Here is a 72,089-nt window from a genome sequence, read left to right as displayed (position 1 = left end):
TAAATCTTTCAATTCCACTTCCAATTTTCCTTCTATTAATATTATTCATACTTTCTTCAAGGATTCTTCTCATATTCGTGTTCCTTGCCCTCCTTTTAGTCCTTCCTTTTCTACTTTTTTCTGGGCATAGTCCTACTCCTCCTTTTATTCCTGTTCTTATTCATACTTCTCTTGCTTGTTTTGTTCCTCTTCGAAAATCTAATAGAACTTCTTATACTCCTTATTTGAATGATTATGTTTGCAATAATGTTCAAAATTCAAAATTCTCATATTACTTGTTCTCATTCTAACGTCAAGGGATTCAAAGGAAAAACGGAGGACTCCGTGTCTTCCTCTTTCAATATGAAGTTGTATTGGATTTAGGAATCACCAAAGGAAGCTCGGGAGTCTTAGCAACCGACTTACCCTTATTCTCAATGAAACTTTCAAGATCACTTAGTCTGAGATCAGTAACTAAAAACAAGCGGCTGGTTAAAATTCAAAAAACTAACAATAGTGCACTTATCAAAAGAACCCTTACCATATATACTCTCCAAAGTTGGGCTAGTGGCGGAAGATGTAGTGGCCTCCAAATGGAAAGTCCGTTCAGCTTTAGGTATCCTTAACAAAGTTTGGATCCTGTTGAATTCTTCACTTGAAGGAGGAGAAACTTTCTGTAAACTTGGAAATGCAAAAAATGAAGATCAAGATTAATATAGGCAATAAATCCCCTATACATCAAAGATGTGGCGGTAATCACGATTGGGAATTTGCACCACATCCCATGAAATTAGTCATGCTGATGTCACAAGGAAGAAAATATAATTGTTGTAACATGGGTCACATCTGTTATATTTTGGGGATAATTGTTGTGGGTCAAAATCTCGCTTAGGATCCTGAGTCACATTATCTTGCCGGCTGAGATCTCAGACAGGTTCAGCATCCTAAACCCTTTATTTAATTCACTAACGGATATATTTTGCAGGTAATTATTGGTGACTTAATTAGCATTAAGAGCTTATTAAATGCATGGGTCACACACCTCGATTGAGTCTTGTAACTGCTAAGAGTAATGATCACATTAACTGATTAAAGACTCATTAAACATATGGGATTCTCGGCGTTGATTACATTTGTGAAGCATATCTCAGCTGAATTACAATGTAAATGTTTGCCAATGGCTAGTTGGTCAAGATCATCAAGTGCGTGGAAACAAAGTTGACTAAGTCCAACAGCTCCTTTGAAGACTTATTTAATGGCATATAATGTCAAGATAATCGATTACTATATAACTGAGGCTATGATGAACAAAATAGGACACTTGCTCACTTGCACCACACTACATACACACTCTTGTACTCTAGCACTTGTTCATCAGCAATTCTCGAGTTGTAACACTTTTACTTATCATAAATCTGAGGCAGGCGGATAGTTTTCCACTCCCGGGATACTTTTCCATACATCCTATTCAAGATTAAGGGTTTTTCCTCATATATCCTCAGCCATTTATTGCTCTACACACACACTTGAAATATTGTGAAGAACACGATACCTCACTTACAAAGTTTGATCACTAAATTGTTAAGGTAATTTTTGACCAAAACAGGTATGATCACAATATTATAAGTTACATAAATAATAGGTGCATTTACATATTTTCCCTTTCTAAGATCAATTATTACATATTCCCCAAGTGTAAAAATTTAATTATATATTCACCCTTACTAAACATATATATAACATATATATATATATATATATATATATATATATATATATATATTTCATTAAAACTAAATTATTTAATGCATATTCTACCCTTATTACAATGAAAGATTTTCATATAGTTCTCTAACTACACAAACATGTAACATCCCGAAATTTTATTAATTATATTACTTATTAATAGATGGGAAGTTTACTCGGGTTATCAGGAAATAAATAAAAGAATAGGAGTTGGTATGGGTCGGGCTAGTGTCGGGTAATGGAAGTGGGTTATGGACTTGGGTTAATTGAGATAGGTTAAATGAGAATGGGATTTCAGGGATATAAATACCCCCAAAATCCCAAAATATCTCATTTCTCACCAAACTCCCTAACACACACTCCTTACACCCTCAAAACACACATCCTAACCGATCAAGATTCGGAGCCGAGACCCGAGGTTTTGTTGATAGATCTGCGTTGGTAAGGTAAGAACATATCCAACAAAGCTAATATTACTGAAAATGGTTAGGATTGGATGGGTTAACCGGACCCGAAACCCAACTGCCCAAATCGGACCCCTAAAACGTCGATTTTAGGCCGATTTGATGGTTGGGGTTTGTAGGCGCCGATCATACGGTTCCGTGGGTACCAAAATCGAGTTATTTGGCTAAGAAACGAAGGAGTTATGGGCAAACAGATCTGCAGCGCGACAACTTCACCTGCAAGATTAAGTTCGCCTGATGAACTTCGCCTTCAAGCGTAACTTCGCCTTCAAGCGTAACTTCGCCTTCAAGCGTAACTTCGCCTAAGGATAACTTCGCCTACGGCCAAGTTCGCCTAAGGATAACTTCGCCTGAAGCCAAGTTCGCCTAAGGATAACTTCGCCTGAAGCCAAGTTCGCCTAAGGTTTAACTTCGCCTGAAGCCAAGTTCGCCTAAGGTTTAACTTCGCCTGAAGCCAAGTTCGCCTAAGGTTTAACTTCGCCTGAAGCCAAGTTCGCCTAAGGTTTAACTTCGCCTGAAGCCACGCCTAAGGTTTAACTTCGCCTGAAGTGAAGTTCGATTATAAAATAAATTAAAAACCTAATGGAAAATGTGGTAAGGCAGTTATCGAAAATAAAATTTTTCCAAGCTGACCTGGCAGCTTAACCCCAGCCAGGGGCTCTGCCCCTTGGACCCTGCTAGGGGCTGCCGCCCCTAGAACCCCGCTGCCAGGGGCGCTGCCCCCGGACCCCCGTTCGTTGTGGGTCATATATAGATGGAAATACAAAACGAGTAGTAGTAGTTAATTGATATGTGTAAATATTATACAGTTAGCCGTGCACAGCTCAAGAGAGGAATAACTATTAACGGAGAGCGTAACAGTATTCAGGTGAGTTTCTAGCCCCATTCCTTGTTATGTTTTCGGGGCTGTGTGCATACTCGATGTGTTGTTAATACATTTATCCTAAGTGATAAGTGTATGTCATATGTGATATGTGTGATAGATATGAATGATTGTTTGTCGGTACGCGAACGATCTTCGGATATTGCGCGTACTGTCAGGTTAAAAATAAAGGTACGAATATTATATATCGTAGATGTATGAATATTCAAATGAATACTTGTCGGGGCGTGAACGATCTTCGGATATTGCACGTAACGACAAGGGGTATGGTTGTTAATGGATGAGGTAAAGAATGCCTAGAGTGTTCTTATGTTATAATGTAAGTATGTGTGTATAGGTACACGAATGGTATGTGATATGTGTGATATGTATGAATGATTGCTTGATGGTACGTGAACGATCTTCGGATATTGTACGTACTGTCAGGTTGTAACGTTATAAATATGGTAAGTATGATATGTATGTTTATGTGTATGAACGTAATAAAGTTAGTAAAAGAAGGAAATGACGGTTGTATGGTTGTATAGTTACGAAAAGGGTACCGAGCCCTAATAATACTCGAGGTAGGATGTATGGTTGTACGGTAACGAAGAGGGAATCGAACCCTACTAATATTCGAAAACCAAGGGACCAGACCCTTATAATATCTGTGATGTTAGGGACCAGACCCTTATAATATCTGTGATGTTAGGGACCAGACCCTTATAATATCTGTGATGTTAGGGACCAGACCCTTATAATATCTGTGATGTTAGGGACCAGACCCTTATAATATCTGTGATGTTAGGGACCAGACCCTTATAATATCTGTGATGTTAGGGACCAGACCCTTATAATATCTGTGATGTTAGGGACCAGACCCTTATAATATCTGTGATGTTAGGGACCAGACCCTTATAATATCTGTAATGATAGGGACCAGACCCTTATAATATCTGTGATGTTAGGGAATCGAACCCTTCTAATATTCGAAAACTAGGGACCAGACCCTTATAATATCTGTGAGGTTATAGGGCGAAAGGCTCTTTAAAACGTATGATTATGAATGTAAAGAAAGTATGTAAGTAAGAAAGAAAGTATGTAAGTAAGAATGAAGGTATGAGTACTTATGTGTGTATGAAAGAAAGTTATGAGGTTAAGTACGAATGTATGTAAGAAGGTATTGTATGATATTGTATGATTAACTAGAACTCACTCAGCGTAGCTGACTTTTAGTATGCACGCAGGTGAGCTGATTATAGAGTTAGCTTGAGGATGACACACGGCATGGATTGAACGGCTGGCGTCTGAAGAAAGAAGTAAAGATGTTTTAAATATAAAGTTTTGTGTTATGGTATCAAAGAAAAGGTTTAACGTTTTGTAACAAATGATTGATGTTTTATATTCCGCGAAAAGTTTTAATAAACTCTGATTTGAAGAACTGTGTTTATGAGTAAATCCGACGCTAAAGTAGGGCTACCGGGTTCGGGGCCTTACAAGTTGGTATCAGAGCATAAGTTCGAGAGATTTAAGCATCCTACATGCTTAGACTCGAACAGAGAACGGGATTTAAGTAAGAAAAGAAAGAAGATGCCAGTTCAAGAATGCCATGTGTCGCTCAAGCAAGATCAGTAAAGGTAAAGTGTATGATTAAATGATATATGTTAATGAGGAAGAAAGGATATGTGAACGATAGGGATATGAATAATTGATTGTTTGATTTGACTAACTGCTTAAGTAGAACCAGCACAAATAGACTCATAAAGGGAAGTATATAGGACACGGAAAGCAATGTGATCAGCTAGTCACAGCTGGCCACTGTTATTACCTGTTAGCCTTGCTATCCTTGTACTAGATAGTTCCTTGAGTGATGATGTTTGTGTTTTCCCTTAGAATACTAATGGCTGGAGCAAAAAGGTTTGTTGGTAAGGGAGGTCACACTGGACGTCCTCTTGGAATACGCGTTGTCCGAGAACCTTCTGAAGAACCAGTTACTACCACGAAAAAGGATAAAAGTGAAACTTTGCAAGGACCAAGCAGCAATGAAGGGTATCAGCTGGATCCTGTTACTCAATTTGCCATTTCTTACGCTGTAGCTGCTGCAGAGAAGAAATTTCGTACTGACAAGTCTGCCGAAAACCATGCAAGGGCCACTGAGAAGGCAGGAGGAGACGGAAAGAAGGGTGATGATTATAAGGGAGGAGCGAAAGGAACCAAAGGATCTGTAGATGTCGTGGAGTATGCGGGGAAGAAGATACTAAAGGTCGCGGGAAGGGAAACATGCAAAGTGTGCGGGAAGATGCACCTAGGAGAATGCAAGGCTGGTCCAAATCAGTGCTACCGATGTGGGAAGAAGGGACACATAACTCGTGATTGCACCGAGAACCAGAAATGTTATAAGTGTGGTAAGTCGGGTCACTTAGCTAGGGATTGTGGGGGAGCAAGAACGGTGGGGGAAAAGAAGAAAAGGAACCCAACTCCAGAACCAGAGGAAGCCGATGAGGTGGATCCACGCAAAAAGAAGGCAAGGCAAGAGGGGTTCACTGCTTGTGAAAAATGTGGGAAGAGACACCCCGGAGAGTGCAGAAAGGGATTAGGTGTTTGCTACAGGTGTGGAAGAGCAGGACATTCCTCTGGGGAATGTGATGATTACCATAGGTGTCACAACTGTGGAGGACGTGGGCACCTAGCAAGGGATTGCAAGAAGCCAAAGGAAGGACATGAAGGAGAAAAGAAGGAGAAGAAATGGGCTACCTCTGCTAAGCGGTCTGGCGAGATGGTGACAACAACTGATGAGAGGAAGGCCAAGGTTGGGAACAAGGATGCGTGTAAGACATGTGGGCGAGTGCACCAGGGAGAATGTAAGACTGGGACAGACAGGTGCTATCGGTGTGGAAAGAGTGGGCATTATTCTCGAGAATGCCCTGATCGTCCAAAGTGCTTCAATTGCGGAAAAGCTGACCACATGGCTAGGGATTGCAAGGAATCAGGGGCGGAAGGTGCGAAAGGGTGAAGACTTGGGGAAACTGCAGAGAGGGACGCTTGATGAAGGAATAATTGCTTATGCAATGGTGTTATTAAGTTGCTTTTGCTTAAGAACTTGTTGTGTGTTAAGGTTTAAAACTTATGGTTATCAGTGACGTGTAATATTTATATTGAGTTTGGTTATGAATGATTATTATGTTGTGATGAAAGGTTGTTTTAGACAATAGTGTTAAAAGTACTAATCAAAGCCCTTGGAGGTATGAGATGAGTTGTGGTACATCGAAGGTCTCATGGACAAGCTACCTTAAATAGCTAAAACGCATGACCACTATTCGATGACTGTAAAGTCAGAAGTAAGAAGGATAACTCAGAAAGCGAAGGCGATTCGATAAAGCGTGTAAATATAAGAAGTTTTCCTTTTATAGGGAATAAGTTAGGTTTCGGGGACGAAACCTCTTTAAGGAGGGAAGACTTGTAACATCCCGAAATTTTATTAATTATATTACTTATTAATAGATGGGAAGTTTACTCGGGTTATCAGGAAATAAATAAAAGAATAGGAGTTGGTATGGGTCGGGCTAGTGTCGGGTAATGGAAGTGGGTTATGGACTTGGGTTAATTGAGATAGGTTAAATGAGAATGGGATTTCAGGGATATAAATACCCCCAAAATCCCAAAATATCTCATTTCTCACCAAACTCCCTAACACACACTCCTTACACCCTCAAAACACACATCCTAACCGATCAAGATTCGGAGCTGAGACCCGAGGTTTTGTTGATAGATCTGCGTTGGTAAGGTAAGAACATATCCAACAAAGCTAATATTACTGAAAATGGTTAGGATTGGATGGGTTAACCGGACCCGAAACCCAACTGCCCAAATCGGACCCCTAAAACGTCGATTTTAGGCCGATTTGATGGTTGGGGTTTGTAGGCGCCGATCATACGGTTCCGTGGGTACCAAAATCGAGTTATTTGGCTAAGAAACGAAGGAGTTATGGGCAAACAGATCTGCAGCGCGACAACTTCACCTGCAAGATTAAGTTCGCCTGATGAACTTCGCCTTCAAGCGTAACTTCGCCTTCAAGCGTAACTTCGCCTTCAAGCGTAACTTCGCCTAAGGATAACTTCGCCTACGGCCAAGTTCGCCTAAGGATAACTTCGCCTGAAGCCAAGTTCGCCTAAGGATAACTTCGCCTGAAGCCAAGTTCGCCTAAGGTTTAACTTCGCCTGAAGCCAAGTTCGCCTAAGGTTTAACTTCGCCTGAAGCCAAGTTCGCCTAAGGTTTAACTTCGCCTGAAGCCAAGTTCGCCTAAGGTTTAACTTCGCCTGAAGCCAAGTTCGCCTAAGGTTTAACTTCGCCTGAAGCCAAGTTCGCCTAAGGTTTAACTTCGCCTGAAGTGAAGTTCGATTATAAAATAAATTAAAAACCTAATGGAAAATGTGGTAAGGCAGTTATCGAAAATAAAATTTTTCCAAGCTGACCTGGCAGCTTAACCCCAGCCAGGGGCTCTGCCCCTTGGACCCTGCTAGGGCCTGCCGCCCCTAGAACCCCGCTGCCAGGGGCGCTGCCCCCGGACCCCCGTTCGTTGTGGGTCATATATAGATGGAAATACAAAACGAGTAGTAGTAGTTAATTGATATGTGTAAATATTATACAGTTAGCCGTGCACAGCTCAAGAGGGGAATAACTATTAACGGAGAGCGTAACAGTATTCAGGTGAGTTTCTAGCCCCATTCCTTGTTATGTTTTCGGGGCTGTGTGCATACTCGATGTGTTGTTAATACATTTATCCTAAGTGATAAGTGTATGTCATATGTGATATGTGTGATAGATATGAATGATTGTTTGTCGGTACGCGAACGATCTTCGGATATTGCGCGTACTGTCAGGTTAAAAATAAAGGTACGAATATTATATATCGTAGATGTATGAATATTCAAATGAATACTTGTCGGGGCGTGAACGATCTTCGGATATTGCACGTAACGACAAGGGGTATGGTTGTTAATGGATGAGGTAAAGAATGCCTAGAGTGTTCTTATGTTATAATGTAAGTATGTGTGTATAGGTACACGAATGGTATGTGATATGTGTGATATGTATGAATGATTGCTTGATGGTACGTGAACGATCTTCGGATATTGTACGTACTGTCAGGTTGTAACGTTATAAATATGGTAAGTATGATATGTATGTTTATGTGTATGAACGTAATAAAGTTAGTAAAAGAAGGAAATGACGGTTGTATGGTTGTATAGTTACGAAAAGGGTACCGAGCCCTAATAATACTCGAGGTAGGATGTATGGTTGTACGGTAACGAAGAGGGAATCGAACCCTACTAATATTCGAAAACCAAGGGACCAGACCCTTATAATATCTGTGATGTTAGGGACCAGACCCTTATAATATCTGTGATGTTAGGGACCAGACCCTTATAATATCTGTGATGTTAGGGACCAGACCCTTATAATATCTGTGATGTTAGGGACCAGACCCTTATAATATCTGTGATGTTAGGGACCAGACCCTTATAATATCTGTGATGTTAGGGACCAGACCCTTATAATATCTGTGATGTTAGGGACCAGACCCTTATAATATCTGTGATGTTAGGGACCAGACCCTTATAATATCTGTGATGATAGGGACCAGACCCTTATAATATCTGTGATGTTAGGGAATCGAACCCTTCTAATATTCGAAAACTAGGGACCAGACCCTTATAATATCTGTGAGGGTATAGGGCGAAAGGCTCTTTAAAACGTATGATTATGAATGTAAAGAAAGTATGTAAGTAAGAAAGAAAGTATGTAAGTAAGAAAGAAAGTATGTAAGTAAGAATGAAGGTATGAGTACTTATGTGTGTATGAAAGAAAGTTATGAGGTTAAGTACGAATGTATGTAAGAAGGTATTGTATGATATTGTATGATTAACTAGAACTCACTCAGCGTAGCTGACTTTTAGTATGCACGCAGGTGAGCTGATTATAGAGTTAGCATGAGGATGACACACGGCATGGATTGAACGGCTGGCATCTGAAGAAAGAAGTAAAGATGTTTTAAATATAAAGTTTTGTGTTATGGTATCAAAGAAAAGGTTTAACGTTTTGTAACAAATGATTGATGTTTTATATTCCGCGAAAAGTTTTAATAAACTCTGATTTGAAGAACTGTGTTTATGAGTAAATCCGACGCTAAAGTAGGGCTACCGGGTTCGGGGCCTTACAAAACATAATCATCCTCCATGTTAGAGTCAGACTATGGTTTAAGCATGTATTTGATTTACTTTTGTTCTATGTCATGTAAAAGGTTCTCGGCTAGACGGGTTTTAGGTTGTTTTTGGGCTTTGTATGCTTCCCTATAAATATAGGTGTTATTTTATATTATAGGGTTATACAACTTATATATTGGTGAAGGCTTATGTACCAGCCGATCTCGTTAATATAATCGTGTGCATTTGAAGACATTCGTTGTTTTTTGTTAATCATATTATTCATCTTTGCTTGTTATTGAATCACCATAACTACTAGATTCCACCTAGTAGTTGTGTTAACTTGATATCATATTGTATAGATCTAGATTTGAGACTTACACTCCTTGAATCAAAGTACTTGAATATTGAAGTAAAATTGAAGTCGCCTACTGGTGATATTTATTGAAGCAAAACTAAAGCCATATACTATGATATATCATTTTCCATAATATGCTAATGTGTAATTAATTCTTTTTGTGTAGTTAAAAAACCTTGTTAGAATAATCAAAGAACATTGACATAGCCTACTATGAAATATTGATAATGATCTGATAACTAAATCAATTGATCATTCATAACAAATTCTTTGTAGCAACTAAAACTTTATGAATTGCTGAAACAAAAAAACATAAATGCTAAACACTAAACAAAAATGATGGAACAACTCAAACTTCATACATTGTTTAACCATTTCATAGAAAAAAATCGCCATAACAAAGTTGTATCTTATTATCAAACACAAAATCAAAGAACATAATAAAAGGTTAGCACGAATCGCATAAATTTTATTGCCCAGAATCGAAAAGCAAAATCGAAGAATAACATCATTGTTAATTAAATAGACACGTGAGTAAAATCACTACGAATGGTAGATTGATTGCAAAACATTCGAAACTGAATCGCTGAGAAGAGATGTACGATTAAAGAATTTACAACTTCGATTCGCCAAGAATTGTAGAAGAATCTTGAAGGAAAAATTATGAAATAAAACATGGGGATATGGGTCTGATTGGAACGATGAGAGAAGTGTCCCAATTAGGAGCTAGGGCTACAGGTTAAGAATAATGAGTAAAAATGTAATTAGATAAGAAAAGGGGATATATGTAATTTGATTTTTTGAGTTGGGAAAATATGTAATTGATAATGTTAGGGGGGGTGTAAAAATCCCCAAATAATAACTTAGATTACCCGAGGATTAAATTAACCAGTGTAAGACTTGAGGACAGTTGACTTTAAAAGTCAAACCTTGATCTTGAGCATCAATATGATAGCAAGAGTGTAAATTGGTGTGTGGCAAGGGAATAGTAAAGGTATAGTGTGGTTTATATAGCCGCAATTTCATTAATAACAAGGGAGGACGAGTTAATTCTTGAAGCTAGTCAAAAGGCTAATCTTTTGGACATAAATCAGGCAATTGATTTACCAATTTGTTAATCAAGAAAGGTGTTAGCAAGTTGGAAAAGGCTAGGTACATAGAATAATAAATTTAAATGAGGTTAAAGCGAAAGATGACAAAATCAAATAAATAAAATTTTAAATAGGTCTGGTTTTCAAAAACGGATTTTGATGAATGTCACAGAAAGTAGGGATTGACAACACTGAAACTTTCTCACCAGTTGTTAAAATGACAACCATCATAAGTCTTATTGTTCTAGCTACTTAGTTGAATTGGCCTTTGTTTCAACTGGATGTCAATAATGATTATCTTCGTGGAGACCTTGATGAAGAAATATACATGTGTCTTCCTCTTGGTATGTTTTACCTGATAATCAAGTGCTAAGACTTCAAAAATCTTGGTATGGTTTAAAAGAAGCTTCTCACCAATGCTATGGAAAATTATATAGTGTTTTGAAATCTAGACGGTATGTGCAATAATGATTACTCTTCAAATCCATGGGTGCATCTACGGTCCATGTTGCTGTCTATGTAGATACCATTTTATTTACGGGCAATAATCCTCAAGAAATCACTTAACTTAAATAGTATTTACATCATACATTTTAAATAAAGTACTTAAGCTTTATCAATTATTTTCTTGGTATGGAAGTTCTACAACATTCTGATGGCTTGATAATGAAACAAAGAAAGTTCGCTATTGATCGGTTAGATGAGTTTCATTTTTCTGATTTGCCTATTCGTCAAACACCTCTCCCAGCTACTTTTCAATTAAAACTCAAATATCGAGAGCCTTTTGTTATAATTATTTGATTTATTCATCTAAATATAAAGCATTTACATCAAGACGAAGGGCAAACGGGCAACAAGCTGCGTCACAAGCCCTTTTTGAATAGAAAAATCCAATCTTTAAACACTACATCGATAGATCTTTGAGACATAACATTACTATGCATGACCCATTGGACTCGAAAAGTAGCCCCACAGCTTCAGGTGCAAGGAAATCAAAAGTGTCAAATGCAAACGATATAAATACATGTTGGTTGTCAAGACAAGCCTTCTCATGTTTAGTCACCTTAAATGAAGCATCATTTAGAGAAGCATCATTTAGAGAAGCCTGTCCAGCCATGAAACCACTACACCCTAAGCCCACCAGAAAGGAAACCCTTGTTATATCCACACACGCATGTTTTCCTCCACTCCATCCAAAGACCAAACTGTCAGTCGCGCGAAGAGTTGAACGTCCATCCAACGAGTCAGTCAATAAATTTACAGGTTCTTCTTTCTTTACAGAGATACTAGCATGCTTGAATATGTCAAATAACACACCCCTAACCATATCGTGTTGATACTTAGACCCGGGGAGCTCTCTACAATGTACCGCATACTCTCCATACGAGTTCAAACACGCCTTACGACAAACAAGCATATTGCATTAACCGGGAACAGAGGAATCATCATGCGATATTTAAGAATAGTACGATACTCCACAGGAGACATATGTTGGCCTAAACCATCTATAGGAATAGCAAGAAGAAAATCTTGAGCATGTGGGGCTAGTAGACACTCAAAAATAGCTTTTTGTCTACCTATCATGTCAAAGTGTGTTTCCAAATCGTGAACAATTTTACTAAAAAGAGCACACACCAACGCGTGTTGGGCTTTAGGGGGCGGTTTCCTTGTTAATAAAAAGGCTAAAATCGAAGCTTGGAATCATATCACGAAGACAAGCCAAAGCATAAGAATAATTAGAATCAATACCACATATACCATTGTCTCATAGGATATGGTTCTGAAGCACCCCACGATTGGGCCCTCGAGTCCACAAAGGCATAGGAGGAAGCCTCTACTGTCGAATATAACCCCCCCCCCCACCCATTCTTAATGGGTAAGGAAGCAAGTCGCCATTGGAGCTCTCCAAAGTTAGGACCTCTACAAACTACAATGTCCTCAATCGCCTCGTATAATCCTTTATCAAAGAACAATGTTGCCTCCATCATGTGTATAGGCCAAAGAAAAGTTTGGCAATACCTATACATGATCGAAGCAAAAGAAGCTCACTATGTGGGTCACCAAGTATTGGGTGAAGATGCATCAAAATAGCAGCTCTCTTCTTTTCCAACCCCTTAATAAACCTTGTGTCTTTGCCAACCCCCCCCCCCCCTACCCAAGAAGCTTTGCCCCCAATGGTGATCTACTGATGTCAACAGGAAATAAACCGTCACAAAGCTTCCTACCATCACAAGAAAGCCAAAATAGCTTAGTTTTCTTAATATTCAATTCAAGGCCCCACGTCAGCTTAATGATATCCAACACTCTAGCAACCTCATCTGAATCTCCAATGATAGTCCCATCGTCAAGATACATTGACGGTCCATTGCAGCATAGACAGTTTATTGGTAAGATAAATTACCTTACTCATGTCAGTCCTGATATGACATTTGCAGTCCAATTTTTTAAGTCAATTCATGCAAAATTCTCCTTTACCACATTGTAATACAACTTTTTAAACATTGTCCTATGTGAAAGGTTAAGTTTCTCAGGGATTATTTTTTAATAAATCTGCTAACATCGATCTACAAGCATATTGTGACTATGACTAGGCCTCTTGTCCTAACACACAGTGATCAATTAGTGGTATTTATAAAAAATCCAAATGTGAACAATGGGAAAGAGTGTTTGTTCCATATTGGTGAAATTAGAAAATAACATGTCTCTCATTGCTAGAGTGATAAACTTGTGAGCTTCTTATAAGGAGAAGGGCTCACAAGATAATTTTTTTGTATGACAAGACACACTTGATAGCCCTAGCAAGGGTGCGAAGCACCCGACGTACACGCGCATGGGCTTGGACAAAACGTGGCGCTTTGATGGCATACTTTTCACTTCGCACACTCGCATCATCGTGAGTCGCCTTAGTAATATTGTGGAAAATAAAAGTGTTTAATTTCATCGTGCTACACAACAGATGAATAAAAGCCTCATCGCGATACGCGAAGGCTTATAGTCATCCGGATATTTTGGTGGTCTTCACGCTATGTGAAGGGTACATAATTAACCCACCGTGATACCCAACGTGTTGGCTATGCAGTCATGACACATTTTATGCCACGTTTCAGGCCGGTAGCATAGCTAGGGATGACTCGGAAAGCCTATACGGTCTCGTGCTACGCGATGCCTTATTTGATGCCATCGTGATCCACGGCCAGTTCCTAAGTCAGATATAAAATGGGGAAATCAAGGAAATAGATGTCGCTCGCTCACATTCTCATCTCCCACTTTCTCTTATAATATAAGTTGGTATAATACTAATCACTGCAACGATACCATGTCCGATTGATTGAGATTTTAGTACACGAATCCAAATCTCTACCCGAACAAAGTGAGACTTTGTGCCATCGTGTAAAATTTTTAATCTCGTGATTATCGTTAAAGCTATTTGGTTTATACTAATTCAAGCTACATTGTGCTAAATTAGGTACTTAATACCATGAAGCTCTTTATTTGTAAACTTTCAAGGTGAGACATTTGAGTTTTTGTACAACTCACATTTTTATGAGACAACCTGTTTTTCAACCCTACTATTTAGATTTTTAAACCCGTATAACTCATGACATAGTATAACAGTCCAATGTTTTAAAAAAAATATTTTCAAACAGTTTTCATTACATTACACTGATTAAGTCTATGTAGACTTACGGGATGGTTACTACTAGTATTGTGGGGTTTTGTATGCATTACTTATTTATATTGTTACTTATTGGACAGGAGTTAGCCAATAAGTAATATGATCGTAGTCACAGATGCAGTCGAGTGACAAGTACCTTTTGATAATTTGTAAGCAGACAAGTGTAAAAACATCTTAATGTTGTAATTGTAAAAATGTATCATTTACAAATGAATGTACTCACTAGTATTTCTCATTGATCAAATATTTTTAAACATGTTTTAGGTGACTTGTTAAGCAAGAAATAGAAACATTGCTACAAGGCTCGCGTTCGCTGCTCGCGTTCGCGGCCCCTGCCCGGTGTATAAGGTCAGGGGTAGTGACAGTAGTACATTACTCTTGGCAGCTTCCCTATCTCCTGGAAGTCAAAGAAGCAACCTACAATTGCACTTAGCTCTACAAAGGTTGAATATAGATCCATGCGTAGGTTTACTAATGAACTAGCCTGGTTATCACGCCTTTTACATAGTTTAATGTGCCAAAGATTACACCTCTTTCCTTTGAAATGTGATAATTAAGCTTTAATTTACATAGTCAAGAATCATGTTTTCTATGAGCGTACTAAGCACATCGAAGTCAATTGCCATGTTGTCGGGGAAAACTATATGAAGGATTGATCTCTTTGTCTCATACTAGTTCACATACTCAATTTGTTGATCTCTTTGTCTCGCAAGTTGGGTGTTTGGATCCTCTAACTTAATGGGGGATGTTGGATTTACGAGTACTTGTAGGGAGTTAATATAATGCCTAAGGGTCTACTCCGAGTACTTTTTAGGTCTCGAGTAGTTACATGAATGTTTTGAATTGCTAAGTATGGTAACTACTCATGAATAATTTGTTCACAAATAGATAGGTCAAGTGTTCGAGTGGCAGTCATCAAGTGTTCATGTAACTCTAGTTTACGAGAAGCACTTACTAAGTGCTTATGAGGCAATCATCAAGTGTTCGTGTTAAAATGTATTTATCAACTTGTTAGTTAGTGATGAATAATTTGTTCACGAATAGACAGGTAGGGGTGTTCAACGTCGGATATCCGGACCTTTTAGATAGTGAATTCACTATCCGAATCCGAAATTTCGGATATCTGATCTGATAGTGAACAGGATATTCGAAATATCCGAAATGAATATTTATTATAAAAAAAATTTAAAGGACTACTTTTAAAAATATTTTAGATATCAAAATATTCAAAAAATTGTTTGAAATATCCAAAAAATTGTCCGAAGTATCCGAAAAATTATCCCAAATATCCGAAAATTATCCAAAATATCTGAAAAATTATCTGAAATTTCACAATATTATCCGAAACTTGTAAATAATATTTATTATTTAATAATTTAATAAACATATTTTGTATAGTTCGGGTATTCGAACTATCCAAAAATTTTCAAAATCACTATCCGAATCCAAAAATTCGGATATCCGAATTTTTGGATAATTCAGATTCGGTTTCTTGGATATTTCGTATACGAATTTGTATCTGAATTCTTTTGGAAACCTCTTTCCATATGGAATCAATGGAAAGTGAAAGTTAAATTCATGGCTTATTAATTAGTTAACTAAGCGGACAAACGATGTAGGGATGAGATCGATACCGTACTCGTACTTGACCCGTACATGTACCCAAAAGTACCCGTACTGAAGATCATCGAATCTAGGTATCCATACTCGTACCCGAATTATATGGTATGGGTACATGTACGAGTACGTAGTTTAGGTACGATACTCACTTTGGTACCAAATTTTTCTTTATTAAAAGAAAAATCTCCACTAAACTTGGTATCAATATTGGTACGGTACCAACAATCAATTATCTATAATACCAAAACAAAAACAGTAATACAACAACCAAAACATAATACCAACTCTAAAAATGAAACAAATCAACCATAATAAAAAATCCATTCATGGTGGTTGGTACTAGTTATTGATTGGAAGAAGAAGAAGAAGAAGAAGAAGAAGAAGAAGAAGAAGAAGAAGAAGAAGAAGAAGAGAACTAGGGTTTGATTGGTTTGATTAGAACTATTATGACTTAATATTTTAATTATCAATGGTTTTGTAAATCTTGCTTGAAGCCTTGAGTATATCCTAATAAAAACACAAATAAAGTTATGAGTTTTGGAAATCTCAATAAAAACTCTTTTTAAAGGTTACCAGTACCTATAATACATGTACATGTACCCGTACCTATACCCGAAAGCACCCAAACCTAAAATCAGTAAATCTATGTACCCGTACATGTACCGAAAAGACAAGTACGGATACAAGTACAGGTATCAGTACGGGTAATACACGGGTACAATTACGGGTATTCAGGAAAAAAAACTCATCCCTAATTGAACGTGGTCTACCTAATTACCAGTACAATAACTATAAGAACTTAATCCTAATTGTTGATGAACACAACCTATCGATTGATGATAAACCTTAGTCTTATGCAAATAACTGTTTAAACAATCAGAACTAAAATAAAGATAGATTAATGATAGAATCAATCACACTTCAAATGTAATAACAGATAGAAGACACAGATACATTCAGTTTCATACAAAAACCCTACACCTAAAGTGGTCACATTGGGTTTAGCCTTGCCTCTGCATGATGAATTGATAAAAACATGGAATAATTAACGAACCAGGAGCTCTGAGATGGTGCAAAATCGCCATCTAGGTCGTCTATGGCTGCTATAACAAAAGATATGTCGAATAGGGGTTGAAAAATGATCATATGATCGGTTAGGATTTTTTTCCCGTTTTTTATGTTCTTCGCGAAGCGCGAAGATTTATCGCCTTATTTTCATGTAAAGCGAGCCACATTTTTTATTCCTTTCGTCGAGAAACTCAAAATTCATATATTATGGGTCTCGTAACTCATTTTCTAGACCAGAATATGTTCATTTTACTTAAAGACACTTTCTTGTTAACCCGTCCTGTTCAGTTTTCACTTCGGCTTCGGGTTTCTCATCCAAACCTTTCCCGAATCCTTCTTAATCATCCATAAATGCTTCTCTATGCTTTCGTCTTCTTGATACTTGTTAAATCCTCATCTGGATGGCTCTGAATTAGCTCATTTAACGCCAAATTTGAACAGGCAACGATGGAGGCAGACCCCATTAGCTAATAGTTCTTTGAAAAGGCTAGTTTTAAAATAAATACTATATTAAAAGGGTCCTGCTAATAAGACACCCTGCTTCAATATTCATACACCCTCTATACGACTCGTATAGCTTATACGAGTCGTATAGGTATCTGTACACTGACAATAACCAGCTTTTTGAAAAGGTGTTTGACCAAATTATTATACGAGTCGTATGGCTTATACGAGACATTGCTGGTATCCATACAAGTAGTATAGGCTATACTACTCGTATAATCCTCATACACCCTCTTTACGACTAGTATAGCCTATACGAGTCGTTTTGGATCACCACACACCCTTCTCAGACCGTACATACCAGCTTTTCAGATGTGTACGCAGCTTTTTAGATAATGTTTGACTAGACTTAAGACTTATACGAGTAGTATAGTCTATACGACTTGTTAGTTCAGCGTACCATGTCTATGAAGACCCGTGAATGACTAGTTTTATACCAATAGTATAGTTTATACGACTCGTACATGCAGGGTAATTATTTGACACGATATAATATTCGGTGAATTATTTGACGCGAAACAAGATTCCACCGTTAATTATATGATACGACATAATATTTTAACCAATCAAATATATATAGAGCTTATATAGTTTCACTGCATAGTATTCTAACATATCAAAAAAATTAATAATAAAAAAACGAGTTAGATATGTCATTTTCTGATGATGACACTCAAGACGATTGTGTTGGTGAAACTTCCGACAATGTCTCACCATTTTCAACCAACGAGGTATAAAATAATTTTATAAAGTATGTTTCTATTATTTTATATTTGACGATATTTTTTTTAACATAATGTTAATTTTGTTTTCAGTTGTTTTCGTCTGTCGATGAACTTAAGGACAGGGCGAAAACGATAGGTCGTGAATTTGGTGTTGTCGTAGTAACCCAACGGTCGAAGACAAACGCTAGTGGAGAAGTCGTTAAAGTTTGGCTTAAGTGTGGTCATTGCGGGTCATACAATTGTACAGCGATAGTTAGGCGTTCTGGTACAATTAAAACCGGTTGCAATTTTAGCTTAATTGGCAACTATTTGCAACAATACAATGGTTGGAGGTTGCGGGTGGTTGATGATACACACAGCCATGAACTCGTTCAACATTTCGAGGGTCACGCGTACGCAGGCAGACTTACTCCTGTTCAAAAGGTTATGGTACATGATATGTATCGAAACCGAGCGCCACCACGTGACATTCTATGTAATTTAAAGTCTAAGGATGAAAGAAATGTGACATGCATCAAAACCGTGTACAATGAAGGGCAAAAGATCCGTAAAGAGGACCGCCGAGGAAGAAGCCCGCTGGAGTTTCTTTTTAATTTGTTGCAAGACACGACTTATATACATAACCATCGCACAAATCCTTCCACAAATGCCCTGGAGGACTTATTCTTCGTTCATCCAACGTCGTATATGATATATCGTGCATTCCCGCATGTGTTGGTGATAGACACAACATACAATACAAACATATACAAGATGTCGTTTGTACAAATCGTTGGTGTAACTTCAACTAGCAAGACCTTTCATATAGCAATGGTAGCTATATCTAATGAAAAAAAGGATAATTTCACGTGGGTGCTAACTATGCTGAAGATTACGTTGTGATATTAACAGATTGTGATCTTGCCCTGATGAATGCCTGCGAGACTGTCTTCCCGAATGCTGCCAAACTACTATGTAGATGGCACATCAATGAGAACGTAAAAAAAGCATTGTAGGCAAAGCTTCGCTACCGTTGAAGAATACGAACAGTTTCTTGGTCGATGGAACTGGTTGGTCAGCCCCGATTCTGTTCATGGCATGCATGTAAAAAAGGCGAGGAGTTTAGATAAAAATACATTGAAACGTATGAAAATTGCTACGGAGTTCCCAAACTTGGGTTTACGTTTCTCTGTGGTGCCTGGAGTTGTTTGGCAGCCTCAGCAGCATGATCATGTTCAGAACCAGCCCCCTCCACTCCCCCCCCCCCTCCCCATGACCACCACGTTCAGGACCAACACAATGACCCCGCTCAACAGCACCATCAATATCACCACAGGCATGTTGTTAGAGGTCTGGCAGTGCCACGCCAACTTATTCAGGATATCCAACATATTCAGGCGAGTCAGGTTTGATTTCAAGAATGGATGGTTGAATGGGTCAGATCACAGGGTTTTAACCCCCCTCCTACTCCTCAGCACCCGGGTCAGCAACACCATCCATCTCAGTCTTCGGGTCAGCAACACTATCCATCTCAGTCTTCGGGTCATCAGCACCAGCCATCTCAGTCTTCGGGTCAGCAGCATCATCCAGCTAGGCACCCAACTCCACCAGCACAGGGTTTTCATTGGGCAACTTGTTTGTTTATGTGGACTTGTTTTTGTGTTCTCGGTTATGATTTTATGGTTGTGATGTATTTGATTATGGATGTTCGTAGGGTGAACTCTTATTTTGTATTTATGTGGTATGCTATGTTATGTGGTATTATTACTTCTATTACTATGTGATTTGTATGTGTAATTATAGATTTAAAATAATATAGTTAAACATGATAGCATAATATAAATTGAAGATTAATATTGCAAGTAACAAAGTCAAGTGACACAACTTACAACTAATTTTGGATACATGAAATAAATAGAGGTACAATATGATGCCAATACAACAAACTCTAAACAAGGTCGGGTTCCACGCGCCACTTATATAATTCATGAGCCATCTGACGTCGGTAGTTAACACATACCTCATCAATGTCATTTTCTATCACTAAGGGCTTCTTTTTAACCAACATTTCCATCATCATACAAACCAGAACCCTGAATTAGAAGTGTTACCCTTGTCTTGAGGCACGTTAACTTCACTTAAACCGATAACCATTTCTTTTTTCTCGTATAAATTAATCGATTTTCTCCAGTAGCGTATACGATCAAGAAACCATGGGAAAAACAATGATAACATCTCCATTTTAGCGCTTTGAAGTTTTTCATTTCTCCACCTTTTATCTGTCCAGTATTGGGTAATTTCCATCGTTCGCATATCTATACGGACGAGTAACCAATCACCAACAGAATGAAATGAAAACGGAATATACACTTGGTTAACCTCCCGAAATCGTGGATATGGGTCTTTTGTTCCGCCTAGCTCTATGGCAACTATGGAGTCTTCGTTTTTCATTTCGTCATAAAAACACGGGGGCAACACCGTCCAACGGAGTCTTAAATCTGGATTAGTTCTTAATTTTGCGTATCGAACAATCATCAATCTTGTTGTCCACGCTTCGATGTGCTACAAACATATTTATCAAAAATATTAGTTAGTCATTTAATGAAACATACATATAAAAGTATATACAACTTTATATAAAAGTATATAAAACTTTAAAATTTTACCGTTTCAGAAAGGGAACCATTGGACTCGTACCCTAACAAAGTACCCCAGAAACTTCGATTGAGTTTTTTCATGGGTAAAAACTTTGTATAGCAAAATGGGGCGTCTCCGTTAATATAAAACTCAAATACATCTCTTGACCAAATTTTTTTCGTCGGATTCGAAACTGCAAAATTATTTTTTTCGTGGGGGTTTTCGGGAACATATGAAGAAGATGCTGAAGTAATTGTACGAGGCCTCGTTAAACTCTCCAAACATCATCAGTCTATCTTGCCGATTTGGAAACTGGTTGTGAGGAAAAAAATTCTTCATTTTCTTCTTTGTCTCTGCGGTGCGCCATTTGGAAGAAAATAAGGGTTTGAAAGATGGAGTAAATATGAAGTGTGTATTTATAGATGAAAGTGGGTCATGTATCGTTTGAAACAAGATGTATTTCTCTCGTATAAATTAATACTACTCATCTACAATTTTATCTCGTATAGTTCGTGTAACTCGTATAAGACATGGTCGTATAGGCTGTCTCAAAAAATGTTTCATGGCAGAAAGCATTTTGTTGTCATGTCATATGAAAATTCAAATAATCTCGTATGGCCCATACTACTAGTGTGGGGGGTTACTCGTATAGACATCCCGTATTATATGGTCAAAGGGTTCTGACATAAAGCTGACATCTATACTACTCGTATAAGCTATACGAGTAGCATAGGTAGGGCATGGTGTCTAAATAGCAAATTGGGTGTCTGAATAGAGAAGGCCTAGAGTTAAGTGCCATTTTAGTACCTGTGGTTTGGCCAACTACGCAACTTTAGTACCTAAACTTTATTTTGTGCAACTAGCTACCCCAGCTTCAAAAAACTTGCCATTTTAGTACTTTTTGCTAACCCCGTTAATTCTTTCTCGTTAAGTCAGGGGTAAACTTGTAATTTCAATTATTTTATCATGAACTCAAAAAAAAATATGTGGTGAAAGGGACTCGAACTCGCTCCTATGGTTTTTACAATGTTTTAACGAGGGATGCACTAGCCAGTAGGACAAGTGACGGACTTGTTCATAAGCTGGTTTTGAATACTTTTATAGTCAAGTTTGAAAGACCCCCAAATCCTCATAAACCATAGAAATGTCAAAATTGGTCATAACGGATCATGCAACTAGTTACACCAACCCAATTGGGCCCAATTCCACCCTCTGATTTTGTCAATCGGAGCTATTAATCCCCTTCTTAATCAGGTCAATGCACTGCACATATTGTATAGCAGATTTTGGGTTGGAATTCAAAATGAAAATTAACCAGTTGGCCAGAGCTGAGATGGCCAGAATCCCGCCGGTATTGAGATCGGGACAGAAGGCGGAAAAAGAAAGAGAAAGGGGGTGGGGGTGGTTGTTTTTCCATCACTTGCAACACTCAATGAGGGTGTGTCACCTCATCCCACCACATTCCATCACTAGTGATGGAATTTAGTGGGGGTGGTGGTAGTGTGAGGTTTTGGTATACATACATACATACATACATACATACATACATACATACATACATACATACATATATAGGTTTTTGTGTGAGTGAAAGGAGTGTTGACGGGTGGTCCATTGGACAACCCTTAAGTGATTTAAAGACCGTAATAATCATTTATTGAATTAGTTTATCTTGTGGAATTAGATAACTACGGTGTTGTTGGTGAATTGTAGGTTCAAAGAAAGTTCCGGGGCTATTATGATGTATAACGAAGAAACCTAAGGAACCGGAGACTTAAGAGAGGTCAAAACATGTGGAAACGGGAAGGCGAGGCTGAAGTCCACCGTGACCCACGGTTCAGACCGTGGGCCATGGTCCAATGTAACAAAAATGGACAAAGGCCACCGTACCGTGGCTTCTGTCCCATTGTGAAGCCCACCGTAGCCCACGGTGGAGACCGTGGGCCACGGTACAGTTTATACAGAAAGACACCGTGACCCACGGTGCGGGTCGTAACGGCCCGATTCTCTTGATATTTTTAGTCGTTTTTCATGTCTTTTCATCTATCTTTTCATTCAAAACACCTCTAGGACGATTTTGGGAGTGCAAGTACTTTATTTTGGTGATTGTAATCGTTGAATTGGTGTTTGAGATTCATCTACATACTTTAACTGACGCGATGATGAATCGAATGATGAGTGGCTAGTACTCCTTATGTTCTCTCCCGAATTGTAAGGTTTCAATTGACTATTTGTGAATTGTTTATGATATTTGTGGGATAGTAATTTGATCAATTGATTGTATTGCTATGGTGATTGTGAGTTTGCCTTGTAATTGTTAGTATAGTATAAATTCGTGTTCTTGACTATCCGTTCTTGGTGCCATAGGCAATCGAGATTTAGTAGAAGAGAATTAGGGTTAACTATATTATATTGATTATTGAGTGATAACCTTGCGTTTTTTATAATCCAAGTACTTAGTCCTCTTTGATCACTTTCAAACTCACTTTCATGAATTATGTCTATGTAGTTCATCCCAAAAGTAAACATTAACATTATCAATATTGAAAACCTGAAATCGGGAGAGAGCATTGTTTCTTATATTGTTTAAAACTCGTTTAGTGTTTAGTTATTTTTGTTAATCAAAACCAAACAACCAACTCTTTGAATTTACTTTTGCACTTAGTTTAGTATAGTTTAATTATAAAGCTACTTAGTAATACATTTTCCATAAAATCCCTGTGTTCGATACCCGCTTACTGCTATCTAACTAGTTATATTCGTTTTATTTTTGAGTGAGTCTTCGACCTCACGTCAAGTGTATTTGGGGTGTGTGTGTGTGTGTGTGTGTGTATAGAGAGAGAGTGTGTGTTTGTGATCCATCACGTTAACCCACGAAACACGTGATCACCATCACCCTATCGTGATGAAAGGGGTGGTGGCGGTTTTCCAAAGGCCATCACTCGTTATGGGAGCCCCATCACGGACCACCTTGTCCCCTAAGGTTGTTATTTGCAACCATCACTCCTATGGTGTGTTAACTCTACCGGATAACTTTTCCAAAACAACTTTAAACACAATACCTTTTACTATTCTTTCACACCACCAATACTTGTTTCCCAGCTTCTGACTAGAAGGTTCCCTTTGTTTCCTTTATATACGAGCCTTTCACAAACAAACAAACAAAAAAGATAATTTGTTTTTATTTCAGCCATCACTCTAAACAAGCTCTAGTGATAGCAAAACCCCGCATACTTTACTCATTAGCTTAGCCAAAAAGCAGTTTGAACAATTGGTATATGATGACATTGAAATGAAATTGTTGGATCTTCATACTAAAGATGCGTCTTTATCAAAAGGGCAATGAAAATATTCAGAACCGCGAAAATGGAGACAACCATTTGTGGAGCGACTACTTTGGTCTGGAGCCGATATACCCACATAGTTACTTCATACATCGCTTTCAAATGAGCAAATGACTTTCTAATCGAATTGTTGAATGTACGTCCTACGAGTTTAAATACCTTACTTAAAGACTAGTGCAGATGGTATAAACAACTTTTTCTAGAGAAAAATGCGCATACGCTATACATCATTTGGCATATGACACGTCACTTGACCAATTGTATGAATACATATGCCTTGGCGAAAGTACTCATATTCTATGTGAAAATTATCCCACAATTTATTATCTCATATTTGAGGTGGGCAAGAAAAACCGGTCAACTGAACAGACCCGAAGTCGAACCAAATATGAACCGATTTAAAACCGATTATGTAGAAACCGGCTTGGAATCGACTGAAAATGTAGGTTCGGAACCGGATTGTAATTTTCTCCATTGATACCAGTTCCAAGCTAGTTAACCGAATTGAAACCGGCCAAAACCAATCAAGAAACCAGTTTGAACCCAGACTATAACCGGTTTTGACCTTTATTAACCAAACCGAACCTTTCAACCCGGTTTATGCACCTCAATCTCATTTTCCGGACCAAACTGCAACACCCAAATCGATTCAATCATCCATCACATCACATCACATCACATGAAACGCCACCGTCCCCTGCCGTCGCCGGCGCCGTCGTCAGCCACCGGAACCCCCAAACCCACCAGAACCCATTACTACTCTTCCAAGAAACCCAAAACCCCTCTTCTTCTTCCGGACCTCAAACAAACCCCCAAATGGATACCCTTAAACTTAACCAAATCAGAACTCTATTTACCCCTCACATTTCCCACTGGCCAAACATTCCGATGGAAACAAACCAACCCTGCTCAATTCACCGGCGTTATTGGGTCCCACCTCATCTCCCTCAAACATTCAAACCAAACCCATGTCTCTTATTGTCTCCACAACAACAACAACAACAACAATAATAATAATAATAACACCAATCAATCTGATGCAAGATCAAAGCTTTTGGATTTCTTGAACATGGGTATTTGTTTAACTGATCTATGGAGTGAGTTTTCTGCTTCTGACCCACGGTTTGCTGAGCTGGCAGGGCGTTTGAGTGGGGCCAGAGTGCTCAGGCAGGACCCACTTGAGTGTCTCATTCAGTTTATTTGTTCTTCTAATAATAATATTAAGAGGATTACTCAGATGGTTGATTTTGTCTCTTCTTTGGGGAGTTATGTTGGAGAGGTTGAAGGGGTTGGCTTTCATGAGTTTCCGTCGTTGGAGAGGCTGGCGGAGGTTTCGGAGGAAGAGCTTCGGAAGGCGGGGTTTGGATACCGGTTAGTAGTTAGTTACAGTTTTTGGTTGTTGAATATGTTATTTTATGAATGTGTAGATGGTGATTGATGTGAAAGCAAGTTATTTATGTGAATGCGTTTGTAACTAGTTAAGTTTGCTGGTTTTAGATATCCGATATGATGAACATCAACATTAGTTTCATTTGCAACATGAACTGTTAAGTTTGCATTTAGGCTTCCATTAGTTTTATTAGTTCTTACTGAAGTTCATTCACCAACAAAGAAAATAGAAATCATGGTAAAGCTATGCAGTCGATATCACTGAATATATCAGTGATATATCGGTTATCGGTCCCTTGGCGATATATAAATCAGAATATTGGTACCAATAATATCAACGATATTGACCGATATTGGGCTAATATTTGACCGATATATCACAGATATTTCCGATATCAGTGTTTTAAGTCTTAATTATCAACTTTTAGTGTTCAATGTTAGTGTTTTAAGTCTTAATCAATTCTTACTTGCTATGATTGTTAGTGTTTTGCAATTTGCTAAAGGTTAATTTGTTAATGGTAGGAGAGTATGCTGAATTATTAGTGTTAAACTACTATATATATGAATTTTACATGATATTAAAATTACCGATATCTCAGATATCGGTTTCAGATATTTTTCCGCATTAACTGCTTAGTGATAAAGTTATAATCTTTTTTCCATTTTGTATTTTGATGTGCATCATGTAATTTCCATGCCATTGCTTGGTTGAGTGAAGCAATACAGTTTTACTTTTTTTTATTTTATTATAGTTTCAAGATAGTTATTGCTCATTGGATCAAATAAGTTGTCTAGTTATAGAACAAGAGAAGTTATAGATACAACATTTGGCATTCACTTGGTGGTAAAACCCTTGAATGATTCCATCGTCTAGCCATTTTAAAAATTCAGTTAGCAGCAATACATTTGTCATATGGTTTTAATTATGATATGTTTAGACATACTCATGTTTCATAAAATCAGAAAACGATAAGTTTGAATTTTGAAAATTTTCTCTAAGAATGATAGACGAATGTGCAAGTATACACTTTCTTTTGTGCGATAGAAGTAGTGGGCCCATTTTTTAAGCTAGTTTTATCACATTTTTTGATGCTACAACTTTTCTTAGACTTTGAAAGACATATCATTAAAATCCTCATTATTTTGAGAATGGTATATTACTAGAATCTTGATCCGTAAAAGCCTATTATGCTACATCTTTGTGATTTTATAGCACAGATTAAATGCTCTTTTCTTCTCAAAGAACTAGATATGGCCCTTTAAGGATAAAGCATAACCCGAATTGATGCATTCATAAATAAACGGGTTAAAAATTAATATATCTCTATTATATGTTCATTCGTAAAATTTACCATTACACCACCCACTTTGCTTGTTTTGGCCCGTTACCCAACTCACCCAATTTGCCATATCCGCCAAAACAGTGAGTAAATGACTAAAGTCTTACACATTAATGGATATTAAATTTTGACATATAGTTTGGTTTGATCTACAATCTGATATTAATTTTCTTCATATTACAACGAGAACAGGGCTAAGTACATTAGAGGCACCGTAAAAGAACTGCAATCAAAACCCGGTGGTGGTGTCGAGTGGCTTATGTCACTCAGAAAACTAGATCTTGAAAGTGCAATCGAGGCGTTGACTAGTCTACCTGGTGTGGGCCCCAAAGTGGCAGCTTGCATAGCTTTGTTTTCTCTAGACCAACATCATGCGGTTCCTGTTGATACGCATGTCTGGAAGGTCAGATTCTTAGATTTCACAAAGCATGGTTTATATGTTACAAGTGTCAAAACGGGAAATATGAGACGTTTCAGTTTGTGCTCGTGTTGACTCATGACTCAATCATTTGATGGCAGATTGCAACTAGATATCTGGTTCCTGAGCTGGCTGGTAAAAAATTGACACCTAAGCTTTGCAGCCACGTGGCGGATGCATTTGTGGAAAGAAATGGTAGTTCGTGAGTATATTACAACAGTCTAAATGCATATTAAAAGAAGTAGTAATAATAATAATAATAATAATAATAATAATAATAATAATAATAATAATAATAGTAAAGGTTAAACCGTCAGTTCCAATAGTTGGCTGGATCGTTAAACTGCCAAATCTTCCAGGAGTTTTGTCAACACATTGAACATTACTATTTTTAGTATTAAAACTGCAAATATCACTACTTGAAAATGCAGCTAGCTGATACCGAGCATCATGATGACGCCCCAAGTGCTGGTTGTACCGAACATCATTTACATATGGACTTGATAAAGATAATTTTTATGTGGTTGAAAAGTGGAAACGGATAGATGTGATAATTGATCAATCTAACCACTGATTCTGTCTGGGTCCGATCCAATTATAAAATCCATGACTTTTAAGTAATCCAGTCATGTGAATGAAATCTACAAGTTGGTAGTAGTTTGCTTCTGATTTATTCAGTCTTCCCATTTTGAATCTCTTTCGCCACAACAAAAGGTCAGATTCGAGGTCCAAAAATACATCTCATAAGACATTGCCACACTTCAGTTTGCCATCGGATACTAAATTTGTAATATAAATAGCTAGGTAGCAAAGGAAGAACAAAAAATATTAACTAGAAAAATTGGTTGTAGCTTTTCTAAAGAAGAAAAGTCTCTACAAAAATAGGCATATGCCACTTAATGCAACGAGCACACGGTATTCTTTAGTAAAAGGCGAAAGAATAATTCGCTTTGTGCTCAGTGCATGGCTGCGTGCTTTTAAATGGCCTCACCTGCTTGCTTTAAATAGTGGGTTTCACCTCTTTTGGTTTCTCTATACAACAGATGTGGGATGGACTCCACATACCAAATTACAAATATACATACTTTTTATATTATTTTTTACTTTTTGAGCTCACTTATTAAACTTCAATCTTATGCCAGAGGTTTGCTCAGGTCAATGTTAATTAGAAGTTTGAGCCATGGTTTGGTTATTGGGTTTCAAACCAAAAAAAAAAAAAAAAAAAGAGTTGTATGTCAAAAATAATGTTCTGTTCCAGTTTCGACTCTTGATTTCTGATTATGTCAAGATCAAGTTCAAAGTCTTAAAAAGTCCAAATCCTGTTTCTGTTATGTTCATATCTAGCCCTTGACTCCAGCCCTATCCGACGATAATTGTCTTTTGTTCCACCCTACCTGTCCCGTATTCAGTCATGTTCTCGTAGCCATTCATGTCTTGAAAATGCCCGTACTGGTTTCAGTCATTATTTGCCACAAGTAACATATAAAGTCTCATCCAATAATCCATAATTTCCATATTTAGAGTGGTTGGCTTGGCTATTTGTGAACCGTGAACACAATTAGCATCCAGTCATCTTCAATTTAAAGAGTGCTAATAAGAGTTTTGTATTGCATTATCAAAGTTTATTTGTATACATAACTCATGAGCCAAGATAAACTTTGCTAGGTTTTCTATCTTTATGAGAGTTTCCCCTGAATAAGAAACCCTGTTTGATTTACACACAAAAAGAAAAACCATATAACATGCTTTGACCATGAAAACCACCAAAAAGTACATATTATAAAGCATAATTTATTCAGATATAAATAAACTTTCAAAACAAATCAAACAATAAAGTGTTGTTCAGGAGGAACAAATGATCCCATTACAAGCAGGCAATAAACGAATGATGACTGTCTGATGTCTGCTAACAAATAAATATTTAAACAAACAAATACATTACACAACCTAACTGCCTCTTATGGAAAGCGATCGATCAACAGCCGAGGTGCTTAGGTAGCTAGGTAGGTGCGTTCCCAACAAATCAAACACAAAAACATATCCCTTTTGGTTTTATTCCATGCCTGCCAGCTTCAACAAATAACTAGAAACATGCGTCGGATGTGGTTGTTTTCAGTTGGTGGCTTCACGGCTATAGAAAGCATCAAGGGTTTTGGCTGGAATACGGTGAAGAAGCTCACGTGGGAAAATCCTCAGAAGCGTCCATGCCAAATCCAGTGATTGAAAGATGTTTCGAGTGTCATAAGCTCCTTGTGCCACAAACTTCCTCTCAAACTTGTCCAAAAATTCTAAGTATAACTGTTCCATTTACAATATACAAATATAAAAACACATTAAGAACTTGTACAAGTAATTAATAAATAAATGAATATATATATACACACATATATATATATGTATATGTATATAGTGTTAGGATCAAATACAAATAGGTTTTAACAAGCGAAACATACGAAATGAAGAGAAAAAGAACGCAGTTGCATTTTCGTAAATATGATAATCACTATTCAGGAAATAATTTAAGTATATTAATAATATTACACTACAACAAAACTAGCTTAATAATTATTACTCTACTTAGATTGTTGTAGAGTAATAATAATTATGCCAGTTTAATTTTGTTGTAGGATAATAATATTAAACTACAACAAAACTGAAGTAGCAAAATTATTATTAGTCTACTTCAATTGTTGTATAGTAATTATTTACTGAATAATGTAATTATCATATTTACAAAAATGCCATCACGTCCTTTTTTCTTTACTCTGTACACTCTGCACCCTGATCCCACCCCTATGTGTGTGTGTGTGTGTAGAGAGAGAGAGAGACTGACCAGATCCTCAGAAGAGAGAGCTTCTTCTCCGACCACAGCTTTCATGGCCTGAACATCTTTACCAATGGCATAATTTGCATATAGCTGAAGAACATATAACAATAAAAATCATTTATTTCATAAGTGAAGAATCTTGTAAACTATTAGGGCGCGTTCGTTTCACGGAATGGAATGGAATTGGAATTGGAATTGGAATTTGCATAGGAATTGGAATTTAAAGGAATTGGAATTGGAATTTAAACATTCCCATAGGAATGGAATTTGCTGGAATTGGAATCCCAATTCCATCTAACGTGTTTGGTTGGCCAATGAGTCGGAGGCAATCACTTTGGCTCACTCTACCGACGACGCACAACGTTTTTGGACGATCCGACCCACTGATGATCAGAACCGCTTCCACCCGACTCGGCCCGCTTTCGATTTTTTTTGTTTCGTTATTTTTTACAATTTCATTTCGGCTCGTTTTTTTTTGCTTCAGCTGGTTAGTTTATTGGGTTTTGTTCCGGATCGGTTTCGATTTTTTTGGTTCGTTTAGGTTGTTTTTCATTTTCTGTTTTCTTTGAGTTCGTTTTTTTTTCAGTTTTTTGAGTTTCGGCCCGTTTCGGTTTTTTTGGTTCGTTTAAGTCGTTTTTTTCTATTTCTGTTTGGTTCAAGCTCTTTTTTTTGCTTATTTAATTCAGTTTTTTCGTTTTGTGTTTGGTTCAAGTTCGTTGTTTTTGCTTATCTTGTTCAGTTTCTTGGGTTTCGGCTTGTTTCGGTTTTTTTTGTTCGTTTATGTTGTTTTTCTCGGTTTCTGTTTGGTTCAAGTTCGCTTTTTTTGCTTATTTTGTTCAGTTTTTTGGGTTTCGGCCCGTTTAGTTTTTTTTGTTCGTTATTATCGGTTTCTATTTGGTTCAAGTTCGTTTTTTTGCTTATTTTGTTCATTTTATGGGTTTCGGCCCGTTTCGGTTTTTTGATTCGTTTATGTTGTTTTTTCGATTTCTGTTTGGTTCAAGTTCGCTTTTTGCTTATTTTGTTCAGTTTTTTGGGTTTCGGCTCGGTTTTTTGTTCGTTTTTATCGGTTTCTGTTTGGTTCAAGTTCGTTTTTTTGCTTATTTTGTTTATTTTCTTGGGTTTCAGCCCGTTTTGGTTTTTTTTTGGTTCGTTTATGATGTTTTTTTTTTCAGTTTATGTTTGGTTCAAGTTCGTTTTTTGCTTATTTTATTCAGTTTTTTTGGTTTCGGCCCGTTTCGTTTTTTTGGGTTCGTTTATGTCGTTTTTTTTTGTTTCGTTTCCGTTCGGGTTTAATTTTTTGTTTCGTTTTGTTCGTTTCCCTTTTATTGTTTCATTTTAGTCAGTTTACTCGGTTCGGTTTAACTTTTATTTTGGTTAGTTTTTTTTGTTCGGTTTATGTTTTTTTTTCTGTTTCGTTTTGGTTAGTTTGGTTTCGCTTTATTTCGGTTTCTATTCTTTGTTTCATTTTGGTCCATAAAATGGCCGGGGCGTCGGCGGACCGGGTTGGGTTAAGCCGAACTGACCCTGGTGTCAAACCGAACACAAACTGGCGCGGGGCGCCGAACTGAATGCGAGCTGACCAGGGGCGTTGACCAAAACGCGACCCGACCCGGAGCACTGAGCTGAAAGCGCTAAGACTCGAAGCGTCGAACTGAATGTGAACACACCCGAAATGTCGACCCGAACGCGACCATGTTAGTCGCCCAATTGAAGATTCCTTCAAATTTACTTGAATTCCTTTACATGATGGAAGGATTTAGAATCCCTTTGTTTAAAGGAATTTGAAGGAATTTAATTCCAATTCCATTCCAATTCCAATTCCAATTCCAATTCCAATTCCTTGTCAACCGAACACACCAAAATGGAATTAAGATTCCAATTCCAACGAAACGAACACGCCATGTCATGGGATTTTAATTGCAATTCCTGTGAATTCCCACGAATTCTGTGAAACGAACGCGCCCTTAATTTATTATTGAAGGAAAGTGAGAGAATGTATATATAAAATCCAAGCAATCCTGACCTGATTGGAGACATCAGAATGGTCTCTGCGAGTCATCCCCTCACCAATAGCACTCTGCAATTATATAACTCTTTAATAAACCAAATCCTTCTGTTTGCATCCTTAGTTTTTAACTCACAAACTGAAGCTGTATCCAAATCAATTAGAGATTTGGAGCTTACCTTCATCAATCGAGATAGTGATGGAAGCACATTGATCGGAGGGTAAATCTGTCAATCTCATCATATCAACATTTTTCAGTTTTGTCATTTAATATATAATAAAATGACCAATCAATCATTATTAATACACTCAAAAAATTATTCTTAAAACGAACCTGTCTGTTGTGAAGCTGCCTGTCAATATATATTTGTCCTTCAGTAATATAACCCGTAAGATCAGGAGTAGGATGTGTGATATCTGGCGAATCAATGCATAAAATTCATAATGTAATTATAAATGCAAATAAGGGTAAAAGTCAAATCATAATACCATCATTAGGCATAGTCAAAATTGGAATTTGGGTGATGGAGCCCTTTCGGCCTTCAATTCTTCCAGCACGCTCATAAATTGTTGCCAGATCAGTATACATATAACCAGGATACCCACGCCTACCTGGCACTTCCTCTCTAGCAGCAGACACCTGCAATAACTCGAATTTATAAATATTGCTCACCAAGAATATTAATAAGCACCTGCAATAATTATAATTACCTCACGAAGAGCATCAGCATAAGAACTCATATCAGTTAAGATAACAAGAACGTGTTTCCCACATTCGTATGCTAAATATTCTGCCGTTGTCAAAGCAATACGAGGAGTGATAATACGCTCGATTGTCGGGTCGTTTGCCTACACAATAGTGTTCAAAGATAAGCATTTTAAAACCAGTTATAAGAGAAAATCACTAATCATAACAATTATAAGATACTTACAAGGTTGAGAAAAAGAGTGACTCTCTCCATAGAACCATTTTCCTCAAAATCACGTTTGAAAAACTGTGCGGTTTCCATGTTCACACCCATAGCTGCAAACACAATTGCAAAGTTGTCCTCTTCACCACTCTGTACACATAAGCAAGCAATTCAGTGTCAACTTTATTACTTTATTTAATTAGCATACAAATATATTCAAAGATACACACCACTTATACCTCAAGCAAGTTATCAGTTTTTTCCAAGCGTTTGACCAAGCCAGCTTGACGGCAGATTTGAGCAGCAATCTCATTGTGAGGAAGACCAGCAGCAGAAAATAAAGGAATCTTTTGTCCTCTAGCAATTGAATTCATGACATCAATTGTAGAGATACCAGTTTGTATCATTTCTTCAGGATATGTTCTCTCACTAGGATTGATAGAACTCCCTAAAATAATAACACAATAAAGTATATTAGAATATGCTAACGCCCTAACAGTGCTGAAATATTTATTAGTACAATACAAAAACCATCAACAACGTCAAATCTTTAGTGGGCTTAAACACATTTCATATTGTAAAGATGCATAACATAAAAACTTAAGGCCTCACCAGAAATATCCAGATAAGCCTCAGGCAAAATCGGAGGGCCGTTGTCAATTGGCTTGCCAGAGCCGTTGAATATGCGCCCAAGCATATCCATGGAAACTGGAGTTTTCAAGACCTGCACATGTATAGTCACTTTGTTTAAAACAAAATAAATAAGTAAAATGTGTTGGCGTAGTTAATCTAAACAAATGCAATTTGAAAGTTCAAATCAAATCGTATAGGAGCAGCAAACACAGTCAAAACTCGCATATTCAACAAAATGAATTGGTTACACAAATATAAATATGCATGGCTTGGTTTAAAAAAGCGTTAGGCGAGGCGAGGCGAGGCGTTTTGGTTCAAAAATCCGAAGCGCTAAGCGCTAGGCGTGAAGCGAGAGCTTCACGTATGTGAGGCGCTCAATTTAAAAATTACTAAAAATTAATTATACATGACATATTTTACTTGAAAATCAATCATAAAGATAAAACATAATTGTAAAACTAAACATGAATACTTAATACGTAGGTTAAACATTATAAAAACATATTTAGATGAGCCCCAACGTTATTATTTTAAGCAGATGGCCCAAACAGCTACATTTTCAATCTAATTTGGACTGAATCACATGAGGCGCTGCCTCAAGCGCCTCACGCCTCGCCAGCTAATGCGCTGCCTCAGGGCGCTTCATGTATTTTAGCGCCTTATGTAAAATAAGGCGTTTTCAAAAACGCCTCGCCTCATGCTTCAGGCGCGCCTTTTTAAACCGAGATGCATGGAAAACTATTTACTTTCATATTTGATCAATCGTTACCATTTTAGGTAGTGTTGTAAAACTCGGCCTAGGCGGCCAAGTACTCGGCGCCTAGGCGCTCCTCGACACATCATTGCATTTTTTTTCTTCTCCAAGGTCAAAAAACCCGGAATCAGCCCTAGGCGGTCCAACTCGGACCTAGGCGGCTCTACTAGGCCTAGGCGGTCCAACTTGGTCTTAACAAAATTTGACTTTTATTAAGAAAACTCAATTTCTTCAAGAACCCACCACTGCTTTTATTCCTTTACACGCTAAGATGCAACCTAATTTCAGTTCTAAACTCGCAACCACCATTGTTATCATCCGATTTGAAGTTCTAAACTCGCAAACCTCTTATTTAAGTTTGATTGAGGTACGTATTTCATCAATTGAGACATGTTCTTAAACTGATATGTATGTGTTATTGATTGTTTTTGTATTTTTCATTTGTATTTTGTAGAATATTTAGTAAACTTTTGATATTTGACAGATATATAATCTTCGAAAAATGAATTTTTATATAAAATACCATGTCCGAGTACACCCCACCTAGACCGAGTACTCGCTACTCCCTAGTCGACTGCCCTGGGAACGCCTAGCGACTTTTACAACCTTGATTTTAGGTTAAATAAACAAACTCATACACATGTCATACAAGCAAATAAGATATAGCATAAATATGTAATGTATTTTTAAGTAAAAGGGTTTGTATAATGAAAGACAAACAAACATAAAATGTAACTTATGTACCTCCCCAGTGAATTGAACAGTTGTGAATTTGTTGTCAATTCCAGACGTTCCTTCAAAGACCTGAACAACAGCTTTCTCTCCATCAACTTCCAAAACCTGACCACGTCTTGTTGTTCCATCTCCTAAACGGATATTCACAATCTCTTGATACTTTGGTCCCTGTTATTGTTTGAAAAAGCATGCACATGTCAGTTATAAAAAAATGTGTGAATCAACATTAAATACATTCAGAAATAACCATAATACAGAAAAATGTATTGAGGTATTAACCAACCTTCACTTTATCAAGAATGACCAGCGGTCCAGCAACTCCAGAGACAGTCCTATATTCTGTATAAGCATTATGACTTAGTGAGTTCAGAGATCAGGCACAATCATTGACATTTACAAACTGACCAGAAATACCACTAATGGATGTTACCGATTCTTTAAACCTAAATATACGGAAGTTAGAATCAAACAGACATGACTTTTTCATTATTATGACATAAAATTACAGGAGTCGGTGACAAACAAAAGGTTAAATAGATCAGACAGATCAAGTTTCTCAACTATGAGAAATAATCATCTTATAGGATCACCATCATATATATCAGTAGATAAAATTAATAAAGATTAATGCAAGAGCCACTGGATAGTATGAGAATTAGTATTCGTTCGATTTATTTACCATATACACTAATTGAATCATACATGTTGACATTGTAAGTAAGTAAGTAAGTAAGTAACAATAACATAAGCTTACCCATTCCAATTTCAAGTGTTCCTTCCTCCATGGTGGCATTGTCTTTTGCAGCAACCATTTTCAGCTATCAAAGAACCTACAAAACCAAAATTACAATAATTTAAACCACATACTTGACAATAAGTCTCTAGGTCTACGCCAACCGATTGAGCACAGAAATCACATAGACATTATTATAAAAATCGAAACAATAATCAATGGCGATGAAATTGTGAGATGAGTTAGTTAAATAATTAGAAACAAATTTAAGATCTAAGCATATTACGGTTGAATAAAATTGTTAGTGGATCTAATTCACCTCTTGACTTCAATCAATTACCCTAACTATGAACGATTACGTTTGCCTATTGATCTAACGATAATAAGTGCGTAAAATCGAAATCAAACACAGATCACGACGGAAACCTAATTATGAAAATTTCGTAACCTAAACATGAAATTAGACGGATCTGGATGGCGAAACACGAATCAATTAATTTCAAATACAGAATCGATGAGTAGGCTTACTTGTGTTGTTCTTCGATTGGATTGGATTGGATTGGATTGGATTGGGGGTTTTCGGTTGTGGCGAGTGAGTTTAGATCGAGAGGGTGGATGATTTCATGTGATGTGTTGTGTGGCTCTGGTACACAGACGACGACGACGATCTCAAGATCAATATTTGATTGATTGATTGATTGATATGAGTTTCATTTACTAGCTATATTACAAAAACACGCTATATTACAAAAACATCCTTTCACTTTTTTAAAGGTTTTATATGTTTTTTTTTTCATATAATAACTAACTTTTCATATGTACAAGTTATTAATCATAAGTAGGATATTTGGCCTATTAGAAGTTTGATCCCTTACTCATGTCACTTTGGGTGGAATATTGCAATGAAAGACTTGAGTTAGGATTGGCGAGGTTGTTAGTTTGAATCTCAAGCCCATCCGGGTTTTCGTCCCACCTTGTGTAACGCAAGAAAATTCTGCTCTTGTGATGACACGACTATCAAGTGGCAGTCGACATATTCCAGTTTCCCAAGGTAACGTCCAAGGCCAAACTCTAAAGGCAATATATGTCTGGTTAAGACAACATAGGTTGGTCAAAGTGGGGCACAAAGCTCTCCAAAATTGAATGTGGTGACCTATACATAAGACAATCGTTCAAAAAAAAATCATGATTCGGGATTCATATAGTTATATGGTACGTTTTTCTTAGACCGCCCTTATAGGTCACGGGGTGCCTACGTGGCACCCGTGACCTCATTGGAACAACCTCCCAGTCACGCATGACGGGGTGCAAATGAGGGTGTCTCGTAGGCCGTTCTCCATTTCACCCTATCAACTTTTTTTTCTTGTTTTGTTTGCTTTTTTTTTCATTTCTTTTGGATTTTAAATAATAAAATAAATAGAATTATGGAGAATGATAATAGGTGCAATATGGGTTGAGTGGTGGAGTTGAATGATGAAGTAAAAGCTAAGACAGTGCTAGCGTGGCGAATGATTAATAGTGACGTATTATATGTAGCCTTAGAGCATTCTCAATCCGTTCCCTAAAATGATGTGAGGGAGATTTGTAAATTATACGGTATGGTTATGAGTGGTTGTGAGTAGAGGAGAAAGAAAATGTTACATGAGAAAGCTAAATTTGGAAATTCACTGTACATACCGTATAATTTTTTAATAATATTTGAAAGTAGTTGTGAGTAGAAGAGAGATAAAATATAATGATAAAGATATAAAGTGAATTATTAAATTAAACAGAAAAGAAAAAATACAGTGATTTTTTGTGTAATTATATGATATTATATGGATATACGGTAGGGAATGAGCTGGTAATGCTTTATATGTTCATGCTAAACCATATTTATTTGTGGCTAATTGCTAGGTCTTGAAAATGTTGTTTGTGTTATGCTCCATCGTTCTTATAATTGTCTAATTGATATACCATGTGTAATTATTAGCAATAGTAGTCATTCACAAGTGCATATTAGATTCTCCATTCACTTTATCCGGTTAATGAACTGAGCCTTCAAAAAAATCCGAAAAGGCATCATGATCGATGCTACGTGTGGACCGTTAATCAATCACCAAACAGTGACGGAACCAGGCCATTTTAATTGGGGGGTTGTAATGGAAATGTGTATATTTTCGTTAACGCACATCATTTCGAGATCTTTGAACATATTAGGGGGGTTCCATGTAGTTAATTTTAACTTTGGTCAACACACAAAGTGAGACTTTACCACCGTGGAGCGGGTTTTTTCAAAAAAAAATGAGGGGTAGTCACCTTTTTTTACCAATCAATGGGGCAAATGGTAATTGCAATCTAAGGAGTGAAAAGGGGGGGGGGGGGTAGCTTGAAACCATTGTAAAACGAATTCATTTTCAACACTTGAAAAGCATCTTTCTCAAAACAACATTAATTGGTTTTCGCAAGGCCGGGTCACCAACAATTTCATCTTCAGATAACTCAATTTTTTCTCTGACTTGTTTTACTTCTTTGGTTTACGTTCAACTTCACAACAATCACAGCCACGGAATGCGAGAGAGAAGCAAACGAGAACGACCTTCAGAGGTCGTCTGAGTTCTTCCTCTCTCAAGTAAGTTATTAAGTTTCCTTTGTTTTCTGTTTGTAATTTGTCCCAATTTAGGCCTTAGGGTACAAAAGTTGTGTTTCCGTAGTGGATTTTAATCTTACTTATGATATATACAAAAGTCTGTTAATTTATAGAATAATTTTGAAAAGAACAATTTCTCTAATTCCAATACCCGATTTATTGACATTGGTTCAGACTTCAGACACAATTTTTTTTTATTCAGGCTCCGGAGTTTTTTTTTGCAGGGAAGGTTCATAGGCATTGTTGCTTCAACTGGTTGATATAAAGGTAAGAGTTATTTGCATAATTATGTTGTATCAGTTATTCAAATTAGTGTTTACCTGCATAAATGAGTGTTTTCAAAAGTGGAGGTCGATAATCTTAAGGTAGTTTACGTTTGTAACAGGGACAATCATGGAATTGTAGGATGGTAAATTGGTTGTCTAAAAGTGGAGATTTGGAAATTGGCCTGATGACAGTCATTCCATGGTATGCCACAATGCTTTTGTTAGTTGCTGGTTTTCATAAATTTAAATATGTGATTGATTTGATATGATTTTATTAATTAAATTGATGATTTGATTGAATCCATTTTAATCTAATAACCAAAGTGATTTGTTTGTTGAAATATGCGTAATCTTTTTGACATTTGTCTCAGGTAATTTGCTTTGTCACTTTTATTGTTCTATATCATTGTTAATTTTTAGGATTTACACATTCGGTTTTCATATTTGTGCCAATTTTCTAGCAGATTAATAGTTTAAGCTTATTGGTGATTGAAACTTGACATGTTTACACATATATATCTTCAGTTTGTTTTGAAATGTCATTTATGTCATTACAATGGTAAATATTATAAGCCAAGATTTAAAAATTTAAGAAAGTTAGAAAATTAAATGTAATAGTTTTATACTACCTTTATTAACAACATTGACTAATTACATGTGGATTTGATATTGCCTTTTCTGCAACCAGATTAGTTTACTTTTAAGAAAATATTCTAACTCTACATATATTATCTGTTAATGTGGTTTGACTTATTAAATGGTTGTAGTTCAGCTTTTATGACTGCATGTGTTGCTGATATCACATTTCATGTGAAAGAATTTGAGGAAGATATGACATAGTTGGGGTTAGTATTTGATTATATACATTTGTTTGATTAACCGAAAACTTTATTTATTAATGTACGATCAATGTCATGCAACAACGAAGAATATATCGAAGAATAATTCATTCATATACTATAGAGAGAGAAGTTGAGAAATCACATATATAAGAACTGAGTACTGGCCTGTACGACTAGCCATGGGTGTCAGTAATATGCTCGTGTTCTCGTAATAAGCTAGATTTAATTAAATTGTAATGTTTAAGCTTTTACATTGTTTTATGATTAGATTCTCGTAATATTCATTATATTCGATGCAGCTAAAGTTTGGAAATGGAACAACTATATACACAAATGCAACTGCCATGTGGTAATAAAGCAGAGGTACGTACTCCAGCCATTGGTAAAGTCACCAAATTCTCTCGCATTCTCTATCTCGAACTTGCTGTTCTTCAGTTTGAGCTAAATTATTTCGGGTTACACTATTTATTGAATTCTTATAATTACTTTACATTCAAAATTAAAAATGAAATTCCATCAGTTTGGTTTGGTTATAAAGTATATGAATAATCAAACACGAACTAGAACCAAAAATTTTTTTTGTATAAAAGCATAAAACCAAATCGTAAATTTTTCGGTTGGGTTAGGTTATTTTGGTTCGGGCTGGTTCTATTTTTTGTTTGGTTAAGTTTATCATCTAATTAATGAACACAAAGATTTAGGCTCAAGTTCATTATGATGGACCATTTTTTTAGTATGGGTCAAATGGGGTCGTCTCAAAATGTTTGAGTTTTGGGTCAAAACGAATTAGTCGAACCGTATGTATGAGTTTTCATTTTAAATTTATCATAGTGTAGTAATTAGTATAATCCGATTATTGTTGCAGTCATTTTTGCAGGACATAAAATTTTAGATGGAAAGTGCCTTGTGTTGCAACAGGAGAGATATGATGTATATGATATTTTCCACTAGCCATGGGTGTCAGGTATGATATCTTTGCTTGAAATTACCAACACAGTTTTAACACCAAACTCACGTTTTTATGTTTTAGTAGTTAATTTAAAAGGCGTATAGCAGTAATATGCCCTTGTTCTCGTAATAAGCTAGATTTAATTAAATTGTAATGTTTAAGCTTTTACATTGTTTTATGATTAGATTCTCGTAATATTCATTATATTCGATGCAGCTAAAGTTTGGAAATGGAACAACTGTATACACAAATGCAACTGCCATGTGGTAATAAAGCAGAGGTACGTACTCCAGCAATTGGTAAAGTCACCAAATTCTCTCGCATTCTCTATCTCGAACTTGCTGTTCTTCAGTTTGAGCTAAATTATTTCGGGTTACACTATTTATTGAATTCTTATAATTACTTTACATTCAAAATTAAAAATGAAATTCCATCAATTTGGTTTGGTTTGGTTATAAAGTATATGAATAATCGAACACGAACTAGAACCAAAAATTTTTTTTGTATAAAAGCATAAAACCAAATCGTAAATTTTTCGGTTGGGTTAGGTTATTTTGTTTCGGGCTGGTTCTATTTTTTGTTTGGTTAAGTTTATCATCTAATTAATGAACACAAAGATTTAGGCTCAAGTTCATTATGATGGACCATTTTTTTAGTATGGGTCAAATGGGGTTGTCTCAAAATGTTTGAGTTTTGGGTCAAAACGAATTAGTCGAACCGTATGTATGAGTTTTCATTTTAAATTTATCATAATGTAGTAATTAGTGTAATCTGATTATTGTTGCAGTCATATGTTACTCAAAATGTGCATTTTTGCAGGACATAAAATTTTAGATGGAAAGTGCCTTGTATTGCAACAGGAGAGATATGATTTATATGATATAAGGTGTGTTTTATCTTTATCTTCATTTTTGTCGTTTACTATTATGCCATTCATGTTAGTAGATTTTCTAGATCATTTTTCATACGGTTTATCTTATGTTATGTCAATTGCTAACACAGTCTATCTACCATGTATTGCTTAGACCCCTTGAATGCATAGTGGATGTTTGGGAGGAACAAGTAGTTCATAAACTGTAACATTCGTCATTTTTGATCTTTTTTGTATTTGTATCAAAACCCGACCCAATTTGTAAACCAAATCTTTCACTAATATAAAATGTTGGATTTTTATTTTACATAATCATCTCTTACCTTTTGGATTTGTTACTAGATTGTATTATTTAAACCTTTTTTTAAAAAAAAAACACATGCAAGTATTGATATAAAACAAAGAAAACAAGTTTGACTCCTTCCCTATATAAACAACCCCATCCTCTTTATTTTTCTTTTCTCATTCATCTTCTTTCTCTCCCAAATAAAGTTCATATCTCTAACCTCTAAGGTTCTTAATAATCAAGCAATAACCTTCTTTAATTCTTGTTTGTTACTTATTAATTCATATCTTGTGGCACAACATATATATAATATGCACCCCTTGTTTCCTTCGGCTTTCATCTTCTTCGGGAGGTGATATGCTACAAGGCAAGGCTACATGGAGAACTCTTTGTAGTTCTTGTTTATACTATTTTCCTTTAATGCTTTCCTAGTCTTGTTCATATTGTAAGTAGTTTAGCTTTTAATTCATGTTTAAAGAGTTTCATGGTACTGGTTATGAAGTCACTAGTCTCGGTTTTATCCCAAGATTAGACCCGAATCAAGACCGAACCAAGACCAAACTTTTGTTTACTAGTCTTGTTTATACTATTTCCCTTTAATGCTTTTGTTTATATTGTAAGTAGTTTAGTTTTAATTCATGTTTAAAGAGTTCCATGGTGTTGGGTATGAAGTCACTAGTCTCGGTTTCATCCCGAGATTAGACCCGAATCAAGACCGAACCAAGACCGAACTCTTGTTTACTAGCTTTTGTTTTAAATAGTTTTGTTTACTAGCTTTGTTTAAAATAGCTAAATAAACATGTTTATGAAAGATTTGAACCTTGTAACTTCTAAAACCATTTTGATAGTTCTATGGTATTTGGGTATAATCCTCGGTATCATTCCGAGTCAAGGACCGAACCAAAACCGAACTAAACCGAGTTCACTTGCCTAAGACACACAAGTGTGTTTTTGGCCATCGAAACTCATCTTTTCTTCAAGAATGTATTTTAAACTAATTTTAAGTATTTTATCAACTTACTTGGTGTGTCGGTATCCAACTTGATCTTATAACAAGCTTGGACCGGTGATACCAAATACACACTTAACGGACGTTAAGGTTCTTCATAATAGAACTATATACTTGGTTAAGTTTTTCGATTTTATTGAGTTATCTCAAAACATTTTGGAAAGTTAACTTTGAGTTTAGTTAATTATCTAGACCCAAGTTAACAAATCCGAACACTCGATTAAAACCTTGTTTTGGTGTTCATATACCCAAAGGGTCTTGCATTAGTGCATTATAACCCACATAAGTTACTTAACATAAGTTGAGTAATAATTATGAATGAAATACCAAGACCCGGTTTCGAGTAAACTTACTTTTTAGAACATGTCTTTAATTTCCCAAGTATTTACATTTTTAAACCATAAACTTCATTTATTTACTTTACTTGTCATATTTTATTTTAAACCCTTCCAAGACTACCTACTAACTTAAGACCCGTTTAATCTAGGTCTTGCTCGTTAAACCCGATCTCCGATTATTCACGAATCAATCTTTCAAATTACTTAGTTAACGTGAGTACATTTCATCCCCCGCTTTCACTTTTATCTTTTGGGGGTAACATGCATACTTATTCAAACAAAAATGATTTATATTATACTCATTTCTCAAACCACAAACTTAGGGTATGTTATGCTAGAATACTTGCTCTATTGTGTGTTATATGTCTCATATGCTTTACGTGCGCGAGTGTTTATTTTTATGTTGTTGTTGAGCCTCATTAAGTATGATCATACGCTCCTCTAACTACTTAGCCTTGTGCTAGTAGAATAGGGCCTCATTATCCAAGTATGTCGGTTGCTACTGTTCAGAAAGGATCCTCATTTACATATGTTTTATATACCACGATTGATGCTTTATTTATAGTCTCATATACGTTTGTGGATTTCGCTCATATTATATATACTCAATACTATGAAATTGTTCACCAACATACGTGTTGACAAATGTTATTTTATGCATGTTACAGGTTTGATTATTATTTGAGTTGGAGTTCAAAGACGTCATTCTATTTTGATACCGCTAGGTTTATTAGAAGAATGAACAATATTTATTTCTTATGTTTTGGTGTTATTTGTATGAACAATATGTGTTACTTTGGTGATTGAATGAAATTAATGAGTTGATTAAATATTGTCACTTTAATAGTGTCTTGTGTTCTTGGGCAATCCGTTTCACCCTGACATGTTCCGCCTTTGGTCGGGGTGTTACATAAACCATCTCCAATACTTGAAAAGTGATGATCTAATATGTGATGAAGGCGTGGATGTCAAGTAATATGTTTTGGATATATTTTGTTAGTCATCTAATTATTTGAGAGATTGTAATGTAACATAACACGTATATTGGTTCTCAATTCGAAATTGTATGAATTTGAGTTAAAAGGTTTCTATTAATTATGGTCATTGGTCAGGGGGTTTCAACGAGACGAGGTATTCCATATGTAGCAATGTTAAAAAATAATAAAAATACAAAATTAATTTATTAACTAAATTGAGATATATAAGCCTCGTCATATAATAGACCACACCAATGCTACAAAATAAGAAAACTACTAGATGTAATATGCAATAAATCACTAAAGAACGGATAAACAAACATAAAACGAGTACCGAGTAATAAGTTGACGCCGCCGCCGCATCGCGCGGGCTTTTTGCTAGTATATTAAAAACCATTTTTGGTTTCACTCACAATTCTAACTATTCATCAATGTCCAAAGTATGATGCCTATGGTACAAGCTCATTATTGCATCGTAATCCTGTATCATCACACGCGTTTGTTTCACTGCATTCGTGTTCTTTTTTGGCTTCACTTTGGTGACGGTGACACTTAATCGATCTTCTCACACTCCTCCCCCGACATATCTGTTTGATTTTATGTTTAATTAGGCCCCTCTATAGTTAGTCCTATTGATAATAGTTCAAGTTACCAAAATATGAGTTTTCATTGTGTATTCACATCACTAAGAGACCGGCTTTAGATCGTCAGAATAATGAATTTTGTTTAGATCGAAACTGAATTCATACCTAACCTATCTGAATCTACAACTATATTGATCAGGTTTATATTAGCATTGTTGAATATTAGGATCTCTGTTGCACAACTAATATTTTTTAATTATTTACAAACTAATGATGTCATATCTTTTGCTACAGCTAATGTTATCAGGAACAAAATAAGATAAGCATGACAATGGAATAGATCTCATTTCACTAATTTCAAAGGTACATAGTAAGTTATGAGTTTAGCCAGAATATTACACACTCACACACAAAATTAAAATATATATATATATATATTGTAGTTCATAGCCTAAATCGTTTGGGTCAAACTGGGTCATTTAAAAAAATCATCAATTGGTTAGTGTGAAAACAAGTTCGGGTCACGTATAAAACGTGTTCAGGTTAATACGGGTTCCGAGTAAAAAATGAGTTCATGTTATTTAATAAAAAACATCAAATTGGTTCGTGCGAAAACGGTTTCGAGTCACATATAAAAACATGTTCATGTTGATATGGCTTCCGAGTAAAATGAGTTCAAGGCAATACATTTGAAATTTGAAGCCATGAACTTCAAAGAGGTTAGTGCATATGTCAAAAGCATAGTGGGGCTACATTTGAAATATAATATGTTGTGTATCAGGCTACACCTTTTATTATTGGACCTGCATCAATGGCTGGTAAACATGGAATTCAGGCCTGGAAATATTTCAAGGCTAGAACCCCAAGGCCCGTAAGTAAGTAAGTAAATGGGAAGGACCGAAGAACTTATGTTTTTGATCGACTAAAGGTTAGACCTGTTGCATTAAGCATGTTATTAGGGAATTTGGCTTCTGCCCTACTTGCAGCAACACTATCATAAAGTAGCTGAAGGAATCTACAGCTTCGTTTTTGATATTTACACACAAAGTTTTTAAAAACTTTTATAAATGTGAAATTTGTTTCTGTGATGCAGGAAACCACTTTCTTTGGAAGCAGATAACCTGCTATCCCTTTGACTTGAACAGATTACACCCGCTAACCAACATGCCGCCGCCCGTTTTTTGACCTGTCACCCAATCCAACAATAGAAATAGAGAAACATTTATGCTGTGTTTAACGCGCATTTACTTTGATATAAATTTGTTAACGAGTATTTTGAATCTAAACCAAATCATATTTCTCTGCAACGCGTGGGGGGTGTACACGTGCAACTGTAAGTGCGCTGCAACGCGAACGAGTTTACGTGGTTTATCACCCTGCAATGCATATGTTTATTTAATTAATTTTACACCGGATAAGATGAAGTTTGCATGCACAGGTTTACGCATGCAAGTGCAAGCACGCTGCAACGTGAACGGTTTACGTGGTTTATCGCCCTGCAACGCGGGCGGGCATTTTACTAGTTAAATGTTAAATTGCGTCTTCTTCCTACACTGCAACTTCCAAAAACTCAATATCTCGCCGGAAATTTACTCTAAACCGCCACTCGCTGCCGCCGGAAACCTCTCTTCACCCTTTTTCTTTACACTTTAATTCTTTTTAGCGGAAAATCAAGAGGGTCAACTATCTAAAATTTTTCTGGCTGAACACTCTGGTAACCTTGGAATTTGTCCGGCCGGAGGGTCAGCTGACCCTCTGATCCTCCCATACTGTCACCAAAGAAATATAAACACTCAAGAGCATAACGAAAACCTAAGAACAAAGCAGATTCGGTTAAACTACAGTTAATCAACTGTAAGGCAACATGAAAAGTTATTCAATTCAACTTCAAAATATCAACTAAAATATGTGTGCACACGCCCATTGGGCATAAAAGACATAAAATGTGATGGACGTTAAGTTGAGTTTTAACATCTCTTAAAAATGAAGTTGATGTATAACGTGTTGTAAACTAAACCAAAAGGGTCCTGCTAATAAGATACCCTGCTCAAATATTCATACACCCTCCATACGACTCGTATAGCTTATACGAGTCGTATAGGTATCCGTACATTAACAAAACCCATCTTTTTGAAAAAGGTGTTTGACCAAATTATTATACGAGTCGTTTGGCTTATACGAGACATTGCTGGTATCCATACGAGTAGTATAGCCTATACTACTCGTATGATCCTCATACACCCTCTTTACGACTAGTATAGCCTATACGAGTCGTTTTGGATCACCACACACCCTTATCAGACCGTACATAGCAGCTTTTCATATGTGTACACAGCTTTTTAGATAATGTTTGACTAGACTTAAGACTTATACGAGTAGTATAGTCTATATGACTTGTTAGTTCAGTGTACCATGTCTAGGAAGACCTGTGAATGACTAGTTTTATACAAGTAGTATAGTTTATACGACTCATACAGGCAGGGTAATTATTTGACACGATATAATATTCGGTAAATTATTTGACACGAAACAAGATTCCACTGTTAATTATATGACACGACATAATATTCTAACCAATTAAATATATATATATAGCTTATATAGTTTCACTGCATAGTATTCTAACATATCAAAAAATTTAGTAATAAAAAAATGAGTTAAATATGTCATTTTCTGATGATGACAATCAAGACGATTGTGTTGGTGAAACTTCCGACAATGTCTCACCATATTCAACCAACGAGGTATAAAATAATTTTATAAATTATGTTTCTATTATTTTATATTTGACGATATTGTTTTTAACAGAATGTTAAATTTGTTTTCAGTTGTTTTCGTCTGTCGACGAACTTAAGGACTGGGCGAAAAACAATAGGTCGTGAAGTTGATGTTTTCGTAGTAACCCAACGGTCGAAGACAAACGCTGGTGGAGAGGTCGTTAAAGTTTGGCTAAAGTGTGATCATAACGGGTCATACAATTGTACAACGACAGTTAGGCGTTCTGGTACAATTAAAACCGGTTGCAATTTTAGCTTAATTGGCAACTATTTGCGACAATACAATGGTTGGAGGTTGCGGGTGGTTGATGATACACACAACCATGAACTCGTTCAACATTTCGAGGGTCACGTGTAACACCCTTGGCAAACACAACATCGTCCCACTCTTAGGCTATCCCACATCGGCCGTGGAAAAGAGAGATCACTGGTTCATAAGTAATGTCCTGCCTCTTCAATCACCAACGCGTTTTGGGCAACCAAAAACAAATCCGTGAGCTCTTCGTGGGCAGAGCGGACAATATTGGTGGTGCGAGGGGCCGGATGTTACAGTTGGTATCAAAGCCACTCTTGTGCCGTTTGGGATGTTGGGACACGCCTCATCGAGGACGATGAGTCCAAAGGGGGGTTTTCTGTAACACCCTTGGCAAACACAACATCGTCCCACTCTTAGGCTATCCCACATCGCCCGTGGAAAAGAGAGATCACTGGTTCATAAGTAATGTCCTGCCTCTTCAATCACCAACGCGTTTTGGGCAATCGAAAACAAATCCGTGAGCTCTTCGTGGGCAGAGCGAACAATATTGGTGGTGCGAGGGGCCGGATGTTACATCACGCGTACGCAGGCAGACTTACTCCTGTTCAAAAGGTTATGGTACATGATATGTATCGAAACCGAGCGCCACCACGTGACATTCTATGTAATTTAAAGTCTAAGGATGAAAGAAATGTGACATGCATCAAAACCGTGTACAATGAAGGGCAAAAGATCCGTAAAGAGGACCGCCGAGGAAGAAGCCCGATGGAGGTTCTTTTTAATTTGTTGCAAGACACGACTTATATACACAACCATCGCACAAATCCTTCCACAAATGCCCTGGAGGACTTATTCTTCGTTCAATCAACGTCGTATATGATATATCGTGCATTCCCGCATGTGTTGGTGATAGACACAACATACAATACAAACGTATACAAGATGTCGTTTGTATAAATCGTTGGTGTAACTTCAACTAGCAAGACCTTTCATATAGCAATGGCAGTTATATCTAATGAAAAGGAGGATAATTTCACGTGGGTGCTAACGATGCTGAAGACGACGTTAGACAACTGCATGATGCCACGTGTGATATTAACAGATTGTGATCTTGCCCTGATGAATGCATGCGAGACTGTCTTCCCGAATGCTGCCAAACTACTATGTAGATGGCACATCAATGAGAACGTAAAAAAGCATTGTAGGCAAAGCTTCGCTACCGTTGAAGAATACGAACAGTTTCTTGGTCTATGGAACTGGTTGGTTAAGTCTAGCACTCTCTCTGAATACGAGTCAAGATACCAGCGCTTTATGATACCTTGATTGCCAGCCACAAAAGCAATTTATCTAGTTCTCATATTAAGTGTTTGTTCTAACTTGATTCAAGTGTTGTTTATTATTTGTCATATTTATTGATTTTTTTTCGGGAGTACTTGATTATGTTAGCACCAACCGGCTCGATAGGTATAAAGAAAAGTTTGTGTCTATGTGGATAGACCAAAATCTAAATTTTGGTAATACTACAACGAATCGAGTTGAGAGCGCACACTATCTTCTAAAAAAACACATGGTGACCCGGAACTCTACGCTTGATAAACTTGTGGGTATTATCGATCGAATCATGGTGAGCCAGCTAACAGCCATAAAAGCAACCTTTGAAGAGAGTCGTAAGAAGAAAATGAATCACCACAACATACCACTTTTCAGCGAGTTACGCCGTCATGTTTCATGTAAAGCTCTAGATATATTATGGGACGAGCTTAATCGGGTCAACAAGTTGATGGAGTCTGGTAAAGCGTGCGGGTGTCATGTTCGCACAAGTTGTGGTATGCCATGTGCATGTATGATTTCAAAGTATTTGACTTCAGATCATACCATTCCTTTGGATTCGATAGATATATATTGGAGGAAGTTGGATTTCTATCCGTTATTTGTTGACGAGGATGAAGGTCTTGACTCTAAAGCTAACGAGCTGGTAGAAGAATTTGTACAACAATTTAAAAGAGTCAAAGGGCGGAAAAAAAAGTATGTTGTCAAAGTTTCTTTCACTGGTAATGCTAGCCTCATCAACCAGTCAACAACCAGAAGTCCAGAAACATAACCGTGGGCGTCCACCGACAAAGTCTAAGGAAAATAGCAAACATGAGCCCCCCCTTCAAACGCAGTAATTCTACATCATTAAGCGTTGATGAAATCATGCCCAACCAGGCAGACCCTTCAAGACACAGTTCCTTTGTCGGTGTCGAAAACAACGCTAGACACAATTCTTATTTGGGTAGCTAGGAAAATGCAAGACACAGTTCTTATATGGGTAGCCAGGACAATGAGAGACATAGTTATGTGCCGGTTTCTCAGGTGAGACGTTACCATCACAAGTATTTAGAGCAAGTTCACTACATTCTTCAACCGTATGTTTCACATATACAAGATGTTGCTCCTGATGGAAATTGTGGATTTCGGTCTACGGCTATTGCTCTAGGTCGTCCTGAAGATGACTGGATCCATATACGAAATGAACTCATACAAGAGATGACGAGTAATTGGAATGTGTACATCCATGTATTCGGTGACGTTCGTTGTAATAGAGTATTTAATACCCTGCATTGGTCAATCTATGGAATGGCTCCACAAGAACGCTGGATGGAAATGTCGTCAACAGCTTTTTTGATCGCTAATAGGTATGGGGTGATCGTTCACGCATTGTCAACAGATGAACGTAACAATTCTACATTTTTTCCATTGTTACATCGTCCTAAAGAAATCCTAGATCATGCTGCCATTGCCATTCTAAATGTCGACAACTGTCATTTTGTGGTTGTTAAGTTTGAAGGGATATACCCGATGCCGACAATTAATTCTTATTGGAAACATTACAGGCATGAAATGGTAAGAGATTGGGAAGACTTATATCGGCTGCGCGTAAAAATGTTTACAGATCTGCAAACACAACGTCAAACTGATTATGAAGACTTAGGATGATGTATGTTATGTATGTTGTATTTTGATAGTGTGGTCTATCAACTTTTTCAGTATGTTGTATTTTAATTTGATTGGGAAATTTTATGTCAAATATAAACTTTAAATATAAAAAATCTACAATGACAACGACATTGAAAATTAGATTGCAAACCATTATATCAAAATGGTTAAAATTGGTTAGAAAACCGTTACATCATACATAAAACCCATTACATGTAAACATAACCGCGCCACTAACTCAAATTTTAATACATAACAATGGCAATTATAAGCACTATGAAGAAACTCCAGCTCATAATCAGTTGATGCTTCAATTTCTTTTTTTCTGCAATACTGATTTGGAGTTCCATAACCAACTCTTTATTTGCAATCTCCAATTCGTTTTTCTTCTTTAACAACCCAGGAATTATGTTGGTTGATCTTGAACACATCTTTGGATCAAACCAGCCAATCTATTGACATTTTGATCCCTGTTATACCATTGAAGTGATTTATGTTGCGAAAAAGAAGTAATTTACAAAAAAAAAAAAAAACTTACCTCATCTGGACAACCATAGAACCTACGCCCGGGATTTTTTGGCGTCCATGATGTTCTTAAAACTGCTGGTTTACCACAATAACAAAAGACGTTGTTGGGGTGAGGAGTAAACCGACTCATCGACAAGGAAGACGACATAGTGCTACAGTACCAATATAGGTATGAGTTTGGGGTGGGAGGTTGGGGTTTTTAATTGGTGAAGATATGAGTTTTATAGATGGGAGATTGGTGTTTATTAGTCTTTTATTTTTTAAAACATAAGAATTAAAAAAGGATTTTATAAATAAATAACAATTAAAAAAGGATTTTTTAAATGAATAACAATTATTTTTTGTAACCACATTCATATCCGTATGTACTTGGCTTATTTTTCCAAAAAGTTTATTGGTTTTTTTTTAAATTAAAAAAAAGATATCACAAACTAATTAATTTCTTCACACTGTTCAAAAGAAATTAATTGCTTTCACCACTTATACTTTCCTAATCTTTTTATTTTCCAAAAACCAGGGTTCTCAATTCACCACCAACGTTCCTTAATCGGCGGCTCATTGTTGTAGACTAAGGTAAACATTTTTTGTTCTTTATTTCTTGTAAACATATATTAATCACCACTGATGCATCCTTGTTCCTTAATTTTGTACCATTCTCGATCTGTTCCTATTTTTTTGATATTTGCTTCATATAAAAAAAATGGTGAAGTATGACAAAAAGTTGAGATGATTTAAGTAATTGAGTGTGTGCCTCAGCTTTATTTTGTCAAAAAAATTATTAAAATTAAACTTTTGGTTTTGAGAAAAAAAACAGAGAAAAAGGAAGAAATGAATGCTTAAGGCCAAACTAGTTATGATGTGGGGTATGTGTGCATATCTTCATATTATGATTTCTCTGTTTTTTTGTCTATTAGTTAGGTTTTTGTATGTGTAATTATAGATTTAAAATAATATAGTTAAATATGATAGCATAATATAAATTGAAGATTAATATTACAAGTAACAAAGTCAAGTGACACAACTTACAACTAATTTTGGATAACATAAAATAAATAGAGGTACAATATGATGCCAATACAACAAACTCTAAACAAGGTCGGGTTCCACGCGCCACTTATATAATTCATGAGCCATCTGACGTCGGTAGTTAACACATACCTCATCAACGTCATTTTCAATCACTTAACCAACATTTCCATCATCATACAAACCAGAATCCCTGAATTAGAAGTGTTACCCTTGTCTTGAGGCACGTTAACTTCACTTAAACCGATAACCATTTCTTTTTTCTCGTATAAATTATCCGAGTTTCTCCAGTAGCGTATACGATCAAGAAACCATGGGAAAAACAATGATAACATTTCCATTTTAGCGCTTTGAAGTTTTTCATTTTTTCACCTTTTATCTGTCCAGTATTGGGTAATTTCCATCGTTCGCATATCTATACGGACGAGTAACCAATCACCACCAGAATGAAACGAAAACGGAATATACACTTGGTCAACCTCCCAAAATCGTGGATATGGGTCTTTTGTTCCGACTAGCTCTATGGCAACTATGGAGTCTTCGTTATTCATTTCGTCATAAAAACACGGGGGCAACACCTTCCAATGGAGTCTTAAATCTGGATTAGTTCTTAATTTTGCGTATCGAACAATCATCAATCTTGTTGTCCACGCTTCGATGTGCTACAAACATATTTATCAAAAATATTAGTTAGTCATTTAATGAAACATACATATAAAAGTATATACAACTTTATATAAAGTATATAAAACTTTAGAATTTTACCGTTTCAGAAAGGGAACCATTGGACTCGTACTCTAACAAAGCACCCCGGAAACTTCGATTGAGTTTTTTCATGGGTAAAAACTTTGTATAGCAAAATGGGGCGTCTTCGTTAATATAAAACTCAACTACATCTCTTGATCAACTTTTTTCGTTGGATTCGAAACTGCAAAATTATTTTTTTTCATGGGGGTATTCGGGAACATGTGAAGAGGATGCCGAAGTAATTGTACGAGGCCTTGTTAAACGTCTCCAAACATCATCAGTCCATCTTGCTGATTTGGAAACTGGTTGTGAGGAAAAAAAATCTTCAATTTCTTCTTTGTCTCTGCGGTGCGCCATTTGGAAGAAAATTAAGGGTTTGAAAGATGGAGTAAATATGAAGTATGTATTTATAGTTGAAAGTGGGTCATGTATCGTTTGAAACAAGATGTATTTATCTCGTATAGTTCGTGTAACTCGTATGGGACATGGTTATATAGGTTGTCTCAAAAAATGTGTCATGGCAGAAAGTATTGTGTTGTCATGTCATATAAAAATTCAAATAATCTCGTAATGCATAATGTTTTATAAACTAAACCAAAACTTTACAAATACATTCATTCATGGTATGTGAAACATTGGGGTTAATGAGAATATGATATTAAAAAAAAAGTTGAAAGCGATCAATGAACACAATTTTCTAATAATAAAAGTAGTTTTACAAAAATTGAACTTGCACAAATTAAATATGTTTTTACTATTTCTGAAACCTATTAACCTTTGTAATATACAACAACGTATAATATACACACATTTAATAAAATGGATGTATAAAACTAAATGGTTGTAAGAATCTTTCATAAGATGTTGGTTTTTAACATGTGTTAAAAACTCATATTCAGATTTTGATACAATATTTCATAAATCGGGTCTTGTCAAAAGTTCTCACCCAAATATTGGATGTAAGGTCGATTCACTATCACATGCTTGAACCGCACTTGGGCCATTTTTTTTCCATTTTAAACTTGTTCAAAATAGTTTTTAAGTATTCAAGTTCTTCGTAAGAAATATTTTTTTAACATAAATTTTATTTAAACGGCATTGTATGGAGGGGCCGGACGAACGCGTAAAGTTACACTATTGAGAAAAATAAGATGGGGGATCGAAGATGCAAGTTTACTGGTCGTTAGTAACAACAGAGGCGGACTTATAGCTAGGCTATGGGGGTCAGGCACACCCTATAAAAAGTTAGTGTTATACTAGTAGGTGTACCCGCGCGTTGCGGCGGGGCCCAATGAGATTCGATGGGTATGAGTTTGCTTTGCGGTGCGGGTGGCGATGCAACCGTTGGGGGGGGGGGGTACCCACGCTTTAGTCCATAGTCCAGGTGTGACATGTCATCTTTCACAAATCTATAATTGTAAACAAGAAACCATGCGTAATAAATATGTGGAGGTCGTTGTGAATGACCACGAAATGTTCATCTAAGGGTTTTGCTCAAAGTTCTGGGAAGGTTGTGCTACTGAATTTCTTAATATGAGTATCAAAAGCTAACAAAATAAGTCTGTGTGGATATGTGTGATTGACAATAAAACGATGAAGTGATAGATAGCGTGTCTATAAGTTCGCAACAAATAATAGTTTATTTTAGGTTGATCATGTATGCTAATGCGTCGGTCATATATTTTGAATGGGTAAGTTTGACTGTTTTTAGTCAACTGATCCAACTTTATATAATACAAATAATTATAAAGAAAATAGTCAAATTATCATAAATTATATATAATAAAAGTACTATTAATAACAGTTTTAACAACATACACTTAGCTTACAATAATAAACAATTATCTAAGTTTTAATCACTAATAAATATTATAAATCAATTGTAATGAAAGAAACAACAAAAAAAAAATTTATAAATATGGCCTGCTTTAATTAACATAGAAATAATGCACTCTCATATTGTTATTCTAAAATTTTTTAATACTCTTAATTATTTAATTGGTTCTGACCATCAAAAACAAGAATCCCGACTCGATATATGCACTGCAATATCAAATGAAAAGTGTACATCAGTTGAATATATATTACATATATTACACTTTTCATACATGTACATCAGTTGAATTATTTAATTAGTATGAACTATTTATAAAAACAAACTAGGCTCCTTGAATATATGCACATCAATTAGATAAGAATCCCGACTCGATTGTATTATCGTCTCAACTTGTGTCACTCATTTCGTCATCGTAGATAGTCGTATCGAACTAATGTACATGTATGAAAAGTGTAATATATCATACTGGAATTAATTTGTTGGTTTGGTTTTAATTCTGAACAGTTCGGTTTCGGTTTACAAAGATTGAAAATTGATAGTTACAATTTGGGTCACGCTTTGAACTAAAAACTTTCAAAAACCGGACCACGAACACCCCTAGTTGGATATATGCATGAGTCACATGATTTGACCATTTAGTAAAATCACAAGATTCAACCAATAATCATCAACAATAATTTCAAAATGTTAAGGTAACACTTAGTTATCATAAAAACAAAAAAAAGAACGTTTTAGCATAAAGAATAATATAACAATGAGACGCTAGGTACTGCCCAGCATGTGTTTCAATCATAGTTCTGGTCCAATTGCAGGCGAATGGTTTATAATTGAAGGCAAATGATTTCTACTCTTGAAGTGGAATGCCTTCAAAATGCGCACACACATAGTGTTGCTTGTTGTAACACTCCCATCACTTTTTGTTTCACCCTAATCTGAGTGGATTATATCTCGTAAACACGTCATAAACAAGACACTCAACCATCACACCAACCAGCAACATATGCTCTAATTTGTAAGCAAATATGTCGCCTAATTTCTAATAAAGCAAGTGGTCTAAAATCAGGAAATACTATTTAAAAAAAAAGCTTATCAAAAGTAATGCTATTTGAAAATAAAGTTTCTGCCTCCAAGAGACATGGCACACCATTCACAAGTCCTTCAAATAGAAAAAGAGCATACCAACAATAACAATACTTTCATTAATTCTTTAAAACACCTAAAAACAAACATTATTTATTGGAAATCATATTAGCTAATGACAGTAATTTTAATTTTTTTTTTTTTAAATGTTTAAGATTGCCTCCTACTATTTACAATAAACCGCCATTGCCAGGGATCGAACCCTGGACCTCTCACCCAAAGGCCTAAGCCTTACCATCCCACCAAAGTGGAGATGGCTAATGACAGTAATTGCACGACCACACTAAGCGCGTTCACATGCTATTGCCCATGCCCTAACCTTAGGTTTCCTCTTCACACGTCCAACTGCCAAACCTCTCTTAAATCATTGAGCCAGCTGCCCCAAAGCCTTTTCCCATAACATATTAAAATGAGCATTAAAAATTCAAAATTTATCATCGAAAGTTTAGAAAAAAAACCTTGTGAAGTAGATGCCGTTTGTCATCCCCAGGTATATCAGTTAACGTGCAGGTATACCAACGTTCATCGATTTTTTGGATGATTGTTGTCCATATTACTCATGGGCCCACTCAAATTAAAACGTCCAGGAGGCTCACCTAGCTGCAAAAAGATAGCATGCCCAGATCATTTTAATGGTAAATATGAATCATATATATTTACAAGGAGGATAGCTTCAATTTTATTTGTCTCAATTCAAAGAACCTATATTAGATTCGTCTTCGGCCCAAATTTTTTTTTTGTGTTTCTCGGAGCCTGGCCTGTCAAAGACCAATATCACATTTTCAAATTTTCAAAACCAACTTATAAAAAAGATTCATAAAGTAGTTTTTAAGCGGACAATGTTAAATATTTATTCACTAATAAATGTTTGTCAATTTGGTTACAACTCTTTAAATATTTTCTTCTATATGAAAATCAATCAACTTATTCACAATAGTATTAATTCAAATTTATTCTCAAAAACTCGATCAACTACGAACACTTGAATAAACCATTGTATACTTGGATCTTAAACATGCTAATGTGAAACACAAGATGATATTCCATTCCTCACACCTTGTCTCTCGGTTCTTGATCACCAGATGTCACAAAAGGGGCCTCCCAAAATTTTGAGAATGAACATACAAAAAATGGTTGAAAATTTACTATTATTTTAACCCACCAACATCAAGGATAATAATCATATCAATCCCAAAAATCATAGCTAGTTAAAGATGGAGAAATTCTCTTCATAAGTTATGCATTTCATATATCTGTATTTATTGTAATTCAAAAGTTTGGCTCATGTATCTTCTATTTATAACCACTGTAACATCATATTCAAAGTGTGGTTTATAATATATTCAAAGTTTAATACTATGGAGCCTCTCTGCCTCCTGGAGGACTATTTATCCGCGTGGGAATGATACACACGAGTGGAAGGGTAATACACATAATCAAATCACATGCATTTATGCATGTAGTAATGGCCATAAAATGTGATATTCGAGTAAAAGATTGATACATGATTTTCATGTGGTGTATAGACTTGTTTTTGTGTGACGTAGTTTAAAGAAAAAAAGACCATCTACAATGCAAAATAATAGATGCATGATACATCACCATATCTACTCATTCTCGTTTCTCCCACCAGCCACCAAGTCTCTCACTTATTTGTATGTGTCCTTACCTCTCAGTCACATATCACAGATGCATGCAATTAGACAATTATTTCTTTTACCCTCTCTCCCATATCTATCTCCTCTTAACTCAAGTGCAATGCATTAGGTTAGTTTTAACAAACGAAAAAAATATACTCTCTCTCTATATATACGATACAACAACAACCATACCTAGTAAAATCCTACACATAATGAAGGTATTGGTAGTATCTAGAAGACTGAGATTTAGGCAAACCATACATCCACGCCAGGTCCCAAGGAATATAGATGTTGCTTATAATGAGACCTTTTGACTCTAAGAGAGACATGCATGCAAAGCATAATACAAAATATGTAGTGCTAGGTTGCTAATGATGGTTTAATAATTACATAACACTACTAACAGGGGATATCGTGAAAGTGTAAACTTGGAATGAGCTCGGTATCATACTGGTATCGACTCTGAATATCCCAAAAATTTGGTACCGGTATTGTTGGCAATAACTTAGTAAATACCGGTATCGATCCCGAATTTCTTGATTTTGATTTTCTTAAAATCTTAGTACCAATACCCGATATCATTTGCTCATTCCTAATGTAAACCTAGTAACAGATGCATCAAAGAGACATCATTGTAGGAAGACAATAACACAAAGTCCACTCCTTTCTTAAAAACGTATACCCTAACGGATCATGCCTAATCCGCTCATGTGTATTGATGCAATCAATCTTAAAACCTCATGCCTCTACAGAAAGAACCCTTCTTTCTCTTCCTCCAATTCATTTACACCTCTTTCTTTCTTTCTTTCATTGTATTCACCGATCTCTATATTAATGTTTAATTAATCGTCATATATCACATTCTCTTGATTAATCAATCAATCAATCACACACCTCACCATGAAAGCTTTAAGACTCCTTCAAACCCTTTCCAAAACCCCAACTCAACCCTTATTTCCTCCCAAGATTCTTCATCTCCTCCCAAACCCTGACCCAAAACCCACTACCCGAATCCGACGACCCACCCACCGCCGGATTCGGATTCGACAGCAGTCATTTCGAATTACCAGAGCCAGGGTTTAAAACCCAACCCGCCTGGGACCAAAAGTATCGAAGAAAGGTGGAGAAAACAATATTCAAAACAGAAGATAAAGAAGAAGAAGAATTGGTGAAAGATAATAATAATAATAATAATATTAATAAGAACAAGAAGATTAAGAGTAAGAGTGAGCGGATGATGGAGCAGGAGGAGAAGCGGCGTAGAAGTATGATCCTTTCCAAGGCGTTGCTTGAAGTTGCGGTGGCTGCTACTGATGAGGAGGATGATGAGGAAGACGAAGGTGAAGTGGTGAAGATGGAGGATCAGATGTCGTTATCCGTCGGGATTATTGGTGCTCCGAATGCTGGCAAATCTGCACTCACTAATTTCATGGTTTGGTTTCGTTTTGTTTCTTATGATGTGTTGCAAAAGTTAAGATTCGTAGACTGGTTTGAAACAGATTATTAGGATTAAGTGATTAACTTAAATTGACCAAATTGTTTTGAATATATGATTATATCGGTTTAGTTCCAAATGCCCTAGGTCATACTAGAAGAGAATGCAAGCACTTTTGACAAATAGTTTCTTAACTTTTTATTGATGTTCTATAATTGTATTGCTGATATTTGTTTAGGCAGAGGTGGGTATGAGCAAACGGGTACTGGTAGCGAATTGGTACGGTATTTTCCGAATTTGCTTTCAGTACCGGTACTACCGATACTGGTAAAAAACGAACATTTCGGTATTGGTACCGGTCGGTACCCGCTCATCCCTAGGTCGAACAGGTTAAAAGTCAATGACTATGTAATTTTAGTGCACAGATAATAGAACATTCCAAGTTGTTTTGTTCAAAAGATTTTGATTATTATTGAAGTGATATACTTCTTGTAATCATAGTTGATACCCTAATTATCCATATGTTTTTTGTTTTCTGACATTTTATCTATGCTTGTTGCGTATAACTGACACTCAAAGCACATAATATTTACATTTTCTTTAATTGTTTGCAAACAAATATCAACTTCTCTCGGTTCATTTTGGTGACTTTAGTTTATGTTTTGAATATTTTTTTATATATCTTTTTTAGGTTGGGACGAAGGTTGCTGCAGTTTCACGGAAAACCAACACAACTACACATGAAGTGTTAAGAGTGATGACTAAAGGAAAAACACAAATAGTATGCCCCTTTGCACACGGGTGTACCCGTGCATTACTGTGCATAAAGTTCTTTTCATAGAAGTAGTCAATAAAGACAACATATTTCAGTTATCCTTAACTTTAGAGTTTTGTTTTATGAGCAGTGTTTCTTAGACACCCCGGGGCTTATTATGAGAAGTAGTGGACTCCCAAAATCTGATGTTAAAGTTCGAGTTGAAAGTGCATGGAGTTCAATTGATCTTTATGACACACTCGTGGTTATATTTGATGTTCATAGACATCTTACCAGGTTTATGAATATGTATTTTTTTATCTTTCAATATTCTTATTTTGTGGGCTCTATCAGTATGATTTGTGATGAGTTGAAGATGTGATTATGGGGATAAATGTAAAATTATCTACCTACCCCTAGCTCCATATAACTGATTCTCTCTTATATATGTATTTAGGCCTGATAAAAGATTGGTTGGACTTATTAAACAAATGGGTTCACAAGTAAACCCAAAGCAAAAACGCATATTATGCATGAATAAAGTCGATTTGGTAGAGAACAAGAAAGATTTGTTGAAAGTTGCAGATCAGTTTAAAGATCTTCCTGGATATGAAAAGTAATTTACGTGCATTCTTCTTTGTTTTATTTTTTAATGATTATTTTTTCATTCTGGTTTTTATTAACTTAAAAAGTTAATAATTCTGTTTTTTTTCCTTCTTCTGTTTCCGTTAGGTATTTCATTTCTGGATTAAAGGGTTCTGGAGTCAAAGATCTTACAGATTATTTGATGGAACAGGCATGCATTTTTTTTTTACTTTATATTTTAACGTACTACTTTTGAACTCATTTGATATCATATTTTTTTTGCTACTTTTGAAATCTGAACATTCTGTGTTATTTTTATCTGGATTATAACTGTGTTTTAATTGTTTAGGCAGTTAAAAGACCATGGGATGAAGATCCTCTCATCATGACCGAAGATGTTATGAAGAACATATCATTAGAAGTTGTTAGGGAAAAATTTCTAGACCATGTTCATCAGGTATTAACTGAGTTTTTTTCTTTATCCTATTTACTGCAACGTGTCGGCAATTTTATTCTAGTTTCATCTGGTTAAGATTAATTTTCCTGCTAACACAGTTTATTATGAACAACCTCTAGTTAACATTGGAACACTTTAAGAAGCTAAAATTACCTATAAGTTGGAGGTTGCAAATGTGACTCGTTTTGTTACGATTTAAATGAAACGGGCCATATGGGTTGAACAGGTCGAAATTTGCCTTGTATTTTCTAGTACATAATTTTGCTAAAATATTTAATAAAAAGTTGGATTTTTTTTATCCAAGTAATGTGATTTTTAATCATATTTAACCAAATTATAAACAAATAGAAAATTTGAACAAGAGGTGTCTTGGGTCAACCCAACGCTTTTTTGACTTTGACCCATTTGGTACGTTCTACCTATAATACTCTCGAAGGCTTGAATTTGAGTGATAAAGTTTTTATTTTTTTAGTCTTTTGATGTAGTTTAAATTTCATGAACTTGATTTTGTAACAGGAGATTCCATATGATGTTGAACATAGATTAATAGACTGGAAAGAATTGAGGGATGGTTCTATAAGGATTGAGCAACATTTAATCATCAACAAAGTTAGTCAACGCAAGATTATAGTTGGCAAGAATGGTTCTAAAATAGGGTATTGTTCTTTCAAGTCACAACTCACTTCTTTCTCACGGATTGTTTTTCTGATTTATATAATCTTTAATAATGTTCATAGGTATTGTTCATTGAAAGGTAGCCATAACATGTGAAATGTTCTCTTACTTTAGCGTAATAAATCAGCATTAACATATTTTATTTGTTTATATGAAATCTCATATAAGATTTAATTTGTTTCAGGCGAATAGGTGTTGAAGCCAATGAAGAACTGAGATCCATATTTAAACGACATGTTCATCTGATCCTTTTGGTCCGACTCAAATGATGGAATAATAAGTCACTTATTATTATACTTGTGTTCTTTCTACTTATAGATTTAAGAACAAAGCAGTGAGCTCCTGCTATTTTGGAGCTTGTATTAGGGGTTTAGATATTTTGCAGGATGAATGGTTTTGAAAACCGAGATTTGGATCTGAATGGAAGAATACTGCTGCATTTTTTTTCCTGTTCTTTCTAATTCCTTTGTATGTTCAATAGACATACCCGAAAGGTGTAGTTTTGTTGAATGTAATCTATCGGTTGTATAGTTAATAGATTCAATACCGTGTTTTAGTGAGCCTGTAGGCTTCACTTGGCGTGTCTTCTTTTATATTACATGACTTTATTTTTTACATTCACTCAAAACTTTACATAGTTTCATATTTGTTATAAAACTATGAGATGCAGCCATTTTCATATTCTTATCACACATATACTATTTCCTTACAGCTTGCATCTTATATGCCAAAAAAAAAAATAATGATGTTTTTAGGTAGATTAGTGGCATTTGTATGCTCTTTTCTTAAAACCATGTGTTATAGTTACCAAAAAAATCATGATATACATGGAAAGGACCACATAACAAAGTAATTGTTATTGTAAAACAAAGTAATGATAATTTAGCAAACAAAAGGTATCCATAGCTACTACTGCTACTCTATCCTCAAAACTACAAACCTCCAATCTTATTCAACTTGAGTGGATATTATATTAATCTTGGAAAGATATGACTGAAGGAAACCATCGCGTCTTTGCAGTATTAGTCGGCAGCTCTTGCTCACACGCGTTAAATGAATCTCCTCGAGTGATAAAAACAATATTCCTGCATCCATTACATGAAAACAACAGCTAATATTCAACATAAATGTTTACATATTTCCAAGATAACCATAATAATGCTGAATTTCAGACAAGACAATTTAATTTGTTACCTTAACTATAGTTCCTCTTTTCTTGAATCCTGTTGTGTTACATCATCCTTGTTCTTTTTAATAAATTCAATAATTTTATCTTTGGTTCTCTTGCCTCTGTACTGCAACAACTTTCCACTTGCTGACTTGAAGTACAATGTTGGGTAGCCCTTAATTTCAAACCCTTCATGCACAATATCATTTGCACTAGCATCCTATACAAAACAAGTAAAAAACAATTACAAAACACTACTAGTTTAAGGTTTTTGTAGGGAATTATAAAGTCATTAGTTACCATCTTAGCAATGACAACATTTGTGTCTTTTTCAAATGAAGCAGCCACTTTGTCTAGGATTGGAGACAACTTTTGGCAATGCCCGCACCACGGAGCATACATCTCCAACATAACTGTCAAAATTTCAATTTCTGGTTAGTGGTGGTTGTTACGTGTAGCATGATTGTAAATAAACCTTTCAATGTGTCAGACTACTAATGACCCGTGAACCAGATAAATGGGCCGTTATCCCATGACCTCGCTAATAAGCTTGTAAACGAACTGAACGTTTAGCAACTGTTTGACATGAAGTTCGTTTATTTAATAAACGACTGAACATGAATAAAAAGTTTTGTTCATGTAGTTAAATGAACAAGAACACATGTCTCGTTCTTTCATTTATGTTCGTGAAACTCCGTTTATGTTTGTTCATTTATATACACTCATGGTCATTCGCTTGCGTTCGGTTTGTTCGTTATATTATATATATCCATTTAAAATTTGTTGGCCTATTACAACTTATTACTTTTAACTAGTTTTCTCTCAGTTATGTTCGCTCACCTATCCTCAGTTTTGATTGCCCGTTTATACTGTTAACGAACGAACATTAATGTATCCGTTTATGTTAAATGAACGAACATGAACATGCTCTGCTCATACTTTTTTGGGTCGTTTGCACGCGTACCGACTAATTTAAATAGATGATTATGACCTCCCCCCCTTCCTCTTTTGTTTATTTAATTTTAATTTTTGTTATATAATTATAATTATTATAAAGCAAGGCAAACTTTTACAAGAATTATTATGTAGAACTTTTGTCTTTTAATACATGTTATAGATTAAAATAGATTTGAACATTATAAAAAATGTCATGTTATAAAATACATGGATTGACCTGAACATTAATACGAATAAACGGGTCGATTTATTGACCTGGATCAAGTTTTTTAAATGTGGGGCCCGTTTTCCGTAAAAGCAATGTTTGTGTATAACAATGAAATATAAATGATAATGAACTAATGTTTAACATACCATTTTTCCCCGACTTATAAACAATGTCATTAAAATTGTCAGCAACAACCACCTTAACCGGCTCATCATGAAACTCGGGTATAGGCTCAGATTTCACATATGGTGAAATTTTTCCATCCTGCATATTTATTCCACATTTTTAATAAACTTTATATTAAAAGTCGTTTTAACTTTTTTTCGTCAAGAAGTAAGTGACACCTTGTATTGTTTCAGCCATGATTCAATGTGGTCAGGCTCTAAGTTTGGTTTCACATACTTGTCTTTTTCATTGTTTATAACAATGACAGGAACATGATCTTCTTTAAGTCCAAAAAACTGTTGAGTTAAAACATTATTACAATCATGTGAAAGCATAATAATCGCGTGTTATTACAAATTTAAAGTGGTTTAAAAGATGCTGACCTCGAAAGCACCTTGACTAGCCTCAACGTCTCCCATAAGAAAACTTATTCCTTTTCCCTTGTGCTCATTAGCAATATCATGATATTTTGATTCAAATGCACCAAAAGGCTTGCTACTGAAGTTCAAAAATAACATCGCCTACAAATTCAACAATATCTTGTTATAAAAGTTAACATAAGTACAAATTTTATATAAAATCATGTGCACCTTTGCATTGGGAGTGTTAAAGAATTTGATGATAAAGGGGTGATTCTTTGGATCATTATCAAAGACAGTGACAGTAGGAGTGCTTGCTTCCTCAACAAACTTCTCTAATGCATCTAAGTTAAAATCCTGAAAATAATGTTAATTCTGTTTTCAAAAGAAGTTGACAATTACTAAACAGTTAAAAGAATTTTCATCAAATTCATGCCATGTCATGTAAAAGTGTAAAACGCACCTCAAAATCTACCACGAGTTCATCAAACGGTTTGAATAATCGGACAATAGGTCCCGATACAGAAGAATCACCTCGCGGTAAAAGTTTTGCATCTAATGTATGAGCAAAGTCATAATCAGATCTTAGTTTTTCAGCTAATGCTAAAAATGTGTCAAATTTATCTCCGGATAATTCAGGGAAAATTCCAACCTACAAAAAAATTTGAACACATTATATATGGTTGCAGCATAAATATAACATATTATTGGGTAACGAGTCAAAACATATCAGGCTGGGTTAGGTTGACCCAAAACACTTTTTTCGTTCAATTTTTAATAAATCATTAACCTTTTTTAAATAAAGCGATTTTAGGAAGTTATATGCGTTTAATATTTTGCACAAATTGAAGCCACTGACCGGTTTCCTTTTTAGCTTTTTTTTTCTTATTTACGTATTTGACTCGTTAGAGATAAAACATATCCAAAATGTAATGTACAAATCAGGCCCATATGCTTACAATAACGATCTTATCTCCATGAATAAGATCATTGGCATCTTGTGTAGATTTGATTTCCATAGAAGCGGGCCCGGCTTGTTTCTTCAAGTAAGCAACTATTCCTTGAGCTTCTCTTGGTCCTTTATAATCTTGAACAGTTTTCCCTCCATTTTTTATTATTTTAAGTGTTGGGAAACTCTTTATGCCATATATACTGGCCAAGTCTTTGTTCTTTTCATCATTTGCATCCACTTTTGCTAAAGTAATTGCAGGCTCGTTACTGCTTAATACTGAGGCGGCTTTTTCATACTGTAAAAAGTCATAAAATGATATATGTATCACAAGAAATAATATTGAATCGAGAAAAATATAAATTGTCTAGATGAATGTTATTGGGGATCACGAGTACCTCTGGAGCAAGTTCCTTGCAGTGACCGCACCTGATGAGACACGGGAAAGCGTTAATGGATAAAATAAGGCGTAGACTTAACATAACATAGCCATATGTCCCAACAAGACCTTTTTTGATGTCTTTAATGTTGTTTGTGTTAAGATTTTATTATGAATCTGTGACCACTTTTCCAAGTAAACACTTGTACAGTTATACAGAACCGATTTAAAATTGAGAAGTGTATAAACACTTGTACTAGTTGATTTAACGGTGATACATAAGGGGATTATATATGTACCCTATTTAATGCATACTTGTGTTCAGGTTGACATGTTTAACCCATTTAGGTGGTAAATCGGGTCGACCCTTCAATGCATCTAAAATCCGAGTGACAAAAAAATGACAATAAACATAAATATATGATAAGGTCAACCAGCCAAGCTTCTTACCACCACTAATTTATTACAACCCGCCACCCGTTTAACACTTTTAAAACTTGATTACAACCCACCCATCACCCATTTTATTTTGTTTAGATAAACAGGTCATGCATGTTCATGTTAGACGATTTTAAATGCGTCCAGGTTAGGGTTTATGTCTCTTAACACTATTAATACAAGATCATATTTTGTTTACCGAACAATTATGTATATATATTACATGATGTATAGAATTTGAATTCACAACCATCATCTTTAAATCACACATCTAAACACATAGATCAAAATGGCGCCATGCATAAATACTTTTTAGATTCATATGAAACTGAAATCACATAATAATCTAAAATGAATGAGGCTTAATTACCAAGGTGCATAAAAATCGACGACGAGAAAATAATGTTTGGTAAGAGTTTGGGTGAAATTGGATTGTTCAAGGGTGAGAACCAAGTCTTTGGTATCATTTGCCGCGATGTAAACAAGAGAGCAAAAGAAGAAGATGATGATCGGAATCCTTGACGGCGTCATGGCTGGAACTGATCAAAGTGAAAGAGAGATTGAATCGGGAGGTAATAAGACTGGTATTTATAACTAACTGTCTACTGGCTACTTAGTCATCCTAATTTGTTACGTGGCATGCCACTGCTGGTTTTCATATACTCTTTCAAGGTTGCATGGGTACGTACGTTGTTTGGGAAACAATATTATTAAAATACATGAGATGTTACATTTATTACAATTTTTTTTAAAGATCTTGCAATTGAAATACAAGTATGTTAATCAAACTCAATTAATTAGTTAAATACAAATTGCATAATATAATACACTCGCAGTTAATATTAGTTACTCGTATTTAGTTAAAATGTGAACTAATGTTAATTAACATATCAGTTTATACTCTGCATTTAACTAGGTTACTGACGAGGTTCGTATTCTAGGGAGATTCTAGCCAATATCCGGCCAAAGTGTGTATGTGTATATATAAAACTGATAATTACATGTAAATAAATTTACAATTATAATAAACAAAAATATCAGTTGAACCACAAACCCTCTAATTGGCCTAATATTTTGCAAGTGACAGTCTCATATTTTAACCTTTAATTCCTAACTATATTTATTAAATTAAATAAAGATTTAAAACATTCCATAACCAGCCTTATCAGTTATCCCTATTGACGCACCAAATATTATTGGATTTCAAATCGTCGTTCACACCAGATGCACCAAAACCCTATTGAAGGTTTAAATCGCCATTCAACATTTGTTTGCACCTAAAATCTGGATCTTCAAATCGGTATGTTTTCAAACCCTGGTATGATTATATTATTTTGCCAACCCTAAATCCCTATCCTTGAATCGTTATACAAATCCCTATTCAAATTTGTAATTTTCAATTGCATGCAAATCCTAATAATTTCCGTACCCCTAATCCCTATTCCAATCGGTTATCGATATTAATTATGATATTGTATTTTCCCCCAACTCACATTAGTGAACTGTATATTAACATAACTTACAAATTTCAAATTGGGTGAATTTTCTTGTGTTATTATCGATAACATATAATGTTATGGAAACATATTCGAAAAAGAAATCGGTTCAAGTTTTGTGTTTTTTTTTTCCGAATAAGTTGTTTGTGATTTGGTTTTGTTTGGTGTTTTGTTTTATACTTCGTTTGTGTTTTTGAATTATCTTCCTTTTGGTTATAAAAACTCATAATTGCAAGTTTTTATATTAAAGATTAATGTTATATTATATGGTCAATTTTATTTGGTTGAATTTTCAGGTTTGTGTTTTAGATAATAGAATACATGTTATGGGTGTATATTCAAAAATTGATTAAACAACTTCTCATGCCCAACAGTTGGTTGACTAATACAATTTTTTTTTTTTTTTTTTGATAAATTGTATCACAAACATAAAGAGCAGGACCGGACAGACAATTTTTTTTAACTAATATAACCCAAAACATATAAATCCATCCAACTATAAAGAATCCTAAAACCAATCAATCAATGCTTCGTCTGCCCTAAGTGAAACTATAATTTATTTACTCTAATGTATATTAGTTTTACATTTTATCAAAACTGTCTGTATTTATTTAGCTTAATCAAATTAGCTTATAATCATTATTAAAATTAAGTAGATGAAATGGCTTTAGATTCTTCAAAAATTTGAATGTACTATTTATGAAAGATTTATGTGAAGTCTCATCTTAAAAGACATAAATATCTAAAAACATATTGATGTCAAGGTGAGTAATGATTTTTTAGAGTAAAGTGCCGAAATCGTGCCGAAATCGTTTTTAAGGTTTGGTTAATTATATATATGTCCAAATAGTTTCTTTTTTGCAACCGGACCCTTGAGGTTTTTCATTTTTTGCCAATATTGTCCAAATCGTTAACTCCGTTAGTTTTTAATGTCAAACCAGGGGTAAGTTTGTCTTTTTATTTTGTTTTGTTTATTATATATATTTTTAAGTCAATAACCAACTTTTTTTATTAATAATTAATAATTTATATATATCATCCCTCTATTGTTGTATTAGATGATTTACATTTCCTGATATTTACCATCACCGAACATCACCCATCTGCCACCACCAACCGACAGCTTCCACCACCAAACCATCCACTCGATCGAAAAAACGTGACTATAGAGGTAGGGTACTAAAAAGACCCAAATACCCGTAAGTAACACTCGCGGGTCAACCAAAAGCACGTCACAAGTCACCCGCGGGACACATGAACCATCCGCATTGATCATCTGAGGGAGAAATACCCTCATGACACATGCGGAAGCATCCGGGCACCCTCAAAAGTCATCCGCAAGAAAGAATATCCTTCCGCATAAATGACCACGAGGTAATGCCTCGGGCCAGCTGTCAATAATTAGTTACCTTCTAGAAGATTTGCCAAGATGCTTTCTTGGGCAATACGTGATCCTTCGGCCAATCAGCCAGCGACACGTGACAAGGCCGTTATAACCATGCACATAGCGAATATTACTCTTTTAACCAATATCTGAAGGGCACGTGTCCAGGTTGTTATACATGCACATGCAACGTATAGGCTGAACCTATCATATGAGGACACGCGTCCAGACGGTTATGAAGGCATCTCCTTAAGAGACAGCTGGCCCAATCACTTCCCCACACCCTTCGGCTATAAATACCCTCTCAATCATCATGAGGTATTCATTCACTCCCACTGTACTCTCTCAATTTATTTAAGTACTTTACTCTCGTCAGAACTGTACTTATTCTCACGCCAGAGGGTGGTTACGAGAAGACCCCCCTCTTGTCCTTCCCGTAACGAGCTCACGATGTCTGTTTTGCATTCACGTCATTGGAATTTGGGGGATTGGTTCATATCATATCGACAGTTAACCGTATCCTACCCTGTGGACTCATCGGATCTAGGACCCATTAGTGGGGAGTAGATCCTTGTTTCTTCATTGGCGCCATCCATGCTTTTGTTAAAACAACAAAAAAATTTTCCGTTCTCTTTACGATATGACTCAGTTACCTAAAGGGCCGACGGGGAATCAAACACAACCTCCACGTGATCTCAACCTTGAAACACGTGAAGGAGCAACATCTGTGTTCGCTCGAATTTCGACCTCTGTCGCAAGAACTGACATCGTTAACCCAGGAAATTTTTCCTTGGGTGGTTTGACGGCTCGGGGGTTGTTTTCTCAACAAGAAGGTGTCACTCCGGTAGACACTGGTAATGTGGTTACACCAACTACTGACTTGGGGCATGTCACAGCCCCAGGAGGTTCTAACTTGAGGAATCTAGAACGAGTTACAAGAGAAGTCCACCGAACTCAGTCGGAGTTAGGGTTGGAAGAAGATTCCGGTGGTTCTAACCAAAGAAGAGCTCACCTTCATAGCTTCAGAACTGAAGGACTTTTGTCTCCAGACGAATGGCTTCGTGTTCAACAAGATAGTTTGAAAGTAGAGTATGAACGTCGGGTCCGGAATGAGCGTTTCCATGGCCGTACCCTGACGTACGATGAGCCTTCCAGGAGATCTATATCTCCTCCCATTAGGGGAAGCCACATTCAGTACAGTCAGCCACCATAACGGAATATGAGCGAGACCCGGAGGTTACGTCCTCGTCCCTGTATAGATATGCGGGTACCATCCTATGAGGAGGAATTGGACGGGTACGACTCAACTTATCGCCCGGAAGGTAGTTTTTACAGTGGGGATATCCGTCTTCCTTCATATGGAGGGACTAGCTATCCGCGGCTAGCTGTCCGCCATGCGGAGTATCACAGTAATGCTGAGTATGCTTTTTCCAAACCATATCGCCGGAGTCCTTTGCAGAAAAGTCAAAATTTATTCCAAGCATCGTGCAAGCCCCATTCCCAATGAATGCGAAGATTCCGACATATGTTGAAACGTATAATGGAATGACAGATCCCAGCGATCATTTGCTGAGATTTGTGGCATCGGAGGAGTCAGTGGTTGGACTCTTCCATACTGGTGCCACATGTTTGCACTCACATTCACGGGAGCTGCTCGAGAATGGTTTGAGAAATTACCGGGCAGACAAATTAAAAGTTGGAATGACTTCGTAGCAAAATTTTCCCAGCACTTCAGTCAACAAAAGAAACATACCCGGGACCCTTCAGAAATACTAGATGTTACGAGGCGAAACAACGAGTCTATTGAAGACTTCATTACTCGATTTATCAACGAGAGCCTTAACATTGGAGGGGTAAGCGAAGATATGCTGCGAGGAGCATTCTGTAAGAACGTCCATAGTGATGCCTTGATCCGTACCCTTACAGGAAGAGATGGAATGCCCGAATCATGGGACGAAATCATGAAGGCATCAAAGTTGTTTGCAAGAACTGAGAAAACTCTAAGTTCCAGTAGTCAAAAGCAATCACCGAGGATTGAGTTTCAAACTCCGAGACCGAATAGGCAGGATAAGGGACCAATATGGTCAAGACTTCAGCCAAGTGCGGAAACATCTAAACCTTTTAATGCAAGGTCTTTGATCGGCAACAAGGGTAAACGTAATTTCTCAGCTCGTTCCTCCAACAGTTGGACCCAGTTATCAAAGACTCCCTCAGAAATTCTCACCAATGAGAATCTGACTTTCCGGAAGCCTCAACCAATACCAAGGAAGTCATTCCTTGATAACAAGAAACAATGCTCATATCATAATGATGTTGGACACAACACGAATGAGTGTGTGGCCATCAGAAATGAAATTGAAGCAACTGTTAAAAATGGTAAACTCGAACATTTGGTTAAGGGCGCACGAGCAGGGACTAGCAAACCTCCAGCAAGGGACAGCCAGGGCCCAGCTAAAAGGCAAATAAAATATTTGAACGTCCACATGATTCAGGGTGGACATTCGAGTAAAGGAAAACGGAGGAATTATTTGGAGGAAGAGTGGAAAAGCGAGCCAGTAATCTTTCCTCGGATCAAAGGTGGTCCGTGTAATAAAAACCAGTTGATAATTACCGCTTCGGACACTACCGGTCACAGTATGTGTTCTTTGATACAGGCAGCACGTCTGATATCATGTACGAACAATGCTTTGAGCAGTTGGACGAGGAAGACAAAGAAAGGTTAAAACCAATTCATGCCCCTGTCTCTGGCTTTGGAGGAGAGATAATGCACCCGCGTGGGGCGATATCATTCCCGGTAACACTCAGCGACGGAATTCGCTCACGAATGGAAGAAGTTGAATTTTTGGTCCTTCCAGCAACTTCCAAGCATGATATTATTCTGGGACGAGAGGCGATTGGAGACTTCAATGCCCATCCGTCCACAGCCCATGGTGCAGTAGGAGTCCCAACTTGCACCGGCGTGGCGATAATTCATGTGAACCGACATTGTTTTACAACT

At 36.2% G+C, this 72,089-nt stretch overlaps 3 protein-coding genes, 2 long non-coding RNA genes, 1 other non-coding gene and 2 pseudogenes across 8 annotated transcripts; 5 read left to right on the top strand and 3 right to left on the bottom strand.

The window, feature by feature from the left end:
- Positions 1–18,221: 18,221 nt before the first annotated feature.
- On the top strand, positions 18,222–19,178 carry LOC143569453 (PKS-NRPS hybrid synthetase cheA-like). Its single transcript, XM_077055359.1, has 2 exons — positions 18,222–18,302; positions 18,387–19,178. The coding sequence occupies exons 1-2, from the start codon at positions 18,222–18,224 to the stop codon at positions 19,176–19,178; spliced, it is 873 nt and encodes a 290-aa protein (XP_076911474.1).
- A 5,757-nt stretch (positions 19,179–24,935) lies between these two features.
- On the top strand, positions 24,936–27,609 carry LOC143569452 (N-glycosylase/DNA lyase OGG1 pseudogene; annotated as a pseudogene). The gene is made up of 3 exons (XR_013141744.1): positions 24,936–25,627; positions 27,178–27,388; positions 27,505–27,609. The product of XR_013141744.1 is annotated as an N-glycosylase/DNA lyase OGG1 pseudogene (transcript).
- Positions 27,610–28,253: 644 nt separating this feature from the next.
- Positions 28,254–28,372, bottom strand: LOC143569454 (U5 spliceosomal RNA). Its single transcript, XR_013141745.1, has one exon. It is a non-coding gene; the product is annotated as a U5 spliceosomal RNA (small nuclear RNA).
- A 929-nt stretch (positions 28,373–29,301) lies between these two features.
- Positions 29,302–36,665, bottom strand: LOC143569451 (V-type proton ATPase subunit B 2-like). Its single transcript, XM_077055357.1, has 14 exons — positions 36,530–36,665; positions 36,023–36,098; positions 35,552–35,607; positions 35,278–35,436; positions 33,759–33,870; positions 33,386–33,594; positions 33,168–33,296; positions 32,947–33,084; positions 32,725–32,875; positions 32,570–32,652; positions 32,415–32,462; positions 32,254–32,307; positions 30,237–30,320; positions 29,302–29,701 (listed from the first exon to the last, which is right to left on the bottom strand). The coding sequence occupies exons 2-14, from the start codon at positions 36,078–36,080 to the stop codon at positions 29,516–29,518; spliced, it is 1,467 nt and encodes a 488-aa protein (XP_076911472.1). The 5' UTR covers positions 36,081–36,098; positions 36,530–36,665; the 3' UTR covers positions 29,302–29,515.
- An 8,778-nt stretch (positions 36,666–45,443) lies between these two features.
- Positions 45,444–45,979, top strand: LOC143569448 (uncharacterized). The gene is made up of 3 exons (XR_013141743.1): positions 45,444–45,471; positions 45,534–45,680; positions 45,846–45,979. It is a non-coding gene; the product is annotated as an uncharacterized LOC143569448 (long non-coding RNA).
- Positions 45,980–47,462: 1,483 nt separating this feature from the next.
- On the top strand, positions 47,463–53,584 carry LOC143569447 (uncharacterized). Its single transcript, XR_013141742.1, has 3 exons — positions 47,463–47,592; positions 49,545–49,575; positions 53,293–53,584. It is a non-coding gene; the product is annotated as an uncharacterized LOC143569447 (long non-coding RNA).
- Positions 53,585–58,582: 4,998 nt separating this feature from the next.
- On the top strand, positions 58,583–62,023 carry LOC143569446 (GTP-binding protein ERG-like; annotated as a pseudogene). Its single transcript, XR_013141741.1, has 8 exons — positions 58,583–59,114; positions 59,809–59,898; positions 60,023–60,168; positions 60,329–60,487; positions 60,604–60,667; positions 60,806–60,913; positions 61,430–61,569; positions 61,773–62,023. The product of XR_013141741.1 is annotated as a GTP-binding protein ERG-like (transcript).
- Positions 62,024–62,787: 764 nt separating this feature from the next.
- On the bottom strand, positions 62,788–66,827 carry LOC143569445 (protein disulfide-isomerase-like). The gene is made up of 10 exons (XM_077055354.1): positions 66,582–66,827; positions 65,793–65,823; positions 65,405–65,692; positions 64,909–65,097; positions 64,677–64,802; positions 64,470–64,607; positions 64,266–64,382; positions 64,068–64,185; positions 63,057–63,169; positions 62,788–62,976 (listed from the first exon to the last, which is right to left on the bottom strand). The coding sequence occupies exons 1-10, from the start codon at positions 66,740–66,742 to the stop codon at positions 62,788–62,790; spliced, it is 1,470 nt and encodes a 489-aa protein (XP_076911469.1). The 5' UTR covers positions 66,743–66,827.
- Between the last annotated feature and the right edge of the window lie 5,262 nt (positions 66,828–72,089).

This window comes from Bidens hawaiensis, unplaced genomic scaffold, assembly GCF_021521415.1.
Source record: "Bidens hawaiensis isolate Kalapana, Puna unplaced genomic scaffold, B.hawaiensis_p1.1 tig00024484_1, whole genome shotgun sequence".
NCBI classification, from domain to species: Eukaryota; Viridiplantae; Streptophyta; class Magnoliopsida; order Asterales; family Asteraceae; genus Bidens; species Bidens hawaiensis.
Note: the sequence above shows the minus strand (reverse complement) of the source record. Positions and strands in the feature narration are given on the sequence as shown.

Bases quoted from the DNA above. Each gene is read 5' to 3' on its own strand.
- LOC143569445 (XM_077055354.1), bottom strand. From the start codon at position 66,742: ATGACGCCGTCAAGGATTCCGATCATCATCTTCTTCTTTTGCTCTCTT. The intron at 65,693-65,792 runs GTACTCGTGATC...GACTTTTTACAG, and splicing joins GCAAGGAACTTGCTCCAGAG to TATGAAAAAGCCGCCTCAGT. The intron at 64,383-64,469 runs GTCAGCATCTTT...TTAACTCAACAG, and splicing joins CTAGTCAAGGTGCTTTCGAG to TTTTTTGGACTTAAAGAAGA.
- LOC143569453 (XM_077055359.1), top strand. From the start codon at position 18,222: ATGTCATTTTCTGATGATGACACTCAAGACGATTGTGTTGGTGAAACT. The intron at 18,303-18,386 runs GTATAAAATAAT...TTTTGTTTTCAG, and splicing joins CACCATTTTCAACCAACGAG to TTGTTTTCGTCTGTCGATGA.
- LOC143569451 (XM_077055357.1), bottom strand. From the start codon at position 36,080: ATGGTTGCTGCAAAAGACAATGCCACCATGGAGGAAGGAACACTTGAA. The intron at 32,653-32,724 runs GTATTATGATTT...TTGATTCGCCAG, and splicing joins TTTGACTATGCCTAATGATG to ATATCACACATCCTACTCCT. The intron at 32,308-32,414 runs GTAAGCTCCAAA...ATATAATTGCAG, and splicing joins CACTATCTCGATTGATGAAG to AGTGCTATTGGTGAGGGGAT.